We start from the raw sequence: 72,089 nt of genomic DNA, 5'->3' as shown, positions 1-72,089 counted from the left end.
TGTGTGATCACAAGTGCGTCAGGAGCTGTGGTCCCTGCTGGGTTCCATCCTACTACAGGTGAGAGGCAGGGCTTTAAGTGGGCTGGGTCCTGCTGGTGCTCTGCACTGGCAGTTCTATAAAGAAGTTGCCAAACCGGGTCTCTATCGGGCTCTCTATTTTTGCCCTCAGGGTGAAAATAAAAATCTTACCTCTGCAGCAGTGCCAGTCGTCACTGCTTTTGAGGTACTCGTTATAGTTCTTACACAAACAACAACTATTGGCAAAGCCAATTGCCCTGGCTTGCTGGAGGTGTAATGTTATTTGCTTTATCAGTATTACATATCTGTATTCAATGACAGAAGCAGACAAATACAAGTTGTCCTACACGACCACCAGCAAGACTCCGTTTAATGGTGCTGTGTGTCTTAATCTCCATGTCTGTCCAGCTGCAGAGTTGATTGTGGCATTACAACCAGAACTGCAGAATTTGGAATTTGAGAACCATGATGGAATCTCGGCGTGCTCAAAATCCTGTAATTCTGGGCACATCACTTCACCCTGTGCCTTAAAACATGAATTTGATCTTGTGTAATTTAACAGTGATCCAATATCTTTGTGTGGAGTTCGCGCTATATAAAACTGCAATAACGGCTACTCCATCATGGTTTTACATTTGTTTTCATCTTGTTACTTAGAGGAGTCGAACGAAATGCTGTGCATGGGCAGCCTGCTGTGCCACTTCTTTTCAATCTCCTAGTACTTGGGCCGGCTCCTCAGGCTGTTCTCCCAGCCCCATCTGCACGAAAAACCTCTTGTGTGCCTGCACAAGTAGCCGCTCTTCCTCACACTTTTCAAGTTACTACTGCTGCACTTTGACTCAAGGGAGCACTTCAGCTGCATGCTGCAGATCCTCGCTGCCCCCCCCGCTACCCTACTGCCAGGGTCTTTAATGGTGCACTTGTGTGTGCCCCCGACCGAGGCTAACTGAGGGCACCTTGGCCCCAGCACTGCAGCAGTTCGTATTCCTCGAAAGCATTTGCCTCGAGGTTAACTGCAAACGTGAAGCACTCTTCAAAATTTCACCACGCAGCACGCTGTTTATTTGCAGTCTGCACCCATTATTGTGTGCCACTGTGCTTGTGCAAATTAACAAAGCAGTGCTTTCTTTTAGCTACATAAATAAAAACATTAAGATTTTGAAACGCAATGGTCACTTTATTTTCAGGCGCCATTTACGAGTGCTTTTTGTTGTACATGTTTTGTGTTTAACGCACTATTCATTTATTTATAGCCTGTAAGATTTATTGCTCAATGTTTCTCATTTTCGTGCTGGAATGAGGGGAAAATGACTTAATTGGCGTTAGTTCAACCTCGATGCGCAGCGGCAGGGCTGTTTCAGAGGTCTCCCTTCTGTTGCTCTTCCCCCCACATCTGTGCTTTTATGGCTCTCTCGCCAGTGTGCTTCTCTCCTCCGTGCACTTCCCCCACATGACAGACCTGGCATGCTGTCCTGCTCCTCTGTATTCTTTCTGCTTTGCCAAACGTTTCACACACAACAGCTATATATTTTCTAACATGAGCGCCTGCCGAGCTGGGCTCTTAGCTTCGCTGGGTGGCTCTTTTCCATAAATGAGCTCCCTGCTGAGATTTATGGCTGCGTCTGCTACTCCACCCTCCTACAGTGAGCCATTAGACTTCACATGTAATGTCACCAGGGCAGTGTCATAAACCCAGCACACTAGCAGATCAAAACTTTGTATTTAGATTACTGTGCACTTTGTATGTCTGAGTTCTAATCCTATTTCAAGAAACATGTTTAGAGTTTGCATTTTTAAAGATTTGAAATGCTGCTGCAGCTTTATTCATTAAATGTGCATTCGCCACCTAAATTATGTTTAAAACGTTATTTCTTTTCCAAGTCATGGGCAAGGGATGGTCTAAAAGGGCTACATCCAAATTGTAATATCACCTGAAACCCTTCATTTAAGTACTCTTTCTGGCAGCATCTCCAAAATCTGTGTTTATTTATTTTTTGGAAATCTTGTGGCGGTTTCTGTCTGGTAACTCTGAATCCAACAACTTACTAAGGCTAAAACAGGCCCTGCAAACACATATAATTTTGACAGTCCTCCTGCAGCTGTTTTTACCGTTTTTCATAAAGGATAATAAAGTACATTCAATATATCCTTTGCACATATGTGCACATTAATCATTGCCACCTAATTACACTTTACTAAATACCAGATAAATACATCCCACATAAAACCACTATGCCACATAGCAACCATCCATGCAAATACACTCCACACTGTGCCACATAATTCCCATCAGCATAATTTCACTCAAAATACCACATTTGGTGATGTTGGTTTAGAGATCATTTCTCATGTTGTCTTAGGAGGGAATGCCTACTTTGCATCTCATTAGCGATATCTATCGCTGTCATGAGATGCGTTACAAAATTGGCTGCTAACATGTGCTAATGCATGTTAGCGACGCCTTGATAATATTGAGATAAAACAATCGCTGCTTTTTCAGCAAAATGTGCCGAAAAAGCGGAAATATATCTCTTGATAATATGCCCCATTGTCATTTACAACACCATTTATTTATTTATTTTATTTATTTATTATCTAATCTTATAAGGCGCACAGATACCAATAAGGTTTCCCGGCGCCGCCTGACAGGGAAAAAGAGGAAAAAGAAAAATCTAATGATTAAACAACTAGGTTATTATCAGGCACATGCATCAAGCACAAAACCGGTCGCAAACGGGCAGATTCGCAGAATCTGCCCCTTTGCGACCGGTATTTTTGCATTTGGGATGCATCATCCCAAATGCACAAATCGCTATTTAAGGAATCTCAAAATAGCGATTCCTTAAATAGCGATAGCATTTAAGGAATCCCTAATTGAGATTCCTTAAATGCAATGCATTACAGTTTTAAAAATAGCGATTTCGCTATTAGCGTGAGCAAATTACCATGAAGCTGGACTTCATGGTAATTTGCGAAAACTTAGAAAAATGCACTTATTTGCATTTTTCTAAGTTTCATGTGTGCAACATATGTGCAGAGTTAACATACATGGGTGCAATAGGGTGTCATTTTGACACCCTTGCACCATCGAAATTGCGGGAGCAATTTGCGAGTACCTACTGGTACTCGCAAATTGCTCCCGCAATCTCTAATTCATTCCTATGGGCCTGGAGGCCCATAGGATTGAATGGGAAGACATTCCTTAATTGCGACTCGCAATTTGCTAGTCACAATTAAGGAATTTGTGGGAATCGCTATTTCTTTAGCGATTCCTACATGCATAGGGTTTTGCTATTTCTTAATTGCGATTCCTTAATAATCGCAAATAAGGAATCGCAAAACCCTATGATGATGCATGTGCCTGTTTGTGTTTACAAACAAATCATTGGTTAAACAACCAGGTTTTTAAGTGTTTGCGAAAATTGCTAATTGCTAACCATTAACTCAAACTTTCACTAATGGGAGACCAATTGCATTGCAAATGCTTATGTTATTGTACTTTGTTCAGAGAGTTGGTGAAACGGCTGTCGTCATTCCTTCTCATGAGGACGAAAGTGGCTTGCTGGTGACTACAGTGCACCGATGGGAGTATGGTAGTAAGAAGGGGAAAGTAATCTGTCAAACTATGTGCCCTGTTGTGAAAGCATCATACCCCAGAGATGTTTTTTTACAAGAATGCCATTACAGTGCAGCGCCAAGCACTGATGCAACGCACACAGGTACAGCGCCAAGCACTCATTGTAATAACACACCTTCGTGTTAATAGCAAAGTGATGCAAAGTTTTATATTTACCAGTTTTCAGTCAATCCTTATCTTGGATATTTTGCAATAATGAAGAGCCGATCTTAGCAATTGCATGGCCTGCATCCGTGTTACTCAAGATAAAACGTATAGAACGCAGGCTTTGAAAACAGTTTATCTTTCCATATGTACTCTCGAGAAGGGCTGCAATCTCTCCAACTTTTATCTCTTCAATACATAACTAATGCTGTAGTCTGATTGTACCAAGCTTCAATGTGCTCATGCATGTAAACGCCGTCATGCACAAAGGTGCGCTGGCTGTATGTGTAGTGTGAATGTTTAACCTGCTGTATTGCACTGCAAGCATGGGGAATAAATCAGGGCTTATATCTAGGCAGTAGAAGAAACCTACAAAGAGATAAATGTGGATGATACTCATCAAAGCATTCTTCAAATGTCAAAGAATTGGTCCCCTCTGTACTTATCATGGTGGGGCACGTTAGACATGATGCAGATGATATTGCTGCCTCTTATTAATTTTTATGTGTCCATGTTGCCTGTGAAGCTTCCTTTGTACGTACCATGCATGCAGTCAGAACAACTCGCAAAAACAACTCGTAAAAACAAAAAAAAGCATTACAAATGCAATAGGTCTCGCCTTTTATTAAGTTAAAGCCATTTGCTTTGCTATACAATACCATTAGCAAAGCAAATGGCTTAACTTAATCAAAGGCGAGACCTATTGTGTTTTCAATGCTTGTTTTTATTTTTTTATGTTTAATTTAAAGAAGCTCTATTTAAATGATTTCATCAGAAAGGACATCATAATAAAACAAGTCTAGTATTTGAATAGAAAAGATAAACAGAAATTAGTGCAAGAGTATGAATTACACCCTAAGCATTGATAAACAGGATAATGATACACTTTAGAAGTATAGAACAATAAAAGTAGCTATGAAAAATAGTACCTAATATACCACAATTTGTATTCTGTATTTTGTGGGAAGGTGGCAGGGAAAGAAAGGAGAAACAAGAAAAGGAAGAGAGAGCAAGATAAGACAAGAAAACGATTAAGAAAGTTATGCAAACTTACAGGTATCTGTTATTATTGCGATTATCAAACAAGTCATACAAGTACGGTTAATTACAATGCTGTAAATAATAAAGGAAAATTTCATGGCAGCTGAAATTCAATATTTCTGTCTTGTATCCAAGCGGAGTGACTACGTACATATGTGGTAAGAGGTGACCAAAAAGTATCCTTCTGGAAAAGTTGTTGCTTGGAAGTGGCGGATACTCTATCGATCCTATGATGATGGCATAGTAAGTTAAACCATCCAGTAAGAGTAATCTTAGTAGCATCTTTCCAATTAGATGTCATTATTTCAAAAGCAATTGCAATAAATAAATCCAAGAATTTACCCTATTTGCATTTGCCAATCCAAATATGAGAAGAACTTCCCAAAAAATATATACTTAATCTCAAAAATAAAAGTCATAGAACATATTGATGAATTTTTTTACATATCTTCATATAGAAAGATTTAATGGTTAAGCAATGAAAAAAACATATGCATATATGTGCCGGTGCATTTTTACAGGTCCAACATGTATTTTGTATGGTTTTGGTTGTATGTGCAAAGAGAGGTTGGACTTAAAAACAACATATAGTACAAGTAACATAACGTTTGCGTAGTGCTGGTATTACAGGAGGTGTGGTGAATTTTCAACCAGATTGAGTTCCAGATTTGCAAGGAAAAAGAGTATTGTAATTCTGATTCCCATAATAACTCTGTTTTAGCATTGGGACGATTTGGAAGTGTATAGTGAAGATATTTGCATATGCATGAGGCTTTGATGGGAGTGGGAGGAGACTCCTGTGAAAGGGTGGATGTGTGTTGTGTAAGAACATTTGTTAAAGAGTAGTATTTAAGAATGGAAGCAGAGGAGAGGCCGAATTTGCTTTGAACTGAGGATGAGGAGAGAGGATGCATACCCCTTAATATGTACCAGAAATATAGTTGATGTAGAATTTTTAATGGTGAGAGACGCAAAGGATCTTGGAGGGTGTGAAAAATGAACCAGAGAATGAAAAGAGAAAGGTGAGATCAAAGAATCTTACAATTTGCGCCAAACAGTTGAAAGTGTTTCTGTGACCTTATGTAAATGAGGTCAAACCTGTTTTTATTACAAATGAGGAATGATATTGTTGAAAATTAGGAAGCTTTATTCCCCCCATTTCTTTAGGTTTGCATAAAGAAACTAATGATTATATACAGACTTTCCATCCATTCCATAAACATTTTACTAACATCCTATTAAGTTTTTAAAGAACTTCAAAGGAAGCTTCACAGGCAACATGGACACATAAAAATTAATAAGAGGCAGCAATATCATCTGCATCCTGTCTAACGTGCCCCACCAGGATAAGTACAGAGGGGACCACTTCTTTGACATTTGAAGAATGCTTTGATGAGTATCATCCACATTTATCTGGATGTTTTTGTGATTGAAGAGGAATATTCGATCCCTAAACATTTGATTCAGTTAGAATTCAATTTAAAATTAATATCAGCAAACATTTCTTTTAAACAAAATTTATTCAGCGGAAAGATCTCGGATTGCGTGAAGTTTTTGTTTGTATCCGGATACGTTGGATTACGAGATCTGTAAAGGCAGTAATGGACATGTGTGGATCTGAAACATATAGGACAATATCATCCGCATAAGCAATACATTTGATTTCAGGGTTTTTTTATGTAAAACCATGAAAGGAAGGTGCGTGCTGTAGAGTATGGAGAAAAGGTTCCAAAGACAGTATGAAAAGTAACGGAGATAGTGGACATCCTTGTCGGGTACCCCGAAAGAAGGGAAAGTATGAGGATTGAATGCCATTTACAAGTAGGGTAGGCTGTGGGGAAGAGTAAAGCAGACTAATATATTTTAAAAACCAGGTCCGAGACCATACCATTTGAGTGCACGCATCCTGAAATGCCAGCGTACATGGCTATATGCCTTTTCTGCATCTAATGTAATAGCTGCCATAGGTGTAGAACTTTTTGATGCAAGATGTAGTATGTCCAAGAAGGCACTGGAGTTATCAGCCATTAATCTACCTTTTACAAACCAGGTTTGCTATACACCAATCTTATCTGGGATAAAAGGACTGAGTTGAAGAGCTATAATTTTCTCCAAATTATTGTAGCCTAGATTTATGAGAGAAATGGGTCTGTAATTAGCACATGAGGAGTGATCTTTATCTTTTTGGGGGATCAAAGACAGCATTGCTTCCAAAAAGGTACCCCAAGCCTCATTATTGGAGAGAAGATAAAAAGAGAGCAGATGAGTAAGTAAGGTGTTTGGAAAGCGTTACTAAAATTCGGATGTATACCCGTCCAGTCCGGGGCCTATGTCTTTAGGTAATTTTTGGAGTGCAGTCTTTAATTCAGAGATGGATAAATATTTATAAAAATTGGAAAAGTCCTGAGACTGATGGGTATGTGGTGTAAGACAATTAAAGAAAGAGTCAAAAGCTTCATCTGAAGGAGACTAGTCTGGTGTGTATAGATTTTAATAGAAGCCTGTAAAACGTTTTTAAATTTCAGCATCAATAAAATGTTTGATACCATTATCATCTATAACACTAACTATTTTGGACTTTTGCGATTTGATCTTGAGATAATTTGCAAGCAACTATCCTGCTCTGTAATGCCTTCCATAAAACTTAGAATTAATCTTCAGTAGCACGGCAGATAACTCTTCAGGCTATTTTTTGTTGGAACCAGCTTAGCTTGAATAAGGCGCTTTAGGGTGGCATCATTACTGGAAGTATAATATTCATGCTCAAGTTGTTTGGTAGATGAAAGTAAGAGTGAACATTCCTTAAGGGATTTTTTCTTTTTGGCCGCAACATGATCAATAATGTTACCTCTAGCCGTAGCCTTAAAGGCTTCCCCAAAAATGTGAAATGGGAGAGCAGGAGTAGTGTTGGAGTCAAAATAATCCTTAAAAAATAATTCAAACTTTTCCACAAAAGTGGCATTTATTTGATCTAGAGTTTTCAGACACGATTTCTATATCAAAACTGGTGCATGATCTGATATTAGTATGGAACCAATTTCACGATGTGCTAAAATGGAGATTAAGTGAGGTGTAAGAGAAATACAGTCAATTATAGATTTAGATTAATGTGCAGGGGGAGTAGAAGGTATACTCTAGATTTTCAGAAATGTAGGAACTCCAAGCATCTACCAGCCCCCTGGAGTGAATAGTATTATCAAATGTGTTTTTCCATTTTGTTTGGTAAGTACCTAGAAAGAGATTTTCCATCAGTAAAGGGGTCCACAATTTGGTTAAAATCCCCTCCCCACCAAGAAGTTTGGATCATAACAGGACCATAGAGTTTTTTCCATTTGTTCCCAAAATTGTTTGTCCACACCAGCAGGGCCATATATGTTGAGAAGGGAATTTTGAGTATGATTTATAGTAAGATGGAGGAGAAGCCACCTACCCTCCTTCTCAATAGTTAAAGGAAGTGACTTGCGAAACAATATAACAACCCCATTGTTATTTTTTATCTTGCAGGGGGGACAGAATGCATGACCCAGCCAATGCCTCCTTAATGAATTAAAGCCTTTATCTGTAAGGGTGTTTCTTGTACCAAGATAAATGTGGATGCACTCTCTGCTTGTTAATAGGGTCACGTAGACCTTTATCATTCCATGACACAACACAGAGATTATTTATCATGTAAATGGGAGATGAACAGAGAATAGTAAATATACATCTTCAACTTAAAAAGGTAATCTGAACATAACATGTAAAGCAACCAGTGAAGGATACATAAAGTACAGTATATTAGTATAAGGTAAAGTAAAGATAGTAGAAAAAGAAAAGGAGAGGGGGAAAAGAGAGGTAGGGAAGTGAAGGGGCAGAATCTGATAGAAGAAAAGAAGATGTTAAAAAGCCAAAGACGCTTTAACCATAGAGAACAACAAAACATGAAGTAACACAAAAATATATTGGTAGGGTGATGAAGCTCGAAGAAAAATAAAAAACACCAACACAGAGTCAGCCTGCTGCCTAACGAAGGGAAGAGACTCTCTGAGACATATAGATACTGTTAGAAATGAGATTTCTGATTGGCTAGGGCTTGTGCCTAAGCAACCACCACTTTAGTTAGGGCAAGGGAGTTACACAATGAAGATAACCCCTGCTCACCCCCTTGGTAGCTTGGCATGAGCAGTCAGGCTTATCCCAGAAGCAATGTGTAAAGCATTTGAGCAACACACTCACACATCAGCGACACACTAGGCACACCGCAAAAGAAACTCCAAACAAGGTTATGTAAAAATAGGCTTTGTATTATCCTTAAAACACTTTACAACACATCACATATGTACACTGTGCCACCTGGCACTAGGTATCACTTTACAGGGGATTATGTACAGGACAGGGCTGAAACAACCAGTAACTTCTGGTAAGCACTCAGCATATATCACATTATGCATTAGTATTAGGCATAACCACATTATGCATCATCACATTAGGCATAAACACATTATGCATAGACATCATAACAGTACTTAGCATGGGATATTAGGCGGAACATAATCAGCAACTGTGCCCCTTAGCACATTACATTCCCTCAGCAGAGGCTTCATAGTAGGGTTCGCCCTAAGCATAACCCACACTACCGTGGGGAACTATTGTACCCATAGGCTTCCTGGAGCACACCAGGGCGTAGTGCCCATAGCTTGCTAAAGCACTTATCCCCTCCTGAGGCCGCAACCCTCCATTCAGTGTGGAGTACCGAGGTCTCCGTCTCCCCTTAGGGAAATGCGTAATCGTTTTGGAGATCCTTTCTCCTCCGGGTTCGTGGACCTCCGTCGAGGTCTCGCTCCGACCTAATCCTGAGGAAATGACCCCGGGGCCCGTACACCAAATCCGAGGTGGGGAGCAAAAATTCACCTAGTCTCTGCCCACGGCGAGTGCCCCCAATAATCTGGTCAGGGTGCAGCTTCCATAATGCTGAGTATTTCACCATCGTGGGCCGGTTCACCAAATACGTCAGGGTCACTCACCCCACCACCCTTGGACTGCACAGGCTCCTTCATTGCAGTTACCTCAAGCGATGAGGCCCCTTCTGGGCCGGTATCAACATCAGGACCAGGCTAGTTGTTCTAGCTCCTCGGACTCGACCACCTCCGCTCTCCACGAGGCAGGCGCAGCAACCGGAGTGACGTCTCCAGCGGCTTTACTCCCAGAAGGCAGCCCTGCCCCCAACCAGGCAATCTCCACCTGACTTCCGGGGGTGGCTGCTGTAACGAGCCGTGACTCCTTATGGCTCCATAGAGGGTCCAGAGCAACCCTCCTTCTTAGCCCACAAACGCGTGGTACGCTCCTGCGGGAATCACGATTTTGCAGCGTCTCTTCTCTCTACAGTGCCCGGCCCACGGTCAGGCTCTCAAATCAAACGGAGCTGGAGCCTCTCAGGTTCAGAAAAAGGTGGCATCAAGTGTCTGCCTCACGGTCACAGGGGCACAGTGGAAGCCCTCTTCTTTTGTGCATCTGAGGACATGTGGGGCTCTCCTCACCTCCACAAGAGCCAAGCCCCCAACCAGGCAACACCCTCCTGACTTCCTGCTCTGGCCCTGCTTCCTCCGGCCGGCTCTGCCCCAGGCAAAATGAAATGCAGAGCATAGGACTCCCAGTGCACAACAACAAAGCACTCTACGGGCTTTTGGGGCATAGGGAGCCCACACTAGGGCAGAGCTGGGCCCAGGCAGGCCAGCTCACAGGGCCCTCCAGCAGAGGGGCAGTCCTTTGCGGCGGTTCCTCCTGGTGCCCAGCAGTCCTTCCTTCAGGTCCAAGTAAACACCAAAAGGTCCTTCTCAAGGGGTCACAGCCCCAATATTTATACAAGGTTGGTCTTTGTTCTGCCCTGGCACAGGGCTTGGGGATCCAGTCCCAACTGGATCTGAGGGGTTTGGGAGCATTTTTTTTTTTACAGTGCACCTTTGTCAGGTTGAGCTCTGTTCTCAGACACACCACACGGGGGCAGAGTCAGCATTGAACCATGCAGGCACAGACCCATTCAGGGTCAGGGGCTACTCCTCCCTCTACTCTAAATGTAGATCTGCCTATTCAGCCTTGCGCTGACTCACCCTGCCCCTCTGGAGCCACACGCCTCACCAGCCCCTGTCACTCCAGAGCCAGACATGCAATACACATCAGGCAGGCAAAGACACATAGCACACAGAAATGCCAACTTCTAAAAGTGGCATTTCTAAAATAGTGATAATAAGTCTGCGCACACCATTACGCTGCATTTATTATTACTATTCCAAACATACTAAACCTGACCACGCTGCTCCGCTCAAATCAGGAATTTCCACTGAAACACTTACCAGGGAATCGCCAATGCATTCCTTTGGGAGAGCAACCTCACAGCAGTGAGAAACCAAAATGGTTGTTTGTCACTACCAGGATTCAAGCAAGCCTGGCTGAAGACGGCTGAAATGCCAGAAACCGGTCCTAGGAAGCTTGTTTCCGGTTCAGGGAAGACATGGCTCGGCAGTTCGGGCTGGACTGTTCCCATGAGGCACAGGGTTAGACTGATTTGCATATGGCCATGTCTGAACTGGGGTGGCAGAGTGGGCTAAAGAACGGTAATGGATTAAACCCAGATCAGTTGACTGGGGCATATGGCCATGTATGGCAAGCCCACCAGTAGCATTTGATTTACTGGCCCTGGGTATCTGAGATACCACTTTACAATGGGTCTGATAGGTAAATTAAATACGACAAACAGGTGTAAACCAATCTTACCATGTTTACCACAGAGAGCACATGCACTTTACACTGGAGAGCAGTGTTAAAGTGCCCAGAGTCCTAAAACCACCAACACCAGGTCAGAAAAAAGACTAGGAGGAAGGCAAAATGTTCTTTGATGACCCTCCAAAAAGGGCCAAGTTCAACAGATACCAATAAACATAAGAAGACAATATGTAAAGACATAATGAAGACAACAAAATGAAGAACACTTGGAGCACTTACTAACAAATGAAGACAAAACGCAGCATTAGGACAAGGGAAAGATGCACATATCAATAAAACACCTGGAATGGGAGTCTGGGCAAGACAGAGGACAGCTGCAGAAAAATAAAATACAAAAATATTTTAAAATATCATATTAGAAAATAAAAAGAACATCCTCTATAACAATAACTTCATATTGAACAAAAGCCGGAGTAAGGCCAGAGTGGCCCGCATTGAGAGCAGTGAGAAAAGTTGATATTCTCAAGTTTTTCCAAGGTCCATTTCCTTTCCTTTACATTGAGATATGAAGTTATTTAAGTCTTCTGGGGATTCAAAAGAGAATGTCCTTTCCATGCAAGTTACTTTGAACAGACATGGATGCATCAGGTGGTATCAGACGTTCATGGACCAAAGGGCAGGATGGAATCACAGAAATTCCTCTGATCTAGCTTGCTATTGAGCAGGCCACATCTTGGGAAATGAAACCTTTTTGACCCGACCAGAGCATATGTTTTTTTTGTTTCACTACTGACAGAACCAAAAGTAGATCAGTATATTTTAAAAATAAGAAAATAATTACTCTTGGGTAGGCGGATTAAAAAGCGCCCTAAGGTTTAGGGCCAACACATTGAGCTTGTTGCAAATTAAGGTTTATTGCCTCCTTGAGCCCGACTATTTCTGGACTGTGAATTTTGAGAAAGGCAACCAAAATGTTCCTTCGGGGAATCCATAAATTCTGAGATTATTACATCTATTTCAATTTTCCTAATCTTCTGTCTGTGGCTTTAGAAGAGAAATTTCTTTAGACATAACTTCAATCTTAGATGCTGTGTCCTGCATGTTGCTGAGACTCTGCTCGACCTCAGTTGCCCAGGAATCGAGATAGAACCATTTCTCATTTATTCATTGTAGCGTAGCGTTCGTCTCCATAACAAAAGGTTTTAAGAGTTTCATTTCGTCCATTAAATCCTCGAGCATCAGAGATAGTGGAGATTTCATTGGAGAGATTGGGTCCTTCTTATGTCTTTTATTTGCCGCGTTTGTTGAGTCTTTGTGGGTAAAAGGCATTGTTGTTGATAAAGAGGCAATCTTTTGGATGAGGAATGAAGTAGAGTCCATTGTTGTGTATATAAAAAACTGTTTGCAAGGCTAAATAGGAGAAGAGTTGCAACTAATGGCTGCCCAAAGTATTCAAAAGAAGGTTGAACAAAGGACTTCTAGTCCTGGCCACAACTGTACTGGGAAATGACACTAATGTGGGGTAGTTACAGTGAATAAGACCATATGAAGAAAGGGATGCCTGTGTGCCTTATGTCTTTTAAAACACTGTAGTTATCACCCAGATGCAAAGCCAGCCATATAATAATGAATAAGGAATAGTCTTTTCCTGCGTTAAAGAAGGTGCACTTGGTATATGCGCCCTACAGAGTCTCAATGTTATTGATGTGCTCAAAGTAAATAACTAGTTAATTAGGCTCTGCGGGAGAAAGAAATGCGCTGCTAGTCCGTGATATTGCAAAATGGCGGCCACTGCCGATGAGCATGAGAGACAACAATGTGGCAGAAATTTACGTACTTATGGGCCCAAATATGGTCCAAAATTTAAGTTTACCTTCTCCCCAAACACTCACATTCCGCCACTGCTTACAGCATTCAGTAAGGATGGCAGACTAAATTGAAGCTCTGTAGAATGTCTCCGAGGTGGCGAAGAGACTCAAGAGTCAGAGGCCACCTTACGGCGGTTCTGCGAACCCCTCTGCCTTTCTCTGTTGTGGAAGTGGGAAGGTGCCACATTTCAGTGGTTAAGTTAGCCCCTGGGGATCCCATGAGTCAAGGTTTTTCTTTTTGTAACACCAAGCTGAACACCAGTTTACTGAGCACCCTCTTGTGTACCTGAGTCTATTTTGCAGCTAAAGAGCTTCCTGCCTTTTCAAGAGTATTTTGATAGAAGGCTAAAAAACACAGTACTGAAGGAAACAATGCCACTAAATAACAATTTACCAAATTAATGCTTCTTTTGTACGTCCAGCATGGAGCTTAGATGCACTGATTAACGCATCATGGATTTCTTTTGCTGCTGTCCCGTCAACAACAATGAGGTTATACTGGCAAATATCGATCATTTCTTTCAGGGAGCAAAGTAAGCCAAAAATCCATGAAAGATCTCCAGCAGAGGAGTAACAACTTTATTCGATAATCTTTAGGTTGGTCTACCATCAACAAAATGGCTAACCCAGAAAGAATGCTCTACTGATCAACAATTTTGCATGTTGATTCTGCCTGTCTCATTTAAAACATTTTGTCTTCACCTCACGCATCCAAAGAGCTGATTTGAGGGTGTGGAACTCTCATCAGGAACTTTTTAGGTTCTGCTCCCACTTTAGAGAAGTTTGCTCCTGATAGTTCTGAGTCTCAGATGATTGTTTGACGAAAGACATAGGTTATGCTTTAGTATTCAGCAGTGTCTTTTCATGTCAGGAACATTCCCTAACTTCCAGTGCTTAATTTGCAAACGTTATTTGTCAGGACCCTTCTTAGGAGGCCACTGAAGCCTGTAACACTTCTTGCCTCTGCCAGTGATCGAGTGATGCCAATAACAACTACTAACCATTGCTCTCCTACAACTGTGATAATTCAGACCATTCCAATCCCACCAAAGCTATGAGAATGGTGTGGAATAGTCTGAATTGTCATTATTAATGCATATTGAATTAATAAACACTTGTTGTACTGATCACAAAATTAGACAGTACCACTATGTGGTGGACTGTCATCAGTGCCGGTGTTTAGAATTAAGTATCGTTGCAGAGCACTGGAAACCACCATCTCAAATTAAGCACTGCTAACTTCAAGACTTTACAAATGCTTTACTTAGAACCCCATCTAGTCAATGTGAGACCATGTGACTCTTTTCTAACATAGCCTAAACCTCATCCTCATTATGTGAACTTAGAGACAAAGAACTGTATCACATAAAGGAATCACTACCACAGTAATTTTAAGACATGGTGTCTACCACTGTTTTGGGCTTAAAGGTGCCTAAACTAGTTGAAGAACTAGAGTAGCAATATTTGACAAGCTTCGAAAGTTTTAAATTGGTTGCTTGTCGCATGAACTTTATAGGTAAATTCTGCTTTTGCCTGGAAATGTAGAGGCATATGTTGACCTATCTATAGTAAGAGAACATAACACAATAACAGACTCAAAGCAACTTCAAACCCAATTAAATCATAACAAGGCACAAAACAATAAAACAGTATTACTTTTCAACAATCCAGGACAAAAACATAGCAACACAAGAAACAAGCATTTGAATGCAATAGGTTTCGCATTTACACGAGTTTAAGCTATTGGCATTGTAAATGACAATGCCTTTTAGTTATGTTTTAAAAACGAAAACAAAAATAAAAGGCATTGTCATTTGCAATGTCAATTGCTCAAACTCGCGTAAATGCAAGACATATTGCATTGCAAATGCTTGTTCTAGCTTGTATTGTTCACACATCTGGACCGCAGAGTCACATAGCTTTCAAACTAAAAAACTCCCTGCCTTGTTTATTTTGGAACTTGTATTCTTTGCCCTAATAGAAGGGGGCATGACAATTATACTTTGCTTTGGGATACAACAACGGGCAATCTGTTGATTATCCATCTGAAGGAAACACAAGGCGTCAAAAGAATTACATTATTTATTTAACTTGACACCCCGAGCCATGAGACGAATACACTGCAAGTACTCTAACCCCCCTCCTCACACTCGGGGCACGATGTCGTCGCTCACTGCCTGTCCCTCTCTGAAGAAGATTCTACGGCCAGGGGAGAGCCTGTTTTTGCTGCGGTGTTAGCTGTCCAATACAGGCCCTGTACAAGCATAGCTCTGAAATCACGAGACCAATAGGAGCTTAATAGAAGTGCAAATGGATGGGGCACAAGCCAGCGAGTCCTCAGCAGATCTTGTCACGATGCGGATCCGCAATGTGACCAGAAAGCCTTACTGCAACCAGATCGCAGGAGTCTCTTTGGGACGTTGGGAAATCTGTTCAATTTAGGGCCTGTTGTGACCTCCTTTATACCAACAACGAGGGGCTCTGAGCATACTTCTACGCTGTGTATAGCCATGCTGTGTCCTCGATGACCTCCCTCATCCTGAGAAATGGTCCCGCGACGCCGCCAGCCCACTGCCTGCTGGCGGCATAGCCCTATTCTAAGGATGCCTTGGCTATTTTATGATTTGTGATGACGCCAGCAGTTAAACTGGACAACAAGGAAGATGCTGGCTTTAGCACCCTAGAGTTCTGTCCCTCTACTTTCCATGCAAATAAAAAACACAAGCAACTAAAGGGGAAGCACCTTTCAGTAACTACAGAAGGATGAAGAGCAGAGGCGAAAATCTGACCCCTGGGGTCGGACAGAAGGCCATCGGTGTATTTACACCATTCTAGGAGGATAGCGCCTGACTGGGAGGGAGGAACAAGAGGGCAACTGGAAGGCTTGTTTACCTTCTTCGTTTCCCCTCCTCCCCCTGGAGACTCAGCTTGGCATCTGCAGTGTAACGCCTCAAGTGAAAGATCCAGTCCGGGGGCGGGGCCAAACGGAGGCAGGGCGATAACAAGGAGAGAAAAAGAAGCCTCAACGTACTAACCTGTCCATGGGTTATTATTAGGCAATTGTTGGACAGTCGGCGCTTCCTTCACCACAAATCAACACAACACAAAGATGCACAGCGACATGAAAGCAGCAGAGCAAGAGGTGAACACAAGGCGTTTTAACGTACTAACCTGTCCGTGGCTCCCTGACACACTGGCGAGTACTGGCCCATATCACTCACTCCTACTGCCTCTGGGTCTCTCTCGCTCTGTCTCCCTGTGAGCCTCTACCTCCCTCTTTGTCTCATGGCTTGCCCCATTCTAGTTAACACGAAGCATACTGCCCCGAACGTACTAACTTGTCTGTAGCTTATTATTAAATAATCGGTGGACAGTTGGCAATTGCTTTGCCACAAATCAACACAACACAAACATGCACAGCGACGTGAAAGCAGAAAAGCAAAAATTGAACACGCAGCGTATTGCCCCAAACATACTAACCTCTCCTGTGAAAGCAGAAGTGCATCAATTGAACACCCAGCATATTGCCCCAAACATACTAACCTCTCCGTGGCTAATTATTAGACAATCGGAGGACATTTGGCGCTTCCTCTCTCACTCATTAACACAACACGAACACGTGAAAGCTCTTACTGCCTTTCTCTCCTGAGGCACAGCCGGGAGCCACGCTACTCTGTTCGATTTTAAACTGCTTATTTGTGTGATTTTAATACACTGTTTACCTACCTGTGTGTAACGAAGGATTCATCTTGGCCACTCTCAGACCCCCTAAACAGCCGATTCAGCGCTGCAGCAGGCGGGCGAGACCAGCCTTGATTGTAATTGCCGCCTCTCTCGCCTGAGCAGGCCACGCCCACTTATTTAGGCCACGCCCCCTTCGCCAAGCGTATTTAAGCGCTGAGAGCTAGCGCTCGCTTGAATCACTTTCTCTCCTGAGGCACAGCCGGGAGCCACGCTACTCTGTTCGATTTTAAACTGCTTATTTGTGTGATTTTAATACACTGTTTACCTACCTGTGTGTAACGAAGGATTCATCTTGGCCACTCTCAGACCCCCTAAACAGCCGATTCAGCGCTGCAGCGGGCGGGCGAGACCAGCCTTGATTGTAATTGCCGCCTCTCTCGCCTGAGCAGGCCACGCCCACTTATTTAGGCCACGCCCCCTCCTACCTCCCTTTCACCTGTATATAGGATGTGTCCATACCGGAAGCGCAGCGGACGTGCGCAGCGGGCGCGCCGTTTGCGTGCCGAAGGCGCGCCTAAGGCAAGCCCGTCTGCGCCCGTCCGCGGCCGGACGGGGCCCGGGCCATGTCACTGTGCCCAAACTACTACCTTCACTCCCAGGGACCTGATTGCTCTACACTCACTGAGGTCACTGGACACCACCAGCTCCACATGCCTGCAACAACTAGGTATTTATCAACCTCGGAGTACTTTTCCTGAGATACAGTCCCTCCCGTCCCTTCTCACTTCTGAACCCTCAGTTCTTCCTCCTCCTCCTAAACCCCCACTCGCTGAGGTACCCGCTAATATGGAATTAGCGGTTATCTACCTTAATACTCGTTCACTTGTCAGACACCAACTTGACATCTTCCACCTCCTAGACTCGGACCGACCCGACGTTCTTCTCCTAACCGAGACTTGGCTGAATGAGGATTCCTCCCCCGACATTCTAGCAGCCATCCCTCCGGGGTATTATATACTCCACGCCAATAGGCCCGCCGGTAAACTTTATCAATCTCTCCCTCAGGTTCACTTCCCTCTCCCTCCTCACCATCCCTCAGGTGGACTGTCTGGGAATTAGACTCGAATCTTCTGTCTCCCCTCTTACCTGTGTTCTGGTATACCGCCCCCCACAATCTATGCCTAATTTCTATTCGAATTTTGGTGACCTACTCTCTCAGCTTACCATCAACAATTCTAAACTCCTAGTCCTGGGAGACTTCAATTACTGGCCGTCAGATACCCATGAAAGCCCCCAATCCCTGGCTTTCACTGATCTTCTAACTGGGCTTAATGGTATCCAACACATTCATCTACCCACTCACCCCAAGGGCCATATCCTTGACCAGGTGTGGACCTACAACCTCAAAATCAAGTCGCTCACGATCTCACCCTGCCACTGGTCCGACCACCATTTAATTTCTTTTCTGCTTCTGGTCCCTCCCCCGCCCCCTCGCAGCCGAGGCCCCAGCCTCCATGCTCGCAACTGGAACAAAGCTGACCTTGATTTATTTATCACTTCTTTAACATCTTCGGTCTCGGCCACTCTTGGCCCCATCGACTCCCAAGAAGCTGCACTAGTCGAATGGCTAGAACATGCCAGCGACAAGGTTGCCCCCCTTAAATTAATAAGATCCAAGCGCCCCCACGACGCACATCGATGGTTTTCCGATAGTCTCAAAACCTTAAAACTAGGTCTCCGCCAGGCCGAGCGCCGCTGGCGCAGGAGCTACGATCCTGCAAAGAAACCACTCTTTCTAAAATTATTGGGAGAGTACAAACTAGCTATATCAGCTGCTAAAACCGCCTACTTTTCCACCAAAATCCTCAACTCTGCGCAGAAATCTAAAGATATCTTTGCAATCGTAGACGAGCTCTCACACCCGGACAGGGTAACTCCTAAACCTCTTCCGTCTCAAGCACTCTGCGACTCCCTCAACTGTTTTTTTATAGAAAAAATTATCAAAATCAAAAATAGCATCTCCTCCACTCCCCCGGCTATACCCTTCACTGAGGCTGTACCTTCTGTCAACCCTCATCTTCTGACTCAGTTCCCCCCGATATCAGAAGAAGTCTTCATCAGTCTGCTTAATAAAGTCTCCTCTAGCTCCCCCACAGATTGCTGCCCCCCTGCGATTCTTCGGGCTGCCTTCTCAGCCTGCCCCATCCCTCCACTGGCCCTCCTGAACAACTCCCTTCTGCTCGGTGAGGTTCCCAGTCAGTTTAAGAACGCGGAAGTAGTACCTATCTTGAAGAAACCCAGCGCCGACCCTACGATCATGTCCAACTTCCGTCCCATTTCCCTCCTTCCCTACCTTAGCAAAGTACTTGAGTCATATGTCACCAGCATCTTCAGTTCCTTTATTGAGGACTCCAACTTCCTGGACCCTCAACAGGCTGGGTTTAGACCAGACCATTCAACCGAGGCGGTCATTCTCTCTGTAATGGAGGAACTCCGCAGAGGCGCTGACTCTAACACCAGCCAAGCCTTAATCCTTTTGGACTTGTCGGCAGCCTTTGACACGGTCGACCACTCCATCTTGGTCGACCGTGTCAAGGAGGCTGGTATTGGAGGGACGGCCCTTGACTGGGTTCGCTCCTTCCTGACGAACCGCCACCAATCTGTTCGAATCTCCCAATTCTCAGCGGATAGGATGAAACTAGGGCTCGTCTCTGTCTCCGCTCCTTTTTAATTTATACCTTACCCCCCTGATCCGCTCCCTCCGGGGAAGGATTGTCACTGCATTTAACTATGCAGATGACATTCAGCTCATCTTCAACCTTGACTCGCAGGAAGCGGCCCAGAACTTCCAGTCCACCCTTTGTCATATCAGCGACTGGATGGGCGCTCACCACCTCAAGCTTAACCCCGACAAGACGGAGCTCGTTCTTGTCGGAGGCCCAGCCAATCCCTGGAACTCCACCTTCTGGCCCCTTTCCCTTGCCCCCCCCCCCTAGTCCCGCTGATAAAGTAAAAAGCCTAGGGGTCTACATCTCACAGGATCTTTCCATGAATCATCAGATCAGCGCCACAGTTTCCTCCTGCTTCCATCAGCTCAGAAAAATCCGAAAAATAGCTCACTTCCTGACCACTGAAGCTCTCACCCTGGCGTTGTTGGCGCTAGTCATCTCCCGGATTGACTACGCCAACGCTCTATACGCAGGCATTCCGCAATACCAAATAAAGAGACTTCAGTTAATCCAGAATCAGGCCGCCCGTCCAATCTACCTTCAGCCAAAACATCACCACGTCCGTCCCCTCCTCAAAGACCTTCATTGGCTTCCTGTGTCGGAACGCTGCAAGTTCAAACTTGGCTGCCTAACCCATAAATCCCTGGCCGGCATCGGCCCCTCTTTCATCTTCTCTCTTCTCCATCCGTACGCCCCCCCCAGACACCTCCGTTCCTCCCGTCACGCCCTCCTCCAGACACCTAGGTTCAGGCGTAAAAAGCACGGAGGCCTTAGATTCTCCTTTCTGGCCCCCTCACTCTGGAACTCTCTACCTTTGGACCTCAGACTCTCCTCTTCCTACCCTCACTTTAGGTCTCTCCTAAATACTCACCTTTTCCGCGGTGTCTATACATAAAGTTCCTCTTTCTCCCTTCTCTGCCTCCTCCTGGGTTAGTGATCAGCGCCAAGAAACCGTCCGGTGAACGCAGCGCTCTACAAATCCTTTTTACATTACATTTACATTACATTACATTGCCTCTGTATCTCTCTCGCTCTGACTCCCCGTGAGCCTCTACCTCCCTCTTTGTCTCATGGCTTGCCTCATTCTAGTTAACACGCAGTGTATTGCCCAGAACGTACTAACTTGTCTGTGGCTTATCATTAAACAATCGGTGGACAGTCGGTGCTTCCTTCGCCACAAATCAACACAACACAAACATGCACAGCGACATGAAAGCAGAAAAGCAAAAATTTAACACGTAGCATATTTCCCCGAACGTACTAACCTCTCCCTTGAAACCAGAAGAGCAACAATGGAACACACAGCGTATTGCCCTGAAAGTACTAACCTCTCCTGTGAAAGCAGAAGAGCAACAATTGAATACGCAGCGTATTGCCCCGAACGTACTAACCTCTCCGTGGCTTATTATTAGACAATCGGAGGATATTCTGCGCTTCCTTCGCCACACATCAACACAACACGAACACGTGAAAGCAGCTTCACTTAAATTAAAAATTGCCTACAACCAATAGTAATAATAAAGAAAACAGTGTAACGCCACAGAAATGTATGCTATGCATAGACGTGAAAGCAGATTCACTCGAATGAAAAAAGTGCCTACACCAACTAATAAAGTCAATAGTGTACCGCCGCAAGTACACCGTGCAGTCCGGATGGGCGGGGCTAAAATTGGACAGGGCGGTAACAAGGAGCAACTAAGAAGCCTCCTGTACAAGCCAAAACCAGCGTTTAGCATGGATGATGACGCAAGCCAATGAAATGCAGGGGCGGGGCTTAAACACCACTTCTGAAATCTTACCGATTACAATAAGCCTTGCAGAGCGAGGAGCACATGCGCGCTCCAGTGCTAGGTCAGCGAGACCTAAAAATGAACACATCACCATCTCTTCAAGATTCCAGACACATTGTTGACACACATAACCACCTCCAGCAACCTACCTTCATGATACTGCGGTAAAATGTGTTTCATCAAGCACTGTCTTAACGTACCACTATAGTGCATGTTTTATTCTCAGGTTCATAGTTTCTTCTAAGCCAAACATAAGGGGGCTATTTCCACAAGATGCTGCTCTAGTGATCCTCCAGTCACCATCACAAGATATCTAGGTAAGCTCTTAAAAACTGCATGAACATTTTTTAAACAGAATAGACATAATTGGTTCCTTTTTCGGTCCTTTTTGTTGAACCTTACCTAATACCCGTTTGGGCATCAACTTCCTTTCTTCACCCTTAAACCTTTGGTGGTAATTAGCTATTACAATCTTTTCATTATATTTATCTCACCAATTACTTTTTAAACGCTTGTCTGTTTTGTAATGTTCATGTAGTTTCTTCAATCCTGGCACCTGCTGCACGGTTACCTTTTAAGCTTGACTTTAGGCCTGGGCTAAAATTCCGTTCTGCTTGCGGAAATTGCGTTAATTTGACATTTTCACGTTCCGCGGAGAGTGCGAAAATGTCAAAATTTCTGCAATCCGCATTTTACCGGAAATGTATTGCTTGCTCGCGCTGTAAAATATTACATTCTCGCGTGCACGCGATCGCCTTACCTGAATCCCCGCGTTCGCCGACAAGTTTTCCCGGTCCGGTCGCGTTCTCCACTAGATGTTGGATTGTTGGTGCCATTTGCGCTGTCTCGCGACAGTTCGCGCCCGCAGTGACGTCATTCGTCGCGCGATCACGTCTTTCTTCTCGCGATCATGCACTGCGAGACAAGTGAAAACAAGATGGCCGCGCCCGCGAACCACCACATGGATAAGTTGGCTAGCCGCGACCACGCAGAAAATACCGCGAATGGGCGGGGAAAAAACTTCCGCATCTTCGCGATATTTCCGCGTGTTTGAGGAGATTTTTAACATTTTCGCGATAATTTGCGAATGTCAATTTCGCAAATGCCGCCCACCCCTACTTGACTTATCGCCTAAAAGCGAAATTACAATGCTTTAGTGAATGCTATAAGTGACAGATTGCATCCTGGTGGACTCCCTTCCCCCCAGCAGAAAGGTCATTTCAAGTCATTTTTTGCAATCTCTTGTGGTGCCCCCATAAGGCAGCGCCAACACTCACATCAATGTAGCAATGTACACAGCTTGGCTGGAGCACAATATTTTTCCATAAAAAGTAAGATTCGATATTCTGATCTTCTGAAATCGCATGATCACACATTGCTGAGCAACAGGCAAGGACCAGCTAGTACAAATAATGATAAAAAATTAATGAGACGGCAATAAAAAGTTTGACAGGACAATTTAAACTTAGAAAGGTGCCCGAGACTTGCTGAGGTGCATCTTGATTCATTTATGGGAATGTCCAAGCAACTACCGCAGGGTGTAATTACACATATTAAATGCATGCAAAACAATCAAGGCCATCAGACACAGTCAATAAAGCAGCAACAAACCTAGTGCTCCGTGACCATGCGCCCCACCTCCATCTAGCGGCGGTGACAGGCAGAGGGTGTCTGAGAACAGCTATTAATGGCCTCAGGGCAGCACTAACCTGCAGCCAAGGGCCCAGGGGAGAAATGGACGATGTCTGAAAAGGATGAGAGGTAAACAACCCACCTGAAAGCGAGCATGACTTTTGTGCAACTTTCTGATAAAAGGAATTACATATCAAGAAGCAGCAGAGTGCTTCGGAGGGAACATTTTTAATGTAGCAGAATGATTTCCGGCGTTGCCTCCTGCATAAAGACCTGGATAATGTGTAAGGGAAAAGCTGAGATCAAATTACTAAATCCAGTGTGTGATGGGAAGAGTGAGGAGCGCGGTATTAGGAGGGTGTAGTGTGCAATATCTTTTCAAATATTTGCAAGGTTAGGCACAGGGAGGTAATGTGGCTTGCCCAGAATGAGGCAGGAGTCAGTTCTTACTGGTGCAGATGCAGTGGTGGCCGACACAAACAAGAAGTGCTTGGGTGGGTGTGGGGGAGCATGGGAGGGGGAGCTAATGCCCCGATTACTTACCGGTAATCTTCATTACTCCGAGTATAGTCTTCCTCGGCACATGACTTCCCATCCCTCCCTCCCTGTCTGGCTATCGGCTTCATATTATGCTTGGTAGTTTCAGGCTGATGGGTTGGGCCGGCCCGCCTCTTATAGAGGTCATGGGTGTACTGGGTCGGCCATATTGGGAAGGGATGGGAGGCATGGGAGGCTGACTTTTTTTGCTTTGGAGGGTTCTGGTGTGGAGCTGAAGCTCACTTTGTTAGTCATGTGGCGAGGAAGACTAACGAGGAGGTAATGGGAGGGTTAATAATAAAAAAAAAAAGACTTACCTGAAGCTACCGCTCATGTCGCATCTCATTGTTTCTCTTCTTCCTGGTCCCAGCAGACACTGGGACAGCATCAGAGACTCCCTGTGCAATCCCTGCGCTGCTCTCATTCTATGAGAGCAGCGCAGTGATTGGCCTGAGCGAGCTGAATTAACGCTCCCTCAGGAACAGGGAGGTTTCTGTTCTGTTCTGGTTGCTGTTTCTCCAGCCCGGCTGTGCAATACATTTGGGTTGGAGAAACCAAACTGCACATGTCTGTTTGGCCGGCCATCTGGCCCGTCCCACAGAACAAAAACAATTGTTCTGTCGGGAGTCACGTAACCTGAGTTTCTATTGCACTTAATACATTTCACAGATATTACATTAATTATTGAATGAAGGGAACACACAAGCACACACCATTCACAAGAAAAAAGGAGAAAAAGCAAAGGTTCAGCGGATGAATTCCTTTTTACTCTTTAGATTAATCAAACAAAATATATGGCTGTCCAAAAACAGTAAGGCACGTGGACTGTAAAGCAATTAGTGACTTATCGTGTTAAGTGACAAGGTGCTGTACAAAAGATAACATATATAGCACATATTCACACAAAAGGACGGAATTTTACACGTGTCCCAAATTAAATACATAAACCACAGCAGGATATAGTATCTCCTTATTCTAGTTGTGGAATGCATGGACAAGTTGGACTAAGAACGTCGACGTTACGACCCTGTGCTAAGATTTCGAGCGGCCTCGGGCCGCGCGCGAATTTGTCCTTTCTCTCCCGCCCCCCACCCCCCCCGCAGCCTCACTCGGCTTGCATGCCGCGCGGGGGGAGTGGGCGGGGAGACGGGGTCTCACTGCGATGGGGCATCCAAGGGTGTGCTCCGTTGATGCGGGGTGGGCACCCGCTCCGCCTATCATTCAGGGGCACCCCACTCACCTCGGACGCGGGGTGGGCTCCCGCGGCTCAGGGGTCACTCAGTGCTTGCCGTTGCGGTCTGTGGCGGATGAAGGCACGGGGTGGCCTCCTGCTGGCTTCCTCGCGCGGCTCCTCACCTTCGGCCGGCGGGCCTCTTCATCCACGCGGGTGGGCTCCGTTTGGTTCGTTGCCACTTGCCGGGTCGCGGCCGATGCGGGTGGGCTCCGATCGGTCCGCTCTTCGTTCCGGTGCGGCGGCAGGCTCGACGGGGTCGGGGTGGGCACCCGACCTCCTCCTGCGGGGTCACGGCATCGCGGTCGATGCGGGTCGGCTCCGCTCGGCCTGCACTTAACCACGGAGCACAGCGGCAGGCTTAACAGGGTCGGGGTGGGTACCCGACTTCCACAGTGCTTTCCGCTTGCTGGGGGGCCACCCCGCAGGCAGCTCTCCCCTTTTGCTATAGCTGGGCTGTTGCACGCCAGGACACATCCCATCCTCGTGGCCAGTGTAATGATGGGCACTAGGCCCTCATGCTGCGCTGCAAAGACTCACGCAGGACACATAGTTAGTGTAGTGGGAATGGCCACGAGCACGTGCGCTTGGCCTTTTTATTAACCGCGTCACCTGACACAGTGACGTCGGTGGTGGGTGGGTGTATAGTATATCACTGGAAGTTAGAACACTAGAACGTGTCCATGCACGGACACTACACCAGGTAGGTGGTAAGGCGCAGTACCCGAGCGTGATTTTAGCCGATTAAAATCATTTGAACACCAATGTGCAGAGAGGAAGCCAGACTGGGACCCGAGATGTCCTGGCTTGCTAGAGTAAATTCAATACTCCCCAGCGACCCCTCCAAGGGAGGGCTGGTGTCAGGGAGGGGCAGACATGGAAGTATTCTTAGGAGGCTAAGGCTTTATACACGTGCAGCGGGGATACAGGTTACAGAACATTCATTGTGCATTAGGGATGCGGGCCCTAAATGGGTCGGTAGCTGGGGCATATTATGCCCTTCGACCTCGTCTTGTGATGTCCTTGCCCCAGGCAAGCTGCTAAGGTGTACGGATGGGGAGCGGCTCGTGGGTGTGAAGGGCTGCTCTTGGTACTGCAGAGCACCCCAGCCATGGCGCAAAGGTGGAGATGCCAGTCTGTGGTGGTACAGCTAGCTGCACCAACCAGCGTGAGGATTCCCAAAAGGGAGCTCCCCTGTGACAGGGAAACAGGGGGTCTATGATCCTGGAAAAAAACGAACTGCAGGGTTTTTTTTCCAACATGGAGGCATACGCTGCATGGACTCAATGTCCTAGGAATGCCAGTAAATTAGGAAAAATTGAGGAGTCAGCTTTGTGGAGGAAGGTTCTGCAGAGTAGGTGTCCTCAAGTGTGTTTTTTCCTCCAGAATCACACACAATCGTTGAAGTGGTTATGTCTGATTCCCCTGAGCCACCAATAGCACAGCATGACCGGCTCCAGCTGGACAGTAGAGTTCCTTTGGGGACTTGGCTTTCCAGGGGCTGCAAATGCAAAGCCCAGCATCCAAGGCTTGGTTTAGGAAGTGGTGCGAGGTAGAGGCTCAAAAATGAAAAAACAGTGAATAAAATTCAATAAACTAAAGGTCCACCTAGTGCTATACATTCGAAGAATAGGATGTTTGTATACAGATAAGTAAAGAGAACAGTTAAAACGTAATTGACCTAGAAATCCTAACGCTATGAGCACGTTTTGTGCATATAATTTAACCCCAATCCCCTTTTAGAATGCATGTGCTAGTTTCTCTCTAACACTGCACTGTGGCCAGTGTTATCTTGAGTGACTGTGTTCGTGCTGACTCTGGAGACTTCTGCCTTACTATGAAACTTACTAACAAAGCCTCAGTCAGTGGGCAGAAGGACCACACAAAAAGAAAGCAATGCAATCTTTACATTGTTGTCCTTCTGTTTCAATCATCTCTGTCTCTGATGTTAACACTGGCAATTCACTGGACTAAAGAGCAACATCTGAGGGGCAGATTTACAAGCCCCTTGCGCCTCATTTACGCCGCCGTTGTGTCACTTTTGTGACGCAGCGGCGGCGCAAATCCTGCGGCATGGTGCGGGGTACTTATAACGTGACACATCTGGGAGATGCATCACATTGTAAAGCCCTGCGCCACATGTAGGCGTTCCTGCGCAGGGGGGGGCGTTTCCGACGCAGGAACGCCTCCTAAAAGTGGCTGAGTGAAATCTACAAGATTTCACTCAGTCACTTTTAGACCCATGCTGCGTCAAAACCCTGCGCCTGCCTGAAGCAGGCGTAAGGATTGACGCAGCATTAACAAGATAGGGCCTCCCAGAGCATTGCTGGAGCTGCGTCCAGCAAAGCGCCACTTTTACGGCACAGATGCGTCACGCATCTGTGCCGTTTTTGCAACATGGTGCGCCGCATTGTAAATGAGGTGCATCGACTGTGGCGGAGCTGTGGCACACAATAACTGGCGCATCCCTGCTGATATTCAGGGATGCGCCAGTTATTGTAAATATGCCCCTCAGTTTCCAGTTATGAACAGGGCAGTGCGAGTGGTGCAGCCGCACTGGGTGCTGACCTGTGTCTGGGGGGGGGGGGGGTGATGTGACCTCAGGAGGGCGCTGTGTTAATAAATATCTTTTAATAGGAGAGATGAGGGGCACTTTTACAGGAGGGAGGGAGAGAATCTGTGGGTGCGTCAATAGAGATTGTCGCACCAGGAGCCACCAGCGCTAAAGCCGGCCCTGTGTACAGATTACATTTACTCCAGAGTAAATCTGCCTTTTGTTTGGATTTTCTCCTGTTTCAAGCCTCCATCACTAGTTGAAACATGGAAGTTCCAATGAGAATGTCGAGTGATAGTCATTGCAAATGCTGCCAATTTCAACAAAGTGTGGCCTTTGAGGATGTTGTCCAAGACTGACAATGCTGTTTTCCAAATGTACCATTAAACATGCACTAAAGAAGAAGTTATAAGTGATACACATAAAATGAACAAAGAAAGTGCCCCAAACACATCTTTGATTTTTAGGAGTGCAGGGCAAGGGAAATCTTGGCATGAAGAAACAAGCACTGGCTAAGGCAATAGGTCTGGCCTTGGCAAACTGTGTAATTTGCATTTCTTATTATTTTTATTGCAAGCATATGCCACAAAATATCAGATATATGAAACTTAAACATGCCTGCTACAAGCCTGTACTAATTGTTTACAATGTAAAAAGATTCACTGATGTGGACCTTTTGCTAGTGATGTTTCAAAATAGACGGAAGCCTTTCAGTTGTACCAGGCATTTTATGCTTCTTGCGATTATTACTTCAGAAGAAGACAAGAACAAATCACAATTTAATGGAAGCACTGTAATCACAGGACCTTACAATGTTAAACACTTTATAAAGGAGAAATAAAATAAATCACCATCTAACTGGACACCTGACGCGTAGGCTAAATAAATAGCATTTCAAGTTAATTTAAAAATAAATTGCATAACAAAGCACACTTTAAAGCAGTTTTGTCACTGAAAAGAAAGGCAAATGTGAACAATGAACAAAGGCTTTCTGCACTCACTCAAACCCTCAAAGTGAAGAGGGCCAATTTGTAAAATGGGATGATCCATTCCCCCATGCTCTATGCTGTGGTGGGCCGAACCAAACTGTGAATCTCAGTTGAACAGACCACTGAAGGAAGCACTCTGATCAAAAGCCTTTCTAGCTATGTATATTATATATGATTATTTTGAAAAATAAGGGCCTCATTATTTAGGCCCCTTGCGTCGCCAGAACGTCACTTTTTGTGATATTCTGTGGCGCAGGAGCCTGCTCCATATTTACGAGGCAGCACTAAGCCACTTTTTTTGGCTTAATGCTGCCTCATAAATATGGTTCCCTCTAACGCAGTTTTCTGTGTTAAAGGGGCGTTCCATGGGTGTTGCTGGGGGTGTTCCCATCAACACCCATGGCTTTTTGGCACTGCCCCAGATTTATGAGAAATCGTAAATCTGAGGCAGCGCCAAAAACTTACGCCTCCCCAGAGGAGGCACAATGTGGAGTAATATCTTTATTTCTCCTTTTTTTTTTTTCCTTTTTCATGTGTGCTGCATTCAGCAACACACATAGAAAGAGGAAAAAGCTTCTGGGGATTGTTTTGGTACAGGAAGGTTTCACTTCCGGCACAAAAATAATCATCCCGGCACCACAAACACCCTTGCACCATGGTGCAAAGGTGCCGGTGTTGGCGCACAGCAGCCTATTGTGCACTGGTGCAGGGGAAAAGGACAGGAATGCACCCTATCTGATAGATACAGTGCATTCCTGCCCTTTTCTTTTACCGTAGGGCAGCACAGCAGGAAGGCCTGCAGCGCTGCTTTACGGTAAAACCTCATAAATGAGGCCCCAAAAATCTGGCGAAGAGCTAAAGTTGACTCGAAAGCCAGTCCTAAAATGTTTTCCAAATAGAGAATAGAAAGAAAGAAAAAAAAATCAGTTTTTGAATATTTTCACTCACCCTATAACTCTTGAATGTTCCTCTTTCCAGACAATCCACAGACATATGGATACAGCTGTTACTCTTATGTCATGGAAGCCATACAAGTTGTTGTTCCATATGCATGGCCTTGTTAGTTTGGTAAATTTTCAGAAATTGTAAATCAAATTTCTGTTTTATTCCTCTTGTTTTCCCCACAACTCATTAGTCACATGACATAGTCACCCTGTAGGAAAGTAGGATCTGCTTCCTATGGTTAAACCCCACTTTTTCCTTGATGTGATACTGTTTTTGACTAGTCTGACTGGGATTCCGCTAATCAGGACCCCAGTCTATCTGCTTTCTCCCTAGACTGTTGTGTTCAGTACCTAGCTACATATAGTATATAGCAGGCCTTTACAATGCTGAGGGCAGGGTGCTTGGTTCTAAGTGAGAGGGTGCCCCTGCATGAGCAGGACACCCTCACAGCCCACGGAGTCCATTCTCCCGGGTTGTCAGTGAAGCATCCATATGCTATCTAGAGGGGCATCGCGTGACCGCACGATGACCATCTCGAAAATGGCTGCAACTAATCCTATCGTGTTTGGTATCAAACATGTTTGAATCATACCCCCCACACCATAAACAGGGTGGGATATATGATTCCATTCACTGGTAGAGCCCTCTGTTAGGCTCTCAGTGTTTCCGGTGTCAGCCTTCTAGACACGGACAGCACAAAATGGTTGCTGCCCACCAGAGACACAGCTCTGCCCTCCAACTGCTGAGCCAAGCTTGAGCAGGGGAAGGCAGAACAATAGGCATCCTGTCACAGGGCGGTGTGACCACCTTCCAGACAGGATTTAGTGTATTAGGGCTGGGTGGGTGCGCTTGCCAGTACCTGAAAGTCTGCATGAGGGGCACATTTGGTGTCCCTGTGCATAGTCCATTTCAAACCAGTCCTTGAAGCCGTTGGCTCCCGCTCTGGCACAAAACTAGACAAAGGACATGGGAGTAACATCCCCCTGTTCAGACCCTCCCCTGGGAGGGTCCCCTGAATTTTCACAACCCCTTCCTTAGGATACTTAAGGGCTTACCTTGGTGTAGGTTCCTAGATTCATGGTGGGATAAGATTCAGAACTGAAACCACTGCACCTCTACCGTGTGTGCACTCTGGACTTCACTAGACTTCGTTTGGGCCTGAATCAGTCTCCCTTCCAGTCTGCTGCATCGTCTGTGCATGTGCATCATACAGCAACCTTCCAAGGCCTGTAAAGCATAAAGGACAACCAAAGTAATCTCCCTTGGAGTGAAGGAGTCACCCCCTGCATTCGCAGGCACGGCAACAAAGATAACCAGTCTGCAGATCCAGAGCTCCCCTGGACTCTGCAGACTCTGCAACACAGGTGGTGTTTTTTCTCAGCTGCCGAGGCCTGCTCTACCCTCTCACCAAGTTTGAGGCCATTTGTCCTTGTGGGGGTTGCAATAATCGAACCCCTGGGTACTGAGTCCCTTTGCAGTTGCAAAGGCATGTTGACATCTTTGCAAGTAGATATTCAGGCTCCAGGTAGCCCCAACCTCGAGCACCTCCAGTAACCAAAATCTTTGGCCACACTGCATTGTGTGCATCGTGGCCTGCATCTTTTGGTGAGCTGCTTGAGGTCCTCTCCCGACTCCTGTGTCTTTGGCCTGTGGGTCCACTTGAGGGTCACACTTGTTTCTTTTGGGCTCCCCTGATTGCTTGGGCCTGGCCTGACTCCCCTGCTTGTGGTGAGTCTCCTGGACCTTTCTGGTCACAACCGTGCACCTTCTTAATTTCCTGCGTGGGTTGCATTTGCCAAGGCTTGTTGGTGCTCCCGCCAGACACCGACCCCTCAGCACTCGTCATCCTTCGTGGGCAGCTTGTATCCAGGTCCTGATTGTCCTCAGCACCACCTGGTCCTCGCAGCTGCAGAGTGAAGGTCACCGTCATCCTGCCTGAAACACCAGACATCGGAGGGCATTCATCTTTCAAGTCTCCTGGTCACCCCTGAGTGACATAGACTCTGTCCCCTCTGCTTTTAGGTATTCCTCGTCAAGAATCCACCTTTAGATTCCTCTGGACATTTTCTCCTATTCCAGCAGTGGCACTTTCCTGAAGTCCTCCACTGGGTTCGACTGCGATTTCCAATGCCACTTCACACCTATGCACCCGGCTCCCTTGGGATAGGTAACTTGGTTACGACGGTATCCGTGGGTGGTGTGGCTCTCCAACCTTCTGTTCTCCACGGGGTTTCTTCAGGGTCCACTTGGAAGGGTCCCTAATCTTTAAAATTCCAACCGCGACTTTTACATAAACTTGTACGGAGCACGCGGTCGTGTTCACACACTGCACACACTCTCCGTGGGGTCCCTATCTACTTACCTAGGGTGGTTCTGTGGGTCCCCTCTGTTAGGCTCTCAGTGTTTCCGGTGTCAGCCTTCTAGACACGGACAGCACAAAATGGTTGCTGCCCACCAGAGACACAGCTCTGCCCTCCAACTGCTGAGCCAAGCTTGAGCAGGGGAAGGCAGAACAATAGGCATCCTGTCACAGGGCGGTGTGACCACCTTCCAGACAGGATTTAGTGTATTAGGGCTGGGTGGGTGCGCTTGCCAGTACCTGAAAGTCTGCATGAGGGGCACATTTGGTGTCCCTGTGCATAGTCCATTTCAAACCAGTCCTTGGAGCCGTTGGCTCCCGCTCTGGCACAAAACTAGACAAAGGACATGGGAGTAACATCCCCCTGTTCAGACCCTCCCCTGGGAGGGTCCCCTGAATTTTCACAACCCCTTCCTTAGGATACTTAAGGGCTTACCTTGGTGTAGGTTCCTAGATTCATGGTGGGATAAGATTCAGAACTGAAACCACTGCACTTCTACCGTGTGTGCATTCTGGACTTCACTAGACTTTGTTTGGGCCTGAATCAGTCTCCCTTCCAGTCTGCTGCATCGTCTGTGCATGTGCATCATACAGCAACCTTCCAAGGCCTGTAAAGCATAAAGGACAACCAAAGTAATCTCCCTTGGAGTGAAGGAGTCACCCCCTGCATTCGCAGGCACGGCAACAAAGATAACCAGTCTGCAGATCCAGAGCTCCTCTGGACTCTGCAGACTCTGCAACACAGGTGGTGGTTTTTCTCAGCTGCCGAGGCCTGCTCTACCCTCTCACCAAGTTTGAGGCCATTTGTCCTTGTGGGGGTTGCAATAATCGAACCCCTGGGTACTGAGTCCCTTTGCAGTTGCAAAGGCATGTTGACATCTTTGCAAGTAGATATTCAGGCTCCAGGTAGCCCCAACCTCAAGCACCTCCAGTAACCAAAATCTTTGGCCACACTGCATTGTGTGCATCGTGGCCTGCATCTTTTGGTGAGCTGCTTGAGGTCCTCTCCCGACTCCTGTGCCTTTGGCCTGTGGGTCCACTTGAGGGTCACACTTGTTTCTTTTGGGCTCCCCTGATTGCTTGGGCCTGGCCTGACTCCCCTGCTTGTGGTGAGTCTCCTGGACCTTTCTGGTCCCAACCGTGCACCTTCTTAATTTCCTGCGTGGGTTGCATTTGCCAAGGCTTGTTGGTGCTCCCGCCAGACACCGACCCCTCAGCACTCGTCATCCTTCGTGGGCAGCTTGTATCCAGGTCCTGATTGTCCTCAGCACCACCTGGTCCTCGCAGCTGCAGAGTGAAGGTCACCGTCATCCTGCCTAAAACACCAGACATCGGAGGGCATTCATCTTTCAAGTCTCCTGGTCACCCCTGAGTGACATAGACTCTGTCCCCTCTGCTTTTAGGTATTCCTCATCAAGAATCCACCTTTAGATTCCTCTGGACATTTTCTCCTCTTCCAGCAGTGGCACTTTCCTGAAGTCCTCCACTGGGTTCGACTGCGATTTCCAATGCCACTTCACACCTATGCACCCGGCTCCCTTGGGATAGGTAACTTAGTTATGACTGTATCCGTGGGTGGTGTGGCTCTCCAACCTTCTGTTCTCCACGGGGTTTCTTCAGGGTCCACTTGGAAGGGTCCCTAATCTTTAAAATTCCAACCGCGACTTTTACATAAACTTGTACGGAGCACGCGGTCGTGTTCACACACTGCACACACTCTCCGTGGGGTCCCTATCTACTTACCTAGGGTGGATCTGTGGGTCCCCAGCAATTCTACATCCTCTTGACATTGTCCTGACTCGAGTCATGGTTCTTATACCACTTTCTTAGTATATGGTTTTGTCCCCCCTAGGGCCCACTGTGTATTAGTGCTATTTACTGTGATTTCTTTGCTAAAGTATTGTGTGCTTTATGTCTATCTCCGTGTAGGAGATACTGTAACATACTAGAGAGTATTATATAATAAATACATATTTTTATACATACTTTGTGTGGTTCCTTTTCATTGAATCTATACTATAAGTTTGCATTCTGGTAAAACAAGCTGTTTTACAGTCCTTCAAAACTAAGCCTGAAGGCTGCTCTCCAAAGCTACCACTTGGATAGCTTTCTAAGGTTGTCTGAGACCTCCTAAATCACCATAAGGGTTGTCTGGACTGGTGCAAGGTGCCCACTTTCATTAGTGGATATCATATACCAGGCCAGCCTCTCACACACCCGTTTAGAACCAGGTATTGACAGTCAAAGGTTAACAACTAGATCACATTTTCTCCTTTGGTGGAGAATGTAACTGTATATTCAATAAAATGGAATTTGATGTAAGCAGATTACTGTTGAGGTGAAGACAATGTACTGTCAAATAGACTAACACTTTTTTAAAGTAATAGAGGTTTATATACAAGATGTTGAAATACACAAACTACATGCAAAATAGTGATTTGTGTGTAAACGTTATCAATTTTAGTAGCTGAAAAAGAGAACTTTTGGAGACCCAAGGAAAAGGGTGAAACTCTGGAGCATATTTATAAACAAATGTTGGAGCGCGATGCTTTGCCAAATTTGGCAATACCACGCACCGACATTTTTAAATGCAGAGATAAGCCGTATTCACAAGAATACAGCGCACCTTGTGTTTTCCCTAGCGCTGGTGAAATAAAAGCTGCCTAGCACCAGTGTAGGCACTCTGCTGCCATGTCGCTAGGGTGCCTGGGCTGCAGGGGTGATTGCTTATGTGCAGTAAGGGACACCTTTCTGCACATCAACAATCAACAATGTTGATTTGCTCTTTCTATGTGTGCTGCAGAATGCAGCACACATAGAAAGAGCAAAGAACAAGGAGAAATTTAAAATTTCCCCTCGTATCACCATTCTAAGACCAGGTATTCCCTGACGATAGATTTATGCGCTGTCTCAGCCTTGTAAATCTGAGGCAGCGTCAAAAAGCAATGGGTGTTGTGGTGGAATGCCCACTGCTACACACATGGCATGCCCTTTTGCCACAGAGGACTGCGGTGGAAAGGGGCATGTTTACAAGATGGCACAAGATGGCGTTAAGCTATGTTAAGTGGCTTAGCGCCACCTTGTTAATATGGGAAATGGCACTATGCCACTGGAGCATCAAGAAAGTGGCTCTCCAGTGGTGAAAGAGGCTTGTCAATATACCCCTCAGTAGTGCAAGCTTTACTCACACTTTTGGACTATGGTTTACTTCTGGAAACAATGGCGGAAAGAATGAAAGATCTGTTTGAAGCTTGGATCTATATATATCTAATTTCCAACAGTGCTTTAGATACAGGCTCTTAGCTTTATATGTCACAATTGTTCTTTTTCTGAACATTATATGGCATATCTTCTGAAAACGAGGTTAGTTTAAGTAAAGTATTTGGACAATAGCAGAATCTAAATGTGATTTCTTTGAAGCAAGGCGGGAGGACTTACAGAAGCTACCTACACTGTAGAACGACTCTGGTAGATTCAAAATATGTCTCTATTGTCATCTGCTATTTAGAACCTGAACTAGTGAGAATAATCAGTCTTTCAATTCAAGAAGCACATTGCAGTTCCTCAAATGTATGTATATTAGTTAAGTTGCTTTTAGTAGGCAGCCAACACATGTTTCACCCGGTAACAGCCGCAAGCCTTGGGCTTTCTCAAGGAGTCTCTATTTTTAGACTGAAATAGTTTCATGAAGAGATACCAAACATCTTGTACTAAGGAGAAACAGTCACAAGGCTGTACTTACGAGTAAAAGTCTAATGGTCTTATGTTTTTTTTCAATACCTGCAGATCAGGTCTCAAATTCAGACAAGCGGTGAAACCACTGACAGCATGAGACTAATTTCACTGCATGTCTGATTTTGAGATCTGATCTCCAACTATTTGATTAAACCATAAAAGACTGAAATTAAACCTTCTCTGCGCCCGTAGACTCTTACTTGTGAAACCACCATGTACATGTGATATTGAAACACTGATTATTTATCACCTACTATTGTTTCGGAAGCACCCTCCCATTATAAAGATGGAAATATTTCTACTTGTTTCATTTGAAGTCCATCAATTGCTACACAACATAGGAAGGTTGCGACCCAAACAATGGTCATGAGACCACATTGACATTAACATGGCCACTCTTTTAGCACATATGGCCCTTCAGACCTTGAGGTAAACCTGAGTGATGCCATGGGCGAGAACTTTGGCAATCTGCCTCTGAAACTAAAGAGATTAAAAGTAACAAAAATCAAGTAGAACATACTATAAAGCTCTGAACGAAGAGGGTAAATCTCTCATACCTATGAAAAGTGTTAGACCTTTCAGCCTTAGGGTGGTCTTACCCCAAACCTTTTGCCTGCTTCCTCCTCTTTTTGCTGAACCTTTATGTTGTCCTTAGGACTTTGGGCATTTTACCACTGCTGACCCGTGCTTAAGTGCATGTGCTTCTCCCCTAAACATAGTAACATTGGTGCATACCCAATTGGCATATTACATTTACTGGTAAGTCCCTTGTAAAGTGGTATTCCATATACCCAAGACCTGCAAATTAAATGCTACTAGTGGGCCTGGAGCACTGATTGTGCCACCCAGCCCTTTAAACATGTCTCAGGCCTGCCACTACAGAGCATGTGTGTGCAGTTTTACAGTCACTTCGAATTAGCATTTAAAGCCTTTGGCAAGCCTTAAACTCACCTTTTATTACACATGTTACTCCTAAGGTAGGCCCTAGGTAGCTCATAGGGCAGGGTGCTGTGTAAGTAAAAGTTAAGACATGTACTCTTGAGTTTTGGCTGTCCTGGTAGTGAAAATCACCTAAATCTGTTTTTCACTATTGTGAGGCAAACTCCTATCATAGATTAACATTCCTTAATACACTGTTATGCTGTAATTCCTGATTAGAGAGCAGTAGCTGTCTCATGTTTTAGATATTTCGAAAGGATAAATCTTCTTTACTGGTAAAGTTGGATTTTCCATACTACTGTTGAAATGCACCTTTTAGAAAGTGGACATTTCTCTGCTCTTATAGTTCTGTGTGCATGAAACCTGTCTCCAATACATTTCTGGAATTGGTGACTGCTACACTTTTTGCTTTCCCTCTAGACAGCCACAAACACAGGAAGGTTAGGTGAGTCTTAGTACTTATCTGCATTCTGATTGTTCTTCTTGCACAGGAACGGAGGAAGATGCTGCACTAACACCTGAATAGGCAGTGCCCTGTCCCCACACAAAGGGCTTATTGCCACCTACTAATAGTCTGGAGCTAGGGCTGGAAGGAAAAGTTGCTCCCACATCAAGGGCATAATTGGGTTTAATTACTGAGTCTCTGACCCCACCAAATCAGACTCTTCTGGACCTGTAACTGAACTCTTTCAGAGGAACTGCTGTGCTGGATCAAGGATTGGCACTCTGCTGGACTGCTGATCTGGAAGACTTGCTTTTCTGCTATGCTGCCCTGCTGCTTTCTGAACAAACTGAGGAAGAGCTTGATTCTGCTTTGCAACTGAAGTAATCTCCAAGGGCTTGTTGGTTTGCCTCCTGCTGCTTCAGACTCAGGGCTGTCAAAATCTATACACCTGCTTCTGTGCCTGGCTCACTGGAAGTGAACCCAGATACTTTCACCAGAGAAATTGATGCATCTCGAGTCTCAGTGCAGCAGATCCAGCGCATTGACCCTGTTGCGGGAGTAGAATTGGTGCATCACTCTCAGAACCAACGCATCGCCTTGAGAGCCGGACGCATCGTAACCATGCATCGCCGCCGGGGCACTGTGGAGAGATTGACACATCTCCATGACTGTGTGGAGAAACTTGGAATATCGCACTGTAAAACCAACACATCTCTTTGTCTCCGTTACCGGCGCATTGTTACTAGTGCATCACCTCCACTGCTTGCTCGACATCGACCCATCTCTCATATGCACCCCACATCTCACTGTTGCGACCAGGATCACAACTCTGTGTGGCTCTTGTCCCTGGCCTGTGCTCCATCGTGGTTGGCCTCAACTGTTGACTTTGCCCCGTACCAGTGTGACCTGATAACCCCAATGGCGCTTATTGCTTCTTAGTGTTATAATTCCTAAATTCTTTAAAAATCCATATCTTGACTTCTACTTATTGGACATTTTTCATATTGGTCTTGGTTTATTGATAACATCATTGCCTATTTTCTAAACCTCTGTGGCATCTTTGTGTGGTGTTTTTCTTGTGTTATTGAATGTGCGTGTTGCACAAATACTTTTCACATACTCTCTTTAGATAAGCCTGACTGCTCTGTGCCAAGCTACCAGAGTGTCAGAAAAGATTATCTTTTATTGTGCATTTGACTTACTCTGACTAGAACTGGGAGCCCTGCTTGGGCAGGGTGCATACCTCTGCCAATCTGAAACCCAGTTTCTAGTAAAAAGCTTCAGGTGTCAAAGGCAATCTCAAATAAATCACTAAATACTTTGCAATATATGAAAACCATAAAAAAATATATGTTTAACACTTCAGCAGCATTCATCAGACGCAGTTACAAATTGCCCCAAAAAGATATTCAAGATTATGAAATAGAACATGGACTCGCCAACCCCACCTACTCTCAATTGAAAACTGTAATAGCTTAGCCGATTCTTTGAGGAAACAATAACTCTTGAAACATCAATCTATCCATTGCACACTTCTAATCTGACACTGGTCAGAGGAACAGTGGCATCTGGGCATTCTTCAGGGAAACCATTGAATCAGCACTTACTGACATCAATGAAAAGTTCACATGCTCCTCCTACTTTCTGGACTCCAGCCCGTTAACCTTTCCAAGGATATTAGCATTTCCCTATCACCTATCAAACTAAATGTATCAAACCCTCCATCACAGTAGGAGAACATTACGACTGGTCTAGAAATACCGAACTTCACACCACTGTTAAAAAGCTGGGTGCTGTCCTGGAAGATCTAAACAACTTTCTACCTGTGACCAGCTTACTCGCTCTCACTTCATTGCAAATAACTGCCCCAAAGATTTCAAACTAGGCTTTAGAGCTGGCTACAGCACGGAGACTGAAATTCACCAAATTGTGAATGATGCACAATGCTTTCTTGACAAAGGTGACTTCTCCACTATAATCCTCATTGACATGTTGGCAATCACTTCCCACTCCTTCAAACCCTTGAAGAATGAGTTAAATGGGAAAGTTAACAACCACTCCCAACTAAAATAAACTATTCTATTCTCCTTCCCCTCCACTCATTCATTTTTGGAGTTGATAGAGCATGAAGTTGCTCTAAAATTTGTAGGGGTGCATCATAACCATGGATAGTCCGCACCCGCATATATTCTTGTGTTGTATTAACGTATGATTATTAGAATATGATGTAAAAATGATGTGGTGTTAGGTAATAGAAATGTATCTTCGTCCGGCAAAGAAAAATGTAATAACATTCATGATTGAAAGTGTAATCTTTAGTATGCTGCAATTGCTTAACGAAATGTTTCTGTGTAATGAAATGCATTGTAGATTAAATGTGCACCAAGATGAAGATTGCGTGAAGAAATAATGTGAAATGTTTAACGTGTATTAATTGTAGATGCTGTAGTGAAGAGCAGTATTAACTCGAGTGTATAATTTGATGTGTAAAGGCCTAAATGAAATGTTCACATTGGAACATGAGAGGCCTTTTGTTTATTCTTACATTGGCCAAACTGTGTAGGCCTGAAAATGCATTTTTCCCTGGTGTGCTCTCGCATTTAGAAGTAGTCAGCGAATTTCATGTGTATGCAAGGATGTTCTGTTCTCACGTTTCAGTTGCAGGTGGAAAAAGCTGTCTTTTTTAGTTAGAACTAACGTCTTTTGTTTTAGGAGTTAGGCATGGAGGAGAGATGCAACATTGTTTCAGAAATGTCGTTAATTGGGAACCGGTGTTCTTTCTCGTTGAGCAGGCCTGGGAATCAAGGTCGGCTGAAGCCCCACGGAGAAGACGGTGGAAAATTACCTAGGAGAGGTGTCCATTAGTAAAGTGATCTGTGGGCATGTTCTACATTTTCACATTTTGTATTAGGAAAAGTGCCCCAAGGGAGGAGAGCAGAAAGAGAGAGATGTAGAGGGGTAGAAGGAGACAGGATGAGTTAGGAGAGGGAGTCAGGGGATTGATTTGGGAAGAGTATCTTAGAACAAACTCTTTAGCATTAGTCATCTGAACTCTATTGTGAATGCGCTTCTTAGGAAGTCTTCACAAGCTGACACCTTTTTACTGACTTTGTCTGGGAAATGCTAAGTAGGGATGTCACCTTAGAGATAGTGTAGGGATAGTCTAATGATATGTTGGAGCAGTCCTTGCTAGTGTCCTATTTTTAGAGTTGTTTATCCTCTTCATGATCCACCGGAGCCGATTGTTCTGCAGATTTGGTTTTGTATTAGTTCCTATATATTTCTACAATCTCGTTTTGAGGTGTTTGTACATTCAGTTGTTTTTGGCTTTGTAATAAACCCCCAAACTGAAGTTGGTGTCTGTGGTCCTTGAGTCCTGATTGTTTTAGAAAGTGAAACGTGATGTGTTATTTCTCTCCTTTACACTTCTCAGCAGGTAAAAAGAGACATCCACCTGAGGTTCCATGTTAAATGTCTGTAGTGGAATCCAGCCTTGTCAGAGTCCCACTCTCTCCCTCTCTTTAACCTTTATGTTGAATCTCTAAGTGCGCTCTTGAGGCACTTCATGCTGTTTTCTCCCCAAGCCAAAGATGCGCAGTTGTACTTGAAGGACTCTTCCACTTAGGGCATGGACACCCTAATCCAACCACTCATTAATGCCCAATATTAGATACCCACCAGGCACCTAAAACTGACTCTTACATCACGCCAACTATGATCACCTTCACTTGTCTCCACATTGAAGGCTGGGGTTCATTTAATCTGGTCTGTATAGTTCACAGAGCTCTAATCCAAGAGCCTCGGATTGCCTACCCACAAAACTCTCACACACATACACCAGAGGCAGATCCCTCTCCCTGGAAAGCTTTGACTTCCTCCTTGAAATCTCAAGCTACAGAAAAAAGAGCTCTCAAGCAAAACCTTTTTTGGGAACACACCAAAGATATGTAATACCATCCCCCCAGCCATCAGAACCAATATCTACTATAAGGTTTTTAAAATGTGGTTGAAATGCCTCCTATTTCAAATGACACAGTCAACCTAAACTCCTCACGTGAGCCTGCTTGTATCTTTTCTGAAGATAAACTATTAGTACCTCAGTGACTGGCTGCTAATGTTAATATGTATACCCATCTTATTTACCAACCAGAATTTATGTTTCTTTGTTTGATTTACAATTTTCACTCACAGGGTTTTTGGTTGATTTTATACTCTTCCTAAGGCGCCCTACACCTCACCTTGTGTCTGGTCTGAGCTATAAGAACATGGAAATAATTGAATATAGGTCAGGCACCAGCATATTGTTAGCTGGACCAAGGTCAGGCACTGTAACAAGTCCTGCCCTCGTACCATTGGAGGATACACAGCCTCTGCCCTACAAAGGAAGCGCCGCAGAGCAGCGCCATGATGCCTGACAAGCACGAGGAGTGCGCTGAGCACTGGTGCCTGTTGCTGTTCAGCCCTTCGGTCCAAATCTAGAGCCACCTGCCTGGACAAATAGACTGTAATCAACCAGCCCTGTGTGGCAATGCTGCCCAGCTCAATCACAACCCAGTTTGTCAGTATAAAGCTTTACAGTATAATGGCAGTTCTCCCTTAAAGAAAGTTGTAATGTTTCCAGGGCGGCTGGTGTTTGAGGGCGTCATGGGTTTGTCCTAACACTAATTGATGAAGTGGGAGTGAGCGTGAGAACCATCACGTCAAGCAGATCAGGACTGGGCGCTGAGACAAGAAGCAGGTAAAGAACAAGTATTTCTGGAGGGAAGGGCTGAAGTGCGCATTTGTCAGGCGAGGGCTCGCTCGTCCTCAAGGCACAAGCCATCACACTGACGTCAGGGGAGTGGGCATGACTGGTATTAGCAGTGCTACAAATGTGCGTCCTGGGCCACTGACTGCTGTGCCTAGGGTGGTGTCATGAGAGCACCATGTTGGTGATGGGCCGAGGGCAGGGCTGATATAGATGCCACCAGAGTGGGTGGTGCTGAGCAAGATGGCATGGGGAGGAGTCTGGCAGTGAGTGTGAAGAGCTTCAAAGAAAGCAGCAGTGTGAGTGCACGTGCACCTTTACTTATCCTGGAGAGACAGTAAACTTTCATTTCACGCGTGTGCACTGCTTAGTTACGTGTTCTTCCCTCCCCTCCTGGGCCTGCACGGGTGACTGGAGAAAACGACAGACGCTTCTGGAGGTCAGGCCAGTTGTGCAACTTCAGAGGCATTACTGCCCCACCACACTACTGGCCTGCTCAAAATATAGGCTGATCCATCGACCTCTCTCTTACCTCCAGGTCCCCACACTACAGGAGGAGTGAACGTACCTGTACTGACCCCCACTGGACTGGGTCCTGGGTCTCCATCAGCACAGTCTCCCACAATGCTGCAGCCTAACTGGGCCCGGCCTCTCTTTTAGACCAAGCACTTATGGCCAACTCTCCTAATTGTGAACTCACCCACCTTTAGTGAGTGACGCCTGCCCGGCGGGAAGGTGCGTAATGTAGATTTTCCTAGTTATTATGACGGAAAGTCTTAATTTTATTAAAGACACGGAGGCAAGTATTATGCTTTCTTATCTTGCTTTTATTATACAGCAGCCAAGATAAGTGAAACACTACAGATCCCAGGGGTCCAAGCGTGAAGGCTGGCCAATGGGAACTCAGGAAAAACGAGACTGAACAACCAATCATCAAGGAACCACTAATAAAACATCACATCTGACTGCGGAGCTTCCTCTTTTCGCTGACGAGCAGATCAGATAAAGTCATAAAACAAAGGAGCAATCGAAAAAACAATAGACATAGCCAAAGTCCAGGAACAAACTTCTTGCACCAGATCCATCCAGGTGGAACGAACAACAGGAGTTGCAGAGGACAGGTCCAAACTGGGAGGAAGGATGATTCGGGAAGGAGAAGACCATCTCTGTTGAGGAAACGGACCATCACGAAGATGCAGGCGGCAAAGCCGGATTTGCTGAGGGGAGGGAGAAACAAATGTTAGTAGTGAAGAGGTGGGATAATACTCGCCTCCGTGTCTTTAATAAAATTAAGACTTTCCGTCATAATAACTAGGAAAATCTACATTTTATGGCAAGACCGGAGGCTCCTATGATGCTTGTTCAAAGCATATCTACTACCAAGGTAGCAACAGTATCAATAGGCTTGCAATAAAACATACAAAAAACATTGTCGTTTGTCCAGTCTGCTGATCTCAGAATGTCCTCTAGGTGAGAGCCTGCCCAAAAGGCTTTAGAAGCCATGGCTCCCCTAGTGGAGTGGGCTCCGAAAACCGAGACATCAATGCCCGCAAGGGACATAACCCAACGGGCCAGGGTAGCGGAGGAGACAGGGAGATGAGGTTTGCGGAAAGAGATAAGGAGTTGGGAATGAGAGGGCGCTCTGAGATCAGAAGTCCTAAGTTCATACATTTTTAAACATTGGCCTACACACAATTTAGGGTGAGAGGGAAAATAAGGATAAAACACTGAATTCAAATTCGTTTTAGTTCGTCTATGGACCTGAAAGAGAACTCCAGTTGGGGAAAACTGACGAGAAGAAATATCAAAAGCTTTAACATCAGAAACTCGTTTAATGGAAACGAGCCACAAAAGCATGGTAAGTTTAGCGGATAACATTTTGAGGGAAAGGGCATCATTGTCTGGCCAATCCGAAAACAGTTTAAGAACAACAGAAACATCCCATAAACTAGAATACTTAGCCAACGGAGGTTTGGAACAACAAACTCCTTTCAGAAGACGACAGATTAAAGGATGAGCGCCAACTGGCTTTCCGTCGATGGGAGTATGGTTGAGAGAAATGGCGGACCTGTACAAGTTTACCGTTCTGTAAGACTTACCAGAACTAGCTTCAGAGGCCAAAAAATTGACTATAAAATTTAGAGGGGCTGAAAGGGGATTGATATGCCGTTCCAGACACCAGCTTTCCCAAAGAGACCAAGCGGATTTGTAAGCTTTTGAGGTCCCGGGGGCCCAGGCTTTGCTGATGAAGAGAGAAGCCTCTTGTGAAATGAGGACGTCAGGAGAGAAAGGCTGGAAACTTTCCAGGCCGAAAGGACCAGGGAATTGTTGAGAATGAGATCGTGTTGCGAGCCCTGAGGATTCAGATGCAAGTCCTCGCAGTACGGGAGAAGAACCGAGAAGTCCACTGCCATTTCCAGCAGGGACGGAAACAAAATCTGAGATTGCCAGAAAGGGACTACCAAAACCAGAGAGGTTGACTGGCGACGTACTTGGGAAAGAACTCTGCTGATCATGATGAAAGGGGGAAAGGCATAGTTGAGGTGACGAGACCAATCCTGAAGGAAAGCATCCGTAGCCAGGGCCGAAGGATCTGGACGCCAGCTGAAGAAACAGGGCAACTGAGAGTTGAGGCGAGAAGCGAAGAGATCGATAAAGAAAGGGTCCCATTTTTTGGAAAGGGATTGGAAGACGGATGGAAGCAGTCTCCAATCGCTGGAATCCTGAAGGAAACAAGAGTGCCAATCTGCCACGGAATTGAGATCTCCCGGCAGATATTCCGCTGTCAAGGAAAGTTGATTTGACAGGCAATATTCCCAAAGGCTCTTTGCCAATTCTGCCAGAGGTTTGGACTTGGTGCCACCAAGAAGGTTGATGTAGCGGACCGCAGAAACATTGTCCATGCGAAGAAGGATAGAACAGCGAACTCTGTAGTTTGAAAGACTTTGGATTGCAAAGGAGCCTGCAAGCATCTCTAAACAATTGATGTGCAACCTCGACTCCTCGCGAGGCCATGTATCGCCAGTCGATATTGGACCACAACGGGCGCCCCATCCCGACAGGCTGGCATCGGATTCTAACACAAGATCTGGGGCCGAAGCGAAAATAGTTCGCCCGTTCCACGCATCTAAATGGTCTATCCACTATTGAAGCTCTATGCGAGATTCTTGGTCTAACGCGATAAGATCGGAGTAGCTAAACCTTGGCGAAGATGCCTGATTTTTAGGCGTTGAAGGGCCCGGTAATGCAGGGGACCCGGAAAGATGGCTTGAATGGACGCCGAGAAAAGTCCGACAATTCTTGCTAGAGACCTCAGTGAAATGAGAGAAGTCTGGAGGACATGGGAGATTTCTGCCTTGATGGAAGAGACTTTTGACTGAGGAAGATAGAGGGAGGCTGCAATGGAATCTACCCGGAAGCCTAAGAACTCGATGCTCTGAGAAGGAATAAGCATTGATTTTTCGAGATTGAGTAAGTAACCCAGATCCAAGAGCAGGGACTGAGTAACGCCTAGCTGGGAGAGTAGAAGTTGTTTGTTCAAATTCATGAGGATAATGTCGTCGAGATAAATGATCATTCTGATCCCCAGAGAGCGCAGGAAAGCTACCACCGGTTTTAAGAGTTTGGTGAAACACCACGGAGCCGAGGAAAGGCCGAAAGGTAGAGAGGTAAAGCGATAAGTCATGCCTGACCACTGGAATTGTAGGAACTTTGCGTGGGACGGATAAATATGGACGGTGAGATAAGCATCCTGTAAGTCCAGACGAACCATCCAATCGTGTGGACGAAGGGTATCTCTTAGGTGTAAGATTGTTTCCATTTTGAAGTGGCGATAAACCACAAACTGATTGAACCATTTCAGATTGATCACTGGACGCAATTTTTTGTTCTTTTTCTGGACAAGAAAGATGGAACTTAGGAAACCTGACTGGTCGAACGGGGCAATTTGAATGGCCTGTTTTTGAAGAAGGGTCGGAATCTCTGACGAGATGAGAGCGGTCATGTCGTTTGAAAACACTAGCGGTGGAGGAAAAACCGATTGGATAGGCGGCGAATAGGTGATAGTTTGCCATTTTTGGAGAAACAGAGAAAGGCGCCCTCCCACCGGGGGAGGGGAAGAAGAACATACCTTGTTGGTTGGAGTTATTGGTGCGATAGCCTCTCTGGCCGCGTCCCCTGGAACCTCTACCACGCTGAGGGTAAAACTGAGGCTTGTATTCTTGTGCAGAGTTGTTGAAGGATCCTCTGGAGCCTTGGTTGTTGAAGGAACGGCCGGAAGAGCGACCCCTGCCTCTGCCGGCCCGTCGAAAAACCCGTGGAGAAAACACCTTTTTAATAGATTGTTGGGCTTTGTCCAAAGAAGCAAAGGTGGACACAAATCTGCTTAGATCTTTAACCAAAGACTCCCCAAAGAGAAGACCATTGGCCTTGGCACCGGGGTCTTGAGGAGCTAAATTGGCCAGTTTGGGGTCCAATTTGATCAAAAGTCCTTTACGACGTTCATGTGTTATGGCGGCCTTGGCATTGCCCAGTAAACAAAAGGCACGTTGGACCCACATGGAGACGTCCTCTGCCGATAGTTCTAAACCGTCCCAACGGGCAGTTTCGGCCATGTTGAAGATGCGAGCCAAAGGACCCACGACGTCGAGCAGTTTATCCTGGCAGGTGGACCAGGCCTTGTCCACCCCTTTGCGAGGGTCCTTGCCGAATTTGGAGAAAAAGGTAAGTAAGGGTTGGTCGATGGAAGGGACCAAGGTAACCTTATCAGGTAAAGAGGGTTTGGGGCACTCCGACTTTAACCTGGATCTGACCGAGACATCTAAAGGAAGGCGTAACCTTGCTGCAATGTATTCTCACACATGAGGGGAGGGCAGCCATTCAGTGGAATTGGGATGGCAAGTTAAAGCCGGGCCGAACATGGGTACTCCTTCGGAATCAAACACTGGTTCAAAAGTAAAAGAATCAGACTTTAATTTTTTGGAAGGAGGAGAGGGAGGGTCAGAGATATCAAAAACATCAAAAAGGTCATCTGCGTCATTCATGTCGTCATCCGTGTCCAAAATGATGGATATAACCAACTTTTTTGGTGACTCTGCGTGCCTCAATTTATGTTTACGTTTGCCCTCGGAACCTAGAATCCCCTCCTGAGCAGTAGGCCTGGGAGGCACTTTGTCCTCAGTCAAGCGCGAGGAAACCCCGCCAGTCGAAAGTGACGCAGAATGAGAAGCATGTAAAGCAGAGGAAACCACCTTTCTTTTTCTGCTATCCCCCGCAGATTGGGCCAAAGCTTTGGACAGGAGACTCAACATGGAAGATTCCATACCTTTGGACATACGTCTCATAGACCCTTCCACTGCATTTTCCACAGAAGAATTAATACATTTATTTAGGTCCTTTTTAAAGGCTTCACCTTCATCATTGAGCTGAATAGGCTCGGGAGAACTGTCAACTTCCATAGTAAAATGAACAAAAGGTACCAGAGAGGCAATGAAGGCTTAATAAAAGGAGAGGAGGGAGGGGCGTGAGGAGCAAAACACTCCTATGGGCGTGGTTAATGGGACAAACCCTCCGGAGCTCCGAGAAACGGTCGTGCAGAGAAGACCGGGAGCGAAGGGATTAAAGGGCTGAATACACGAAGCAGAGCGAGCAAGGCCGTGAGAAATTTCACTGACAGGAAGTCAACGGTAAGCGCGAGCGTGAGAGAGCTCACAGAATCAAGTGCGCAACAGCGCGAACCACCAAAGGCACCCGCGGGGGGGGGTGAGGAGCAGGGAGCGAGAAAAGCGCTACAACAAAAGCACCGGTAGGGCGCGAGTGCACAGCAATTGAAATAAAATGGCAGAGTCAACCAAATATTATCACATGCATGATAACTGTAAACAATACGGGAGCAAAAGATAAGTCACTTATCTGACTGCGAGCAGCAAGAAAAGAGGAAGCTCCGCAGTCAGATGTGACGTTTTATTAGTGGTTCCTTGATGATTGGTTGTTCGGTCTTGTTTTTCCTGCGTTCCCATTGGCCAGCCTTCGCGCTTGGACCCCTGGGATCTGTAGTGTTTCACTTATCTTGGCTGCTGTATAATAAAAGCAAGATAAGAAAGCATAATAGGAGCCTCCGGTCTTGCCATGAAATTCCTCAAATCAATTCAGGTAGAAAAGGAAGGCTGTTAGTTGAGCCTGTGTAACTGTGAGCCGCTTCTGCTCACTTCCTTGCTGCTGTGTGCTCGAGACTCTCATTGCAGCTCTGTGATCTTACACAGAAGCAAGCACTCTCACCTAAGGCCTGCTGGCACTCTCACCTCAGGCCTGCTGGCACTCTCACCTCAGGCATGCTGGCACTCTCACCTCAGGCCTGCTGGCACTCTCACCTAAGGCCTGCTGGCCCCCCTCACCTAAGGACTGCTGGCACTCTCACCTCAGGCCTGCTGGCACTCTCACCTCAGACCTGCTGGCACTCTCACCTAAGGCCTTCTGGCACTCTCACCTAAGGCCTGCTGGCACTCTCACCTCAGACCTACTGCCACTCTCACCTCAGGCCTGCTGGCACTCTCACCTAAGGCCTGCTGGCACTCTCACCTAAGGCCTGCTGGCACCCACACCTAAAGCCTACTGGCACTCTCACCTAAGGCCGGCTGGCATCCTCACATAAGGCCTGCTGGCACTCTCACCTAGAGCCTCCTGGCACTTTCACCTAAGGCCTGCTGGTACTCTCAACTAAGGTCTGATGGCACTCTCACCTAAGGCCTGCTGCCACTCTCACCTAAAACCTGCTGGAACTCTCACGTACGTTCTGCTGGCACTCTAACCTAAGGCCTGCTAGCGCTCTCAACTATGGCCTGCTGCCACTCTTACCTAAGGGCTGCTGGCACTCTCACCTAAGGCATGCTGGCACTCTCTCCTACGCCTGCTGACACTCCCACCTAAGTCCTGCTGGCACTCTCACCTTAGGCCTGCTGATACTCTCACCTACGGCCTGCTGACACTCTCACCTAAGTCCTGCTTACACTCTCACCCTCTCACCTTCGGCCTGCTGGCACTCTCCCCTAAGGCCTGTTCTCACTCTCACCTAAGGGCTGCAATCACTTTCACCTAAGTCCTGCTGACACTCTCACCTAAGTCCTGCTGACACTCTCACCTAAGGCCTGCTGGCATCCTCACCTAAGGTCTGCTGGCACACTCACCTAAGGCTTCCTGGCACTCTCAACTAAGCCTGCTGACACTCTCACCTAAGTCCTGCAGGCACTCTCACCTAAAGCCTGCTGGCACATTCACCTAAGGCCTGCTGGCACTCTGACTTAAGGCATACTGGCACTCTCAACTATGGCCTGCTGGCACTCTCACCTAAAGCTTACTGGCACTCTGAACTAAGGCATGCTTGTACTTTTATATAAGGCCTGTTAACACTCTCACCTAAGTCCTGCTGACACTCTCACCAATGTTCTTTGATAACTTGCTCCAGGATACTTCAGCTTTGTGTCAGGCCTTCTCAATATCTCCAAATAATCCTGCGTGGAGCTCCAGGATTGGGCCTCGAGTCTAAAAGACATTTCTCAGTGGATGGAAAGGATGGGCTTTGCCAGTGGTCCTTACATGCTGCTGATCAGCTAAGTTATCAACAGAGGTCAGTATGGAGGAGCTTCAACAGAGCCATGCCTCACAATACTTGAATACTACTCAAATGTCACAGAACTATGGATTGTTAAGACGCATTGTCAGAGTATTTTAGAGTACAGGGCTTGAATGCTAGCATGCACCTGTAGCACCATGTGTGGTCCCCATTAACAATATGGGGTGCTGCAGATCATTAGTGGTACAGCTCAGCCTGTGTGCTTGTCCTGGAGCAGCTGGAGGTCCTCTGGGTCCGGAATGAGGTGCTTTGGCAGAGATATGTGTGTGTCCAAGAGATAGCATCATAGGGGGAGCAGCGAGGCAGGAGTAGAGCACATTATCAGACCAGTGTGAGGCCGCGGACTGGCACAGAGGGGAGTGGTGCGGATTGAGTTTGAAGTGCATCGGGGTTGTTTGTGGGTCTCGGTACTGGAAAAGCAGGGGGAGGGTGCGGTACAGGATTGGGGCTCATAAGCAGACTTGTGTTGAGCAAGGTGTTCAGTCCTCCAGGACTGAGGTGCTCTGCCAGAGCTGTGTTTGGGTCACAGAACTGGAATTTCAGGGAAAACACCAAACCAAACTGTGTTTGTGTTGATTCCGATTTGGCGCACAAGCTCCCTTGTGTAGGCATGTTATTCAAAATACCCTAAAATTGCCTTTTACAAAAGATGTATCACTCTCATGCATTATATATTGTTTTTACTGCATATGTTTCAATACCTGAAGTCTGAGTGGGATACCTTTACCAACATCCTGCTCCTAATATCCCAAAAAGATCACACACCTATCTGGGAAAAAGCTAAAACTTCTACGAAAGATAAAATGCCATTTCTCAGCTGTGTGAGTGAGTGAATCAATGCCCGCTGTACTGCAGAGGGGTGAACTAAATTGCCGCAGTGATAAGTCGGAGTTTGTAAAGAGTTTAAAAGATAGGTTCTGATTCTTATTTTGAAGAGGAGGTGGGTGGACTCAGCGCAGAGGGTCCTGGTGTGTCCATTTCATAACAGGAGTTTTTGAAGTGCAAGTCTACACCCACCTTTACCTTTTAATGTGCTGTAGGCACTGTCCATTTTGCTGTAGAATTCTCCCCTTGGATGCATTTGTGGGTGAGGCAGAGCGCTTTGAAACGGATTTTAGTGGTGATGGTGAGCCGGTCGGAGATGCCCAGCTTTGGGCAGATGAAGAGCTGATGGAAAGAAGCTTCACTGGACTCACTGAGACTGGGGTCACCATTAGCACCACTTCCTAGGCAGTCTCACTCAATGAGGCATATTCTCAAGGAGTTATCGGCACTTTAGCGCATCAAAAATGGCAAAAGAATTATCGCTGTATTCTCAAACTGGTGCAAACTGCCAGATATTGCCAGTTTTCCAGTGATAGTTTCCGCAAAAAACATTGCCACGGATGAGAGCGACAACTAACGCTAATGATATGCAGAGAAGGCGTTCCTGTGCAAAAACAGACGAAAACACCACTTCACGATTTTCTCAACGACCAGCCAGATCTGCGATGCGATCCAAAAACAGGCAATAAGGCACGTTAGCAGCAGGGATTTAACACCTGCCTTTTACTGGTGTAAAGCAGGACGACTACCTGCAGAATGAACAGGAGCCCAGCTCAGAGCCACATCTGAAGACCAACACATGTCATGGAGACACTGATCATGCAGCTCCAACCGCCACCACCACCAGGTCCACCCCTACCCCCAGGAACCCCCCAGACTACCACAGAGGCTGCGCAGAACAAGACAAGGGATCATCCGAAAACGCACTAGCCTCAGACTTAATGCCAGAGGATATCATTGCCCACTACAGGCTCAAAAGGACAACCATCATCAGCATCCTGACCCACATTGACCACAGGCTCACAGTACCAACACAGCAGACAACCAACATCCCTCCGCAGACAAAGCTGCTGGCTGTGCTGCACTTGTTGGCCTCTGGTACCTTCCAACCAACAACTGCCAGAGTCGGAGGATTCTCACAGCCAGCCCTATCAAACGTCCTCACACATGTCTTGGATGCATGCCCACAAAAGCAACAACGGGCCCCTGTATGCACACCACACGCTAGTCCCAATTCATAGTGTTCCTGCGCATCCAACCCGAACCCCAGCCGTTGCCTGGAGCCTCTGTTCTCTAGATCCAAGATTGTAGTTTCTGAAATGGGTGTGTGCCAGGTCATGAAGTCCAGTAGCCAACAGTAGTGAAAAAACAGTTATTTATTACAAAAGCATAATTGAACAACACGAAAACATCAGCCAACGTGTTCCATTCCCAACGGGGAACTTCATCAAGGCAACTTGTGGATCCAATTAACTGCATATGGTCTGGGAACTCCCCAAAACATTCATATTCTGAAAGTCCGTATTCAGAAACCTGTTGGATAAATGGTGACAATGGTCAAGCATCCGTATAGTCACAAACGTATTCTTGTACAGTGTATTGCACTTGGACAAACAGGAATGCTTACAGGTATGATCAATCCTGCACAAAAAGACCGTAACAGAAGTTCATGTGGTCGTAGCCTTCGAAGGAAAGAAAAGGAAGGTTACGACCACACAAACTTCTGTTACGGTCTCATTAGGCAAGATTTATCATGCCTGTAAGCATCGCGGTTTGTATCAGCTTGATACCCCTGCACCTTCACTTCCCCCACACAGTGCCTCGGCTGCTACCAACTCTGTGCACCGCAAGTCATGGGCCCTTTATGATTGAGTCGCGTGGTGCGAACGCCATCATATCACCTCCGGCAGTGGGAATGTGATGTGGTAGGGTCCTAGGCCCTCGGCCCTCATGCATAAATAATGGCCACAAGGACACTCTCCGAGAGATAGTGGAAATGGCCTCGAGCACGTGCGCCCAGCCCGTTTTATTGGCAGGGTCACAAGTCCTGTGATGCCTGTGCTGGATGGGTGTGGTGTGGGTGTAAACCAGCCCTCAGGGAGTGGGTTTGGTAGGTTTCCCTAGGTGGCTGCCGAGCACAGGGCCAAAAACCCAGGTGACCCCCCTTGCAAAACCAGGTCATTTTGTGATAGGCAATTTTGATGTTGCCTCAATACTAGACCTCTGATCAGCAGATCACTACAGGGAAGACCTGGGACATGTAGCGTTGTTGTCCCCTCCTGAAAGCGTAAGCGGAGTGGGCTGGCCTGGCTTATGCCAGTCCAGCGTAGGGGTGTGAACAATGACCCCGAGGCTCTGGGCGTGGTTCCGTTCTGGCCTGGACAAGGAAGTAACTAATGCGTGTGTCTCTGTTGTAGTGTCGGCGCCACCCGGACCGCAATCGGTAATGTTGCACCCTGTGACTCAAGTCCCACAACATGAGCAACAAAGACGTAAGGGGGAATCACTGACCCTACATTCATCCATACTTTCAAACTTGAATGATCATAAACATGACACATCTGTGTGAATTTCAATGTTTAATGCACATTCAGTGGAGTGTTGTAGCTGGAGCAGTACAGGGCCATGCACACCCAACTTTATAATGTTGGTTCGTGGAGGGCCAGCCAGAGTCCTTCAGGGAATGACAAGTACACCGGAAGAGGAAGAGTTCAGTTTGCAGTCTGATAGCTGTGTCATTGGTGATGAAACAGAATATGGCAGTCCATGTTGAGGTCCAAGGTGAGTGTCACAGAGTGAATTGGGGGACAGTGGAAGGTGATGATGCAGAGTGCAGAACCAAGCAGAAACAGGCCATATGGCGGAGATGAATGCTTCTGCTTCTTTCTTACCAGTACGGCAGGATCATCCGCATCTTCGTCCTCTGATGTTTCATGTGCCTCACATGTGGGTGGGAGTGTTCTGTCTCCAGTGCTGTGTGGCACTGACACATCAGGCGGCAGAGTTGCGGATGTCAAAGCAGCAGCAGCATTCATCTGCGCCAGGCCTTGTGGCAGCAATGCCATGATGAGGGTCTGCAGGGCATGGTAGATCCCAGACACATCACTCTGGTGTGCAGCCGTGGCAGCAATTCCTTCTCACTGCACCCGCTTCATGTTCTCCATGGTCCTCCGCATGTGTCTCAACTCCCGGATGACACCGCTTGAGCCACTCTGACTAGACAGTTGTCCTTGTCTCTGAGTCAGGACTCCAGAGATGTTATCCATGGATCGTTGGAGAGCATGGAGTGGACTGTGGTGTCCTTAAAGGACTGTAAGTGGTCCCTGATGGGACTTAGACACCCACGTATGGCATCTAGTTTGGCTGCCATGCGGTCGAAATCCACCCGCACCTGATCAGCCATCTTCTCCTGGCACCCTAACACACGTCGTTGGAAGGCCATGTGTTGTTTGTGTGGGTCCTGGGAGACAGCCGTGGTGGTTGGTGCATCCTGCTGTGTGGTCTGTGCAGGGGTGAGGTCTCCTCGATGCAGCTGGTCTGCCCTGCTCCTCGGGGTGGGTTGCTGAGGGTGTCCATGCGCTGTTGGAGGGCATCGGTGTCGAAGGTGGGGAGGTCCTCTTTGTCATCAGTGAAGAGTTGTTGGGTTTGTTCTGCAGGAGGTGTTGATTCTCCCTCTGCAATGTGAAGGGGACATGCAGTTTAACATTGTGTTCACATGTATGTGGATGCATTGTACAAGTTTACATACAGACTGCATGACAACGTACATTGGGACTGTTTGGGAGGAGCTGCCTATTTGATGCGGGACAGTGGATGTTTCGACAACATCACAGATGTGTGTTTGTACTTATACCTCACCATCTCACATTTCCCTGCTATGCCAGATGTGATTGGCCAGTTGCTACACACAAACGGCAGCAGTTGTGTCCTCTGTTCTGTTGTGAACGTGTTGCAGTTTGTACCATATTGTTGTCAATGTTGATGTGTTCTGATTCTTATGTGTGTGTGCTGCATTGTGGGTGAGGCACCCCTGCAGCCCTGATGTTGCTGGCCCTTATCCCTTTCAGGCGGTGTGCCTTTCAATTCCGTGCTTATACTGTGCTGAGATGTTGCAGACTTGGGTAAATTGGGCTCTTGGTGGGAGTTGGGATTCTTGGGCATAGTTTGTCCACAGATGTGTTGTTGACACACATGTGCATGGGTTTGTTGTGAGATTAGTGATGTGTGGGGAGGGCCCCCTCTGGGCACTTAGTCGATGGGGGCCTACTTGCAGTTTCTTGGTGTGCTGGAGTGTGCCTAGGGGATCAGGGACATGCTCCAGAGTCATTGTGGGTGTGCACTGTGCTATGCTTAATTATGCATGTGTGCCATTGTGCCCATCTCCCCCCGTACCCCCAGTCCCTGGTCGTTGCTCACCCGGTTGCTGTTGTGTCGGCTCCTGTCGAGCAGTGTCTGGTCCCCCAACTCCTGCAACCGTCTCCACACTGATGACTGTGGACACCAGTTCCTCCATCTCGTCCAGCTCCTCCTGTGGCGCTGGACTCCCACCACCAGTCTGCATTGCTGCCTTCTGGTTGTTGCCGAGTTTCTGCTTGGTTTTGCGCTTCACATCATTCCAGCACCTCTTGACCTCTTCCACTGTCCTCCTCAGCACTCCGATTGCATTCACCTTGTCCAGGATGGACTGCCATATTCCATTTTCTGTTGGCAATGACACATTGGAGGTGACAAACAGTTGTTGATGGTATTTTATCACCTCCGTTATCATGATCCTGTTTTCCTGCGGACTGAACCGCGTCTTCCTCTTCTTGTCCTTGCTCTTCCCTCACCCCGAGGTCCCGGCCTGGGCCTCCGGGGGGCTTGTGGGGCTCTGGTCGTCCTCTGTTCCTGCTCCAGCTACATCCATTGTGCTTCGCAGTTGTTATGTTTTTGTTTGTGTTTTCTTTTTTCTGCTTTTATAGTGATTCTTCCCGCCTGACGTGTGTCAATTGCAGGCCTGTCATAGCTTTTCGCTGATTTTGTCATCGCGGTTGGGCCCAACGCAAGTTTTTTTGCCTTCAGGTTTGGACTTGTATCGCCGTCCCGGTAATGCTATCGCGAACATTTGACGCGTTATCGGGGAACTATTGCATGTTCACGCCGTGTTGTGAATAGGGCATTAACATGGAGTTATTTTCCCACGATACACGGCGATATGAAAGATTGCATTAACAGATTTTGGCGATGATTATCGCACGTTCTTGAGTATATCCCCCAATGATTACCCTGAGCATCATCACCTGAGTGACTGTGAGTGAGTCACTCTCATACCAGCTGCTGCCCATTGTGCAGCGGTGTGTGCCTGTCTGCCAGGGAGTCTTCTCCTTTGCCCCCCCACCCCCATCCCATACAATTGGTAACCCACTCCCAGCCCCCCATTTCCCACACTGCGCAGCACCTGCCTCCCCTGACACAACTGAAGGTGCAAGAGACCCAAGCACCAGGCTAGACTGCAACAAAATGCACACTGGCCACAGTGGAGTCTGGCCATGCCCCAGCAGGCAACTGGACTGAGAATCTGACAAACACTGCCAGAGGCACTTAAAGGCCAACTTTACCTGGTCCTGGCTTGTGCCTGCCAGCATTCCCAATCCGATAGATGCCCAGGCCAAGGCCGTACCATCCACAATGGGCAGGAGGACCCAGCACAGAGGGACAGCCCCTCACCGGAGGGACAGGGATTCAGGTGTGGAGATGGTTGTTTACATTGCACAGTATGCAGCTTGTCATTAATGCATGTTTCAAGAATATTTGTTTTCTTATTATTAGTTATATGGTATGAAGAATATAATATAACTGACAAAATGTTCTTTTTCAAACTCCTTTTGAGGGGTGCTTTCACGTTCCGTTTGCTTTTTAGGATCAAAAGGAATGTTTCTCTTTTGCATGCTCTGTTAATCATATGTAAAGCTTTGCCTTGTTTGAGGTGAATTCATTTTTATAAATTTTTCCTATACCCCACACTGGTAAAATCAACATTCCTCTGCATTTGTTCACTCAATACTGCACCGCAGTTCTGTTCTTTCTTGTTTATTTTACCTTCTTTTTGGTTTATTTCTCTGGGTTGGGAAAAAGCTATGTATTTGAGAGAAAGTGCCCTCTTTGTTTACATAATTTAGGCAGGACCAGAGGTAAACCACACCACTCTGTCTTTTCCTGGGTGTAGAGCACTTCAGTCTGAGTGTAGATGGTACGCATTTTTGTGGTGATAGATTAGTGCAAGGGAGAAATTTACACAGCTAGTGTGTGGTGGCATAACTGTGGTGTCTTGCTATCTTAGCAGTGCTTAATTTGAGGGGGTGGTTGCCGGTGCTGCCCACCAGAAGTCATTTTTGGGGATCACCACTTATTTTCCCTCATCAAACATTTACCAAGAGCAAGAGAGTGAAAAACACACAAAGGAGAAAGAAGGAAAAAGAGAAAGACGGAAAAAAATCACAAAGGGAAAAAGCAGGAACCTATAAGAGTGAGATAAAGGGGCAGAGAGACGTTTGAAGGCAGATTAAAGAGGCCTGAGGTGGAATCAAGACTGCTCAGCCTTGGTATTTGGTGCGCTGACATGTAACAGCACCGGGAAAGTCCTCCCCCACACACACACCTCCCCTTTTACTTCAAGCTCACTCACGGCGCTCTTGCATGAGTTCAACTAAGATCTCTGTTTTCCACTCCACCACTTTTGGAATCTACAGACCACCACAGCTAGGTCTGCCAGACATAACTTCAAGCACAGATATTCTCCCTGCCCATACATCTCAGTCTCTGAGTGCACTAGGTCCTCAAACAGATAATATTATCAGCATGCCAATTTGGCATTAAATGTAAAAATGTAAACAGTTTTTGAGTATTTGTAACTAATATCCTTGTAATCAATACAACCCATGAAAGTAATATTAGAGGGTTCAAAATTATGGCGAAATTACTTGAAAATGCCACATTATTTGCTCTGTTTTAGCTCGTAATACATCCCTGTAACAGTTTTTGGCAGAAGGATGCATTTCAACTAAAGTACTGCACGCAGCAGCTCACGTTCTTTTGTTACCAAGCATGCATGTTAAATGTTTACACCAATTGCCAACTCACTGTACATTTTTACTGCAAATGGTGTGCAATTATGTAAAGTGACAAAATGGCGTGATTTTGGCAGTGTCGTGTAATAATGCAAAATTGCGCAGTTTAATTTAAATTTCACCCAGGCCTAATTCGTACCAAGCATCGTCTCCAACACACTGAAACATCAGTGAGGCACACCACACAAAAGACCACCATCCCAAGACCATGCACCTGCTGCTTCATGCTGCTAACAACCATTCTGTGCATCCTTCTTCTCCTGCTCACACTGCCTTAACTCTTTGCTCGATAAAGCCATGCAGTGTTTCTACTGCCAAACAGACTACACAAAGCCTCAACACAACTGCACTGCCCTTCTCTGCATGTCACAGAAACACTACCCAACATACCTAACCATCTGTGGGGTCAAAGCCAGAGCTGCCGACTTTGAACCAGGGACCCAGGTTCAAGTCTCGGCGTCGGCTCAACATCCTGTGATTCTGGGCAAAACATATAATCTCCCCATGCCTACCAAAAATGAATGTGTCCTTGCGTAATGTCACTGGTACTCATGTAGAGTACTTTGATACCTTCGGATCAAGTTCACGCTATATAAAACTGCAAAAAATAAGGTGAAACAGATATCTCATCTACCCTGCTGGTTAAAATATTAAACAAATAGAAAAGCACACCAACCTACTGAGTACTTCAGTACTCTCTTTTTCTCAATGGATCTGCAACCAGACATCCTTCATCATCCAGCACTTCCACTTTCCCCTTTCCCCTCTGCTGTACTACAGCCTGGCAATGCCTGATACAACATCATTCACACTTACACTACACCCAACCATTACCATGGTACATCAGACCCTCTTTAATGACTTCTACCACACTGACACACCACACTCCCTGAAACACTGCCACCATTGGTGGAATGGAACTATTCCTCTTACTCTCCCGTCCCCTTCACTCTCCACAAGGAAACAGCACTCTAATTTGTATGGGTGCATTATAGTCATAATTGCCATGCACCTACAATCAAGTATATCGTGTGTAGTGTTTTATAACCATGAACATGTACTCAGTAGATTCATTTACACATCCATTGTAGTGCAATGTTATACTATGATCATGTATGTATCGTCATGCCTGCATATACAGAGAGGAGGATAGTTTATAAACATATAATATAACTGTTCGCTGTTTAAATTGCCCAACTTTCTAGGCCCAAGACTGTACTTGTTTTTGCACCTCCTTGGCTTCTCGAGAAATAAATAATGAAATGCATGTTGTTTACAAGAAATAGCAGTGTTCTCATCCTACTGCAGGTATTGTAGTGTAGTTCCTATTTCCTATTTCTCTTATAGGTTCTGCGCATTGGAATAATATACACTATAGTTTTTGCATAGGACTAAGGTCAGTATGCTCCTATCGAGTACATTAAACTTAATTACTTTGTGTGTGCCAGCTAACTCAGAGGTCACTAGAAACTTCTCAAATTAACAAGAAGGGATTCGTTTCTGACGACCGCATAAACATGATAACTTTGTGTCCCTTAAATTCGGAACGCGTCTCAGAATCGTGGAAACAATAGATAACAGTTTCACTCAGTCAATCATGCATGCCTAGTTTCTTCAGAGTTACACAGAAATAGATAGACGGGCGTTTCAATAAAAGGGTTTATTGAACAGACTTGTTTCTCATGTAAGAGATGTGAACTGTTACAATCATTAGACAGTAAGCAAGATATATTATGCACAGCGTAAGCAGTAAGAAGAAATAATACTGCAATAGCATTGTCTTTTAGCTATGACATATATTCATATATACATACATAAATAACACAGGCTAAAATGTGAATACTCGTCTGATGCTTCTAAATAGTTCTACCCCAGTGCACCTAACCTAAGTGTAGTACAAGATAAGAAGTAGGTGCTGTGTTCTATAGTATGGTATATACTAAGTTAAGTATTCCAAGAGTCCCTCTAGGTTCTAGTCAGCTCCATACCTTAGAATGAGAGAGGTAGGAATCTCTATCCGGGTCTCAAACTCTTAACACCCCACGAAGGAAGTCAGAACACTGGAAGCTGGATTCTCTGCGAGCAGGGATGACAGCGTCTGGTCAGTGCGTCAGGCCGGGATATGGTCTCTTCCGAACTTGCCATGGCGAACCGTGCAGTCAAGTCGTGCTGAGTCGTGCCGTGGTTTGCCATGGTAAGGGAAGGTATATTTATACCTGGAAGATGCTTAGGAATGCTAGCATTGACGTAAAGACGGGCAGAGGAAGAAGTATTGGATGAACCCCTAAGGAATAGTAGTTCATGCATAATAGATGAGTTCTTGGAGAAATCAATAATCCTAGCCAGGTAAAGTCCCGTTCGGCTTAAGGGTCTGGTTTCTAAGAACTCGTTGTGACGTGGGGTGGACGCATGTAGGTGACCATGCCTGTTTTTGGTTAGCATGGCTAATACCTAACTAAGGACTGGGATTCTATGCCTAAATAAGGGCAATGCGAATTGTGCCTATATAAGAACATGATTCAGGGAAACCTATATACGGGTATCTAAATCGAAACACAACAGAATTGGAATGCCAACTCGTTATTTTCAGATTGGAGAAGATACAAGGAATGCTTTGAAGACCGAAGGAAGTGAGAAGGGAGGATATCTCTAGTGTCTGGCTGTTCCGGGAAGCAAGGTCACCACACCGAACAAAGCCGTCTTAATTAAAAGGCGTGAACCTCCCCATTTAGATAAAGTTGCAATGGAAAATTTTACCAGGATGAAGCAAGGAATCGAATGCTATATTGTATGATGTGTAGGGACAGAGACCCCAGACTTCTGCAAGCTTTCGGAGAGAAAGGAGCATCTTAGAACTTGCTCCTAGCCTTAAGCATCTTAGCCCATTTGACGTGAGTACTTCTCAGGAAGTCAACACGTGCTGACACCTTTGGGAATAGATGGAAGGGTATTAGATAGCATCTCCTCTTAGGAGTAGGGACCGAATTGTGTTATTTCTGATGAAAAGGGACCTAGACTCTGTGTCTATTTTGAGTTGTATCCTAATCCTCGAATTTATCATGTTATTCTTGTCATGCCGAATTACTTATATTCGTAGAATCTGCTCTGTACTGATTTTCTAGTATCTCTATGTGCTAATCTTACAATGTGTATGCATCTTATTATTCTTGGCCTTATAATAAATTGACAAACCTAAAGTCGGACTCTGTGGTACTTTTAGGTGTGATATCGCCGTCCTGTTATGGAGTGTTTTTCCCCTCCACCGCTTATAGGTGGTAAATAAAAGATCCTGAGCGCTAATTGTTAGGAGGAAGACAGGGTGCAATTTAGCGTAATCAAATGGTAGCAGATGATGGTTTACCTCTAAATAAGTGAGGGGAAAGGAGAAATATAGGGTAGAGTAGCAAGAATTGAGGTCCGGATGCAGCAGATGGAACATCGGGGAAGAGTGGTGGAAACGGGCAGACGTTGACGGTGCGGCGGAACGAAAAGGGTGGCGTGAGTATGAAAGGTCTTGTGAAGAGTGTTAGGTTGTTGTGTGTTTCATTTGTGTGATGTTTTGCGGACTTGGGATGCATGCTGAGTGATTGTGGTTTTTGGTACTGGTTCGATCACGAGCGGATCAGGTAATTTGGTGAACGGGCTCAAGAGAAGTCCAAGATCCCAGGACAGTATTGTAATTGAATTGTCTGAGTATATTGTGGGAGTTGCGAAGCGATAGACTGTTCACTTGTGTCAGGGAACTTTGTGTGAGTGCGGCAGTAACTCATTGTGAGACACCCCACGTACCAGGGGTGGATCGCATTGAGTAAGTGACCAACGCAGGTCGGGGGTCATAGTAGATGCGTGTTCTTGTGTGAGTGTTCTATTGATCTCTTAGCGGGCAGACAATTACTTATTGTAACTGTAAGTTATTGTGACTGTGGTAGGACCGGTTACTTGGTTAATAACTTTGGGTTATACAGTTACTTGTAGAAGCGAATGTGTGAGTGAGTGTACGAAGTGAAATTGTAAAGGCAGGTGAGCCGCTGCAAGGAGTGAGCAGTGATGTCAGTGTGCACTGCGCTAGGATTGGTTGCTCTGGGTTCATAGTCGAATATTGGATTGTGGGTTGCAAATCGATCGATTTTCATGATGCGTTGTTTTCAGGTGTTGAGAGATTTGTGCAGAGGTGACAGAGGGGTGGTGACTCGGGTCAGAGAGGAAGGTCCACCGGAAGATACCCTTGCACATTATATGGCAACGAATGTGGGATTGCATGTGATCGTTTGGCTTCAGAATTGGCATAAAATTACAGAGAAGGAAGGGGAATTGGCTTTCCCTCATTATGGGTCATTTCGTATGGAGGTTTTATACCAGCTGAGGGGGGTGATGGCTGCCCTTAAGCCCCCACCTCGACCCACACAATTTGAGGCATTAGACACTTGGATGAGAGCTGCATTAGCAAAGAAACAAGAGACATCACAGGGACGAATGAGGAGAGCAATGAAGGCATATCAAGATGCCAGATGGGATGCACAGCTGAAACGATGGAGAGTAGAGCGTTTGTATCCCTTTCTATTGTTAGCCGAGTCAGAGGGAAAGAGCAAGAAAGATGAGGATAGTAACACAGACGATTGTTTTCTGGACAGGCTCTTAGCAGAACGGCCTCCACCTTGTGACTCTAAGACATAGACATAGAGGTCGCAACTACAAGAGGAGACAGTAGGAGCAGGGCAGGTGGGATTGGAAGAACAGTCAACAGGAGTTAAGAGACAATTAGCCATGGTACGGCTCCCTGGAGGGTCAGGGGGAATGAGATACCCCAATTATGAACCAGCTCAACCGGCAGGGAATATGCAGTTACCAGATGCTCTGTCAGTGCCAGTTACCATTAGACCAGTAGTCCCCATATATACTCCTGAAGAGAGACAAAAGGTGATAGGGAAGAGACAATATCTGGGGGGAGCCTTACACAAATGGGAGCAGGTCTAGGACAGGTGCCCGTGGCTTATAGTACTCCATTGCCTGCTACTGCAGATCCATCACAACATGGACAGTGGGTCAGAAAGGAGACCAACCGGAATCTTAGCGAATTCTAGGTCGGACCTCCGATTGTGGGTTCAACCTGTGAGAGAGTCAATGTTGCCAAGAGAAGAAATGACGAGGGCAGAGCCTTCTAAGATACTGTGTGGGCCGCAGGGTGTTTGTGCAGGTAATCACTGGAGGAGTAGGAGCTGGGATAGAGAAGATCGTTCAGTAGCAAAGAGGGTAGAAGTAGCAATACCGAGAACACAGAGTTGTGACAGAGAAGCTGTAGAAAGGGAAAGAAATCAGAACGTGTTACAGAGTGCAATAAAAGCACCCATGTTGGATGTAGTACGGTTAAAGGTGGAAATAGATGAAGTGATTGAAGGGAATTTGCCTTTGGAACAAATCAAGACATACGACCCAAATGAAGTGTTGTTCATAGCCAAAGACATCACAAGAAAGGCAAAGCGGGCTTATGATGCCCTATGGCAGTTAGCACGAAAGTATGATGTTGACTTGACAAAGACCAAGATGATGCAGGGTTCTTGCAGACTAAATTACACAGACAAGGAGTTGGATGAAAAGCAAACTGTTGGGTTGAAAGCCCAGATTAGAGAACTGGTATTAGGCATGCGAACTTGGAAAGCATTAGACAAATGGAAAGAGAGGTGGGTCAAAAAGAAAAGAGCTAAGACCAGAATAGGAACCTCCTCGCCTCAGGGGCGAGGGATAGAAACCACTGGTAATTTCCCTTTGAGAGAAGTGCAGAACGGAGGGTATGTACATGTGCCATGGAGCAGAGGTGATTTGGCTGCATTTACAAATGATTTTCCCCGGCCGAGGGAAAAACCTGCAGAATGGTACAAGCAGATAGACCGGTTTGTTAAGCTCCTGAAGGTGTTGTGGATTGAGTTAAACACTTTGTTTGATATAGTGGTCCCAGCAGATTTGTGGGCTGCATGAAAAATTGCTATTGAGTGGCCAACAGCGGAGCCACCTAGAGATTCTGTAACGCATGGTCCTTCACCTGATGTCATGAGGAAATATGAGCAAGTAATTACCTAGTTGCAGTCTAAGGTAGCTCCGCAGATTGTTGATTGGCTTAAAATTGATTGTACGACTCAAGAGCCTAAGGAATCAGTGCATGATTACTACGAACAATTGTTATTGGCTTTTAAACAGCATAGTTGATTGGATACTATTGATCAGAAATATATAGGACAGTTTGTCTCCAAGTTCGTGTTAGGTTTGGAATATGAGATTAGTCTGATGATACAACGCCACCAAATATGTTGGCAGAATAAGTCGGTGGATGAAATACTGTGGCATAAGCATTTGATTTTTCGAGATTGAGTAAGTAACTCAGATCCAAGAGCAGGGACTGAGTAACGCCTAGCTGGGAGAGTAGAAGTTGTTTGTTCAAATTCATGAGGATAATGTCGTCGAGATAAATGATCATTCTGATCCCCAGAGAGCGCAGGAAAGCTACCACCAGTTTTAAGAGTTTGGTGAAACACCACGGAGCCGAGGAAAGGCCGAAAGGTAGAGAGGTAAAGCGATAAGTCATGCCTGACCACTGGAATTGTAGGAACTTTGCGTGGGACGGATAAATATGGACGGTGAGATAAGCATCCTGTAAGTCCAGACGAACCATCCAATCGTGTGGACGAAGGGTATCTCTTAGGTGTAAGATTGTTTCCATTTTGAAGTGGCGATAAACCACAAACTGATTGAACCATTTCAGATTGATCACTGGACGCAATTTTTTGTTCTTTTTCTGGACAAGAAAGATGGAACTTAGGAAACCTGACTGGTCGAACGGGGCAATTTGAATGGCCTGTTTTTGAAGAAGGGTCGGAATCTCTGACGAGATGAGAGCGGTCATGTCGTTTGAAAACACTAGCGGTGGAGGAAAAACCGATTGGATAGGCGGCGAATAGGTGATAGTTTGCCATTTTTGGAGAAACAGAGAAAGGCGCCCTCCCACCGGGGGAGGGGAAGAAGAACATACCTTGTTGGTTGGAGTTATTGGTGCGATAGCCTCTCTGGCCGCGTCCCCTGGAACCTCTACCACGCTGAGGGTAGAACTGAGGCTTGTATTCTTGTGCAGAGTTGTTGAAGGATCCTCTGGAGCCTTGGTTGTTGAAGGAACGGCCGGAAGAGCGACCCCTGCCTCTGCCGGCCCGTCCAAAAACCCGTGGAGAAAACACCTTTTTAATAGATTGTTGGGCTTTGTCCAAAGAAGCAAAGGTGGACACAAATCTGCTTAGATCTTTAACCAAAGACTCCCCAAAGAGAAGACCATTGGCCTTGGCACCGGGGTCTTGAGGAGCTAAATTGGCCAGTTTGGGGTCCAATTTGATCAAAAGTCCTTTACGACGTTCATGTGTTATGGCGGCCTTGGCATTGCCCAGTAAACAAAAGGCACGTTGGACCCACATGGAGACGTCCTCTGCCGATAGTTCTAAACCGTCCCAACGGGCAGTTTCGGCCATGTTGAAGATGCGAGCCAAAGGACCCACGACGTCGAGCAGTTTATCCCGGCAGGTGGACCAGGCCTTGTCCACCCCTTTGCGAGGGTCCTTGCCGAATTTGGAGAAAAAGGTAAGTAAGGGTTGGTCGATGGAAGGGACCAAGGTAACCTTATCAGGTAAAGAGGGTTTGGGGCACTCCGACTTTAACCTGGATCTGACCGAGACATCTAAAGGAAGGCGTAACCTTGCTGCAATGTATTCTCCCAGATGAGGGGAGGGCAGCCATTCAGTGGAATTGGGATGGCAAGTTAAAGCCGGGCCGAACATGGGTACTCCTTCGGAATCAAACACTGGTTCAAAAGTAAAAGAATCAGACTTTAATTTTTTGGAAGGAGGAGAGGGAGGGTCAGAGATATCAAAAACATCAAAAAGGTCATCTGCGTCATTCATGTCGTCATCCGTGTCCAAAATGGTGGATATAACCAACTTTTTTGGTGACTCTGCGTGCCTCAATTTATGTTTACGTTTGCCCTCGGAACCTAGAATCCCCTCCTGAGCAGTAGGCCTGGGAGGCACTTTGTCCTCAGTCAAGCGCGAGGAAACCCCGCCAGTCGAAAGTGACGCAGAATGAGAAGCATGTAAAGCAGAGGAAACCACCTTTCTTTTTCTGCTATCCCCCGCAGATTGGGCCAAAGCTTTGGACAGGAGACTCAACATGGAAGATTCCATACCTTTGGACATACGTCTCATAGACCCTTCCACTGCATTTTCCACAGAAGAATTAATACATTTATTTAGGTCCTTTTTAAAGGCTTCACCTTCATCATTGAGCTGAATAGGCTCGGGAGAACTGTCAACTTCCATAGTAAAATGAACAAAAGGTACCAGAGAGGCAATGAAGGCTTAATAAAAGGAGAGGAGGGAGGGGCGTGAGGAGCAAAACACTCCTATGGGCGTGGTTAATGGGACAAACCCTCCGGAGCTCCGAGAAACGGTCGTGCAGAGAAGACCGGGAACGAAGGGATTAAAGGGCTGAATACACGAAGCAGAGCGAGCAAGGCCGTGAGAAATTACACTGACAGGAAGTCAACGGTAAGCGCGAGCGTGAGAGAGCTCACAGAATCAAGTGCGCAACAGCGCGAACCACCAAAGGCACCCGCGGCGGGGGGGTGAGGAGCAGGGAGCGAGAAAAGCGCTACAACAAAAGCACCGGTAGGGCGCGAGGGCACAGCAATTGAAATAAAATGGCAGAGTCAACCAAATATTATCTCACCTCAGACCTACTGCCACTCTCACCTCAGGCCTGCTGGCACTCTCACCTAAGGCCTGCTGGCACTCTCACCTAAGGCCTGCTGGCACCCACACCTAAAGCCTACTGGCACTCTCACCTAAGGCCGGCTGGCATCCTCACATAAGGCCTGCTGGCACTCTCACCTAGAGCCTCCTGGCGCTTTCACCTAAGGCCTGCTGGTACTCTCAACTAAGGTCTGATGGCACTCTCACCTAAGGCCTGCTGCCACTCTCACCTAAAACCTGCTGGAACTCTCACGTACGTTCTGCTGGCACTCTAACCTAAGGCCTGCTAGCGCTCTCAACTATGGCCTGCTGCCACTCTTACCTAAGGGCTGCTGGCACTCTCACCTAAGGCATGCTGGCACTCTCTCCTACGCCTGCTGACACTCCCACCTAAGTCCTGCTGGCACTCTCACCTAAGGCCTGCTGATACTCTCACCTACGGCCTGCTGACACTCTCACCTAAGTCCTGCTTACACTCTCACCCTCTCACCTAAGGCCTGCTGGCACTCTCCCCTAAGGCCTGTTCTCACTCTCACCTAAGGGCTGCAATCACTCTCACCTAAGTCCTGCTGACACTCTCACCTAAGTCCTGCTGACACTCTCACCTAAGGCCTGCTGGCATCCTCACCTAAGGTCTGCTGGCACACTCACCTAAGGCTTCCTGGCACTCTCAACTAAGCCTGCTGACACTCTCACCTAAGACCTGCAGGCACTCTCACCTAAAGCCTGCTGGCACATTCACCTAAGGCCTGCTGGCGCTCTGACTTAAGGCATACTGGCACTCTCAACTATGGCCTGCTGGCACTCTCACCTAAAGCTTACTGGCACTCTGAACTAAGGCATGCTTGTACTTTTATATAAGGCCTGTTAACACTCTCACCTAAGTCCTGCTGACACTCTCACCAATGTTCTTTGATAACTTGCTCCAGGATACTTCAGCTTTGTGTCAGGCCTTCTCAATATCTCCAAATAATCCTGCGTGGAGCTCCAGGATTGGGCCTCGAGTCTAAAAGACATTTCTCAGTGGATGGAAAGGATGGGCTTTGCCAGTGGTCCTTACATGCTGCTGATCAGCTAAGTTATCAACAGAGGTCAGTATGGAGGAGCTTCAACAGAGCCATGCCTCACAATACTTGAATACTACTCAAATGTCACAGAACTATGGATTGTTAAGACGCATTGTCAGAGTATTTTAGAGTACAGGGCTTGAATGCTAGCATGCACCTGTAGCACCATGTGTGGTCCCCATTAACAATCTGGGGTGCTGCAGATCAGTAGTGGTACAGCTCAGCCTGTGTGCTTGTCCTGGAGCAGCTGGAGGTCCTCTGGGTCCGGAATGAGGTGCTTTGGCAGAGATATGTGTGTGTCCAAGAGATAGCATCATAGGGGGAGCAGTGAGGCAGGAGTAGAGCACATTATCAGACCAGTGTGAGGCCGCGGACTGGCACAGAGGGGAGTGGTGCGGATTGAGTTTGAAGTGCATCGGGGTTGTTTGTGGGTCAAGGTACTGGAAAAGCAGGGGGAGGGTGCGGTACAGGATTGGGGCTCATGAGCAGACTTGTGTTGAGCAAGGAGTTCAGTCCTCCAGGACTGAGGTGCTCTGCCAGAGCTGTGTTTGGGTCACAGACCTGGAATTTCAGGGAAAACACCAAACCAAACTGTGTTTGTGTTGATTCCGATTTGGCGCACAAGCTCCCTTGTGTAGGCATGTTATTCAAAATACCCTAAAATTGCCTTTTACAAAAGATGTATCACTCTCATGCATTATATATTGTTTTTACTGCATATGTTTCAATACCTGAAGTCTGAGTGGGATACCTTTACCAACATCCTGCTCCTAATATCCCAAAAAGATCACACACCTATCTGGGAAAAAGCTAAAACTTCTACGAAAGATAAAATGCCATTTCTCAGCTGTGTGAGTGAGTGAATCAATGCCCGCTGTACTGCAGAGGGGTGAACTAAATTGCCGCAGTGATAAGTCGGAGTTTGTAAAGAGTTTAAAAGATAGGTTCTGATTCTTATTTTGAAGAGGAGGTGGGTGGACTCAGCGCAGAGGGTCCTGGTGTGTCCATTTCATAACAGGAGTTTTTGAAGTGCGAGTCTACACCCACCTTTACCTTTTAATGTGCTGTAGGCACTGTCCATTTTGCTGTAGAATTCTCCCCTTGGATGCATTTGTGGGTGAGGCAGAGCGCTTTGAAACGGATTTTAGTGGTGATGGTGAGCCGGTCGGAGATGCCCAGCTTTGGGCAGATGAAGAGCTGATGGAAAGAAGCTTCACTGGACTCACTTAGACTGGGGTCACCATTAGCACCACTTCCTAGGCAGTCTCACTCAATGAGGCATATTCTCAAGGAGTTATCGGCACTTTAGCGCATCAAAAATGGCAAAAGAATTATCGCTGTATTCTCAAACTGGTGCAAACTGCCAGATATTGCCAGTTTTCCAGTGATAGTTTCCGCAAAAAACATTGCCACGGATGAGAGCGACAACTAACGCTAATGATATGCAGAGAAGGCGTTCCTGTGCAAAAACAGACGAAAACACCACTTCACGATTTTCTCAACGACCAGCCAGATCTGCGATGCGATCCAAAAACAGGCAATAAGGCACGTTAGCAGCAGGGATTTAACACCTGCCTTTTACTGGTGTAAAGCAGGACGACTACCTGCAGAATGAACAGGAGCCCAGCTCAGAGCCACATCTGAAGACCAACACATATCATGGAGACACTGATCATGCAGCTCCAACCGCCACCACCACCAGGTCCACCCCTACCCCCAGGAACCCCCCAGACTACCACAGAGGCTGCGCAGAACAAGACAGGGGATCATCCGAAAACGCACTAGCCTCAGACTTAATGCCAGAGGATGTCATTGCCCACTACAGGCTCAAAAGGACAACCATCATCAGCATCCTGACCCACATTGCCCACAGGCTCACAGTACCAACACAGCAGACAACCAACATCCCTCCGCAGACAAAGCTGCTGGCTGTGCTGCACTTGTTGGCCTCTGGTACCTTCCAACCAACAACTGCCAGAGTCGGAGGATTCTCACAGCCAGCCCTATCAAACGTCCTCACACATGTCTTGGATGCATGCCCACAAAAGCAACAACGGGCCCCTGTATGCACACCACACGCTAGTCCCAATTCATAGTGTTCCTGCGCATCCAACCCGAACCCCAGCCGTTGCCTGGAGCCTCTGTTCTCTAGATCCAAGATTGTAGTTTCTGAAATGGGTGTGTGCCAGGTCATGAAGTCCAGTAGCCAACAGTAGTGAAAAAACAGTTATTTATTGCAAAAGCATAAATGAACAACACGAAAACATCAGCCAACGCGTTCCATTCCCAACGGGGAACTTCATCAAGGCAACTTGTGGATCCAATTAACTGCATATGGTCTGGGAACTCCCCAAAACATTAATATTCTGAAAGTCCGTATTCAGAAACCTGTTGGATAAATGGTGACAAGGTCAAGCATCCGTATAGTCACAAACGTATTCTTGTACAGTGTATTGCACTTGGACAAACAGGAATGCTTACAGGTATGATCAATCCTGCACAAAAAGACCGTAACAGAAGTTCATGTGGTCGTAGCCTTCGAAGGAAAGAAAAGGAAGGTTACGACCACACAAACTTCTGTTACGGTCTCATTAGGCAAGATTTATCATGCCTGTAAGCATCGCGGTTTGTATCAGCTTGATACCCCTGCACCTTCACTTCCCCCACACAGTGCCTCGGATGCTACCAACTCTGTGCACCGCAAGTCATGGGCCCTTTATGATTGAGTCGCGTGGTGCGAACGCCATCATATCACCTCCGGCAGTGGGGAATGTGATGTGGTAGGGTCCTAGGCCCTCGGCCCTCATGCATAAATAATGGCCACAAGGAAACTCTCCGAGAGATAGTGGAAATGGCCTCGAGCACGTGCGCCCAGCCCGTTTTATTGGCAGGGTCACAAGTCCTGTGATGCCTGTGCTGGATGGGTGTGGTGTGGGTGTAAACCAGCCCTCAGGGAGTGGGTTTGGTAGGTTTCCCTAGGTGGCTGCCGAGCACAGGGCCAAAAACCCAGGTGACCCCCCTTGCAAAACCAGGTCATTTTGTGATAGGCAATTTTGATGTTGCCTCAATACTAGACCTCTGATCAGCAGATCACTACAGGGAAGACCTGGGACATGTAGCGTTGTTGTCCCCTCCTGAAAGCGTAAGCGGAGTGGGCTGGCCTGGCTTATGCCAGTCCAGCGTAGGGGTGTGAACAATGACCCCGAGGCTCTGGGCGTGGTTCCGTTCTGGCCTGGACAAGGAAGTAACTAATGCGTGTGTCTCTGTTGTAGTGTCGGCGCCACCCGGACCGCAATCGGTAATGTTGCACCCTGTGACTCAAGTCCCACAACATGAGCAACAAAGACGTAAGGGGGAATCACTGACCCTACATTCATCCATACTTTCAAACTTGAATGATCATAAACATGACACATCTGTGTGAATTTCAATGTTTAATGCACATTCAGTGGAGTGTTGTAGATGGAGCAGTACAGGGCCATGCACACCCAACTTTATAATGTTGGTTCGTGGAGGGCCAGCCAGAGTCCTTCAGGGAATGACAAGTACACCGGAAGAGGAAGAGTTCAGTTTGCAGTCTGATAGCTGTGTCATTGGTGATGAAACAGAATATGGCAGTCCATGTTGAGGTCCAAGGTGAGTGTCACAGAGTGAATTGGGGGACAGTGGAAGGTGATGATGCAGAGTACAGAACCAAGCAGAAACAGGCCATATGGCGGAGATGAATGCTTCTGCTTCTTTCTTACCAGTACGGCAGGATCATCCGCATCTTCGTCCTCTGATGTTTCATGTGCCTCACATGTGGGTGGGAGTGTTCTGTCTCCAGTGCTGTGTGGCACTGACACATCAGGCGGCAGAGTTGCGGATGTCAAAGCAGCAGCAGCATTCATCTGCGCCAGGCCTTGTGGCAGCAATGCCATGATGAGGGTCTGCAGGGCATGGTAGATCCCAGACACATCACTCTGGTGTGCAGCCGTGGCAGCAATTCCTTCTCACTGCACCCGCTTCATGTTCTCCATGGTCCTCCGCATGTGTCCCAACTCCCGGATGACACCGCTTGAGCCACTCTGACTAGACAGTTGTCCTTGTCTCTGAGTCAGGACTCCAGCGATGTTATCCATGGATCGTTGGAGAGCATGGAGCGGACTGTGGTGTCCTTAAAGGACTGTAAGTGGTCCCTGATGGGACTTAGACACCCACGTATGGCATCTAGTTTGGCTGCCATGCGGTCGAAATCCACCCGCACCTGATCAGCCATCTTCTCCTGGCACCCTAACACAAGTCGTTGGAAGGCCATGTGTTGTTTGTGTGGGTCCTGGGAGACAGCCGTGGTGGTTGGTGCATCCTGCTGTGTGGTCTGTGCAGGGGTGAGGTCTCCTCGATGCAGCTGGTCTGCCCTGCTCCTCGGGGTGGGTTGCTGAGGGTGTCCATGCGCTGTTGGAGGGCATCGGTGTCGAAGGTGGGGAGGTCCTCTTTGTCATCAGTGAAGAGTTGTTGGGTTTGTTCTGCAGGAGGTGTTGATTCTCCCTCTGCAATGTGAAGGGGACATGCAGTTTAACATTGTGTTCACATGTATGTGGATGCATTGTACAAGTTTACATACAGACTGCATGACAACGTACATTGGGACTGTTTGGGAGGAGCTGCCTATTTGATGCGGGACAGTGGATGTTTCGACAACATCACAGATGTGTGTTTGTACTTATACCTCACCATCTCACATTTCCCTGCTATGCCAGATGTGATTGGCCAGTTTCTACACACAAACAGCAGCAGTTGTGTCCTCTGTTCTGTTGTGAACGTGTTGCAGTTTGTACCACATTGTTGTCAATGTTGATGTGTTCTGATTCTTATGTGTGTGTGCTGCATTGTGGGTGAGGCACCCCTGCAGCCCTGATTTTGCTGGCCCTTATCCCTTTCAGGCGGTGTGCCTTTCAATTCCGTGCTTATACTGTGCTGAG

This window comes from Triturus cristatus, chromosome 2_1, assembly GCF_964204655.1.
Source record: "Triturus cristatus chromosome 2_1, aTriCri1.1, whole genome shotgun sequence".
Taxonomy (NCBI): domain Eukaryota; kingdom Metazoa; phylum Chordata; class Amphibia; order Caudata; family Salamandridae; genus Triturus; species Triturus cristatus.
The sequence above is the reverse complement of the archived record's forward strand: the minus strand, read 5'-3'. Positions refer to the sequence as shown.